Source organism: Pinus tabuliformis, chromosome X, assembly GCF_031772625.1.
Source record: "Pinus tabuliformis cultivar Carrire ecotype Pingquan chromosome X, CPIR1, whole genome shotgun sequence".
Taxonomy (NCBI): domain Eukaryota; kingdom Viridiplantae; phylum Streptophyta; class Pinopsida; order Pinales; family Pinaceae; genus Pinus; species Pinus tabuliformis.
Window position 1 is genome coordinate 1,732,814,793 of NC_142308.1, and position 72,089 is coordinate 1,732,886,881.

At 38.3% G+C, this 72,089-nt stretch overlaps 2 protein-coding genes across 2 annotated transcripts; both read left to right on the top strand.

Annotated features, from left to right (window-relative positions):
- Positions 1-40,751: 40,751 nt before the first annotated feature.
- LOC149146714 (uncharacterized) lies at positions 40,752-47,773 on the top strand. Its single transcript, XM_089452842.1, has 3 exons — positions 40,752-40,900; positions 43,759-43,880; positions 47,076-47,773. Exons 1-3 carry the CDS (start codon positions 40,752-40,754, stop codon positions 47,657-47,659), a joined length of 855 nt encoding a protein of 284 aa, XP_089308968.1. The 3' UTR covers positions 47,660-47,773.
- A 9,889-nt stretch (positions 47,774-57,662) lies between these two features.
- LOC149146715 (uncharacterized) lies at positions 57,663-58,342 on the top strand. The gene has a single exon (XM_089453242.1). The coding sequence runs from the start codon at positions 57,663-57,665 to the stop codon at positions 58,176-58,178; it is 516 nt and encodes a 171-aa protein (XP_089309368.1). The 3' UTR covers positions 58,179-58,342.
- Positions 58,343-72,089: the final 13,747 nt, after the last annotated feature.

Genomic DNA, 72,089 nt, shown 5'->3' on the forward strand with positions numbered 1-72,089 from the left:
ACACCAGAAATATATAAATTCAAACCATATGACGAAAGCAAAAGCTCAATCAGCTATGAACAACAAACAAACTAACTCTTAAGATCAGAACGACACTTATCACAGGTCTAGATCTAAGAGGTCACAGCAAGACTAGTTCACTTTCGTTATGGGAAACTGCAAATGATGTAAGAAATACACAAAGAACAAACACAGTTTCTTTATACAACCGAGGCAGAATAGTGGCAAGGAAAGGTGGTTTCAGATAGGTACATTGACTGATAACAGGCTGCAAAAACAAGGATGAAAACAGGGCAATAAACAGCAGGGAACCCCAGTTGCACAAGGCAAAACTGGTTCAGCGCAGGTAGTACACTATCAGTTTGACATTCAGCGCAGGTAGCCCCTTCGGGACCTGCGATGAAATGCAGACTGCCTTCACAGTGCCCGCAATGAACAGAGAAACTCTCGTTTCTCTTAGTTTCCGGGTTACAGATTGCTCAAAAATCCACAGTTTTTGGCCAAATCAAAAGCTATCAATCAAGTACACACTAAAGGGTAATTAGGAGGATGAAAAGCTATCACTAAGAGCTGTTCAGAGTCCTTGGGGATCAGCTCTTCAAATCATAAACATGCCCAGAAACTGAGCTAGAGTAGCTGCCCTCTACTTTGCATTTGAAAGATCCAAATGCAGTTCGATTCGGTACTCCCTGTGTTTATGAAATGAATAGCAAAAACACAAACAACCAACAATATACGATCCCCAGCAGAGTCGCCAATTTGTTGTTGGGAAAAGTATCCAATGCGGAATGACCCTATCCCACTCTAAGGGTGATAATACCTCAGCAACAATCAAAGCAAAGCTATTTGAGATTACTTCTTTATGAGATGTAAAAGAGGGGAGAAAGAGATCCACTAACCGATGTCTTTCGCTAATGATTGATCCAATCTTCTCTCTTTGCTGCTTGCTCCCAGCTCCTTGCTTTTTCACTGGCCTAGCTACAACAAGATCCTGCAAAATGGCAAGAGAGGGAAACTACAAGAAGCATACATTCATAATTGATTCAAGGATTAGAATAAATCAAATACACAAGTATAGCAACACATCATTGAGACACATGTATATAGAAGAACCTCAAATGCTTTATTAATGGAAGAAGTAAAGTTCAGGAAGTGATACAACCATAAGAGGCCCAATCCAGCATCACCTCCCAGCAGAAAGAAATCTCCTCTTCACCTCCTTCAAAGCAAATCACCCAATAGTTCTATACCCAAACCAACATCACTTCCTTACATTCACAAGATTCCAACCTCCCTAGACCTCATGAGAGAGCTCTATATATAGGAGTTTTGGAGAAAGGATGAGTCAGCTTGAAGCTGGCATGAAGCTGACTAGTGTCCTCTCTCACTTCAGTTATTCTTCAGTTCTTGAGTCCACTTGGAGGTTCTTGCTTCCACTTGGAGATATAGACCCTCTTACTCATCACCAGTCGAATTCCCTGATCCAAGTGTCATTTTGGAAGCTTCCTGGGCATTGACACCTTGAGGAATGACTGTGCCAAATGTCCCAACTCGCCCAGCGCAGGTAGCCTTCTTTGCAGTTGACATTCAGCGCAGGTAGACAGTGGAGCAGTTGACATTCATTGCAGATGCTCAGTGGAGCAGTTGACATGATCCAGAATTACCTTGTTTTTGAGTGTTTTCAGGTGGAGAACTGATATTCAGTGCTGTGGTTTGCTGACCTTGTTCCTCTAGGGGTAGGAACAACATGTTTAGGGACTTTGGATCCCTTAGATTATGGACATTTCATGCTTCATGCTGTAAGGCACAAAAATGTCTATAACATCCTATCATGCACAGGGAACTGTTCTCTGTGCATCTTTCCTAAGGCACAACCATCACAGTTTAACTGAATGTTACGAAAGATGGGGAGACCTTCGACCATACCTTTCTTTTGTAACAACATGAGGTCCTGCAGATTCAGATGACCAAACCTCTGATGCCAGAGTTGTTGAGCTGTCGACTCTCCTGCAACCATGGCTTGCTTTGATATGCTTTTTGCATCCAATCTGTATAGGCTTCCAACTCGCATGCCTGTTGCAACAATTTCATTCTTGCAATCCTTTATCACACAGTGAGTCTTGAAGAATTCGACATGCATATCTTGATCAGCCATCATGGATACAGATATCAGGTTTTTCTTTATTCCAGGTACATATAAAAAATTTGAAAGGTGACTAATTTTTCCATTTGGTAACTTAACTGAAATCACCCCATGACCTTTAATCTGATATCCATTATCATCCCCTAGATATATTTTTGATCCATTTATAATTTCTTCAAGACTATCAAAAAATTATTTATTACCTGTCATGTGAGAGGATGCTCCGGAATCGACATACGAGATGTCATCTTCATTTGATGCAGAAAGGGCACAGTCGACTATGAACAGTCGAAATTCATGACTGAAGTCTTCTTCTTCAACAAAATATCCTCTGTGTTTTGGATTTACCTGTCTCCTCCTTGCCTCATCAGCCTACTTCTTATAATAACAATCTCTCTGTATATGACCCTTCTTTCCACAATAAAAGCATTTCTTTTCAGAATGATTTGCATGCATACCTTTATGACAGTGATTTTTATGTGTTGTTCCTCCTTTCTGGACTGATTGCTGCTGTGACTGATTCCCTTTGGATAGTCGTCGTTTTGCCACCAGTGCAAGATCGTCACTTTGGGGGTTCAGATTCAGGTTCTGCCGTCGCTCTTCCTCTTGCTGCAAGATCGCAGTGAGATCATCAAACGTGGGTGTTTTCTCCCTTGCCGAGACTCCAGTGATGAAGGTTTGGAAATCATCACGCATGCCATTCATTGTGATTGCAACAAGATCTTCATCAGCCACTGCCACTCCAATAGCCACCAATCCGTCTTTAACATCCTTAATTCGCGCGACAAATGCAGTAGTAGACTCCCTTTCGTCCACCCTCATTGAAAATAGCTTGCTTTTTAGAGCCAAAACTCTGTTTGTATTCTAGGTTTCATACAGATTCTTGATTTTCGTCCAAATATCTGCAGATGTTTTACAGTCTCTGATGTGTGCAATGACATTGTCTTTCACAGACATCTTCAATAGGACTTTGGCCTTGTTTTCTTGTTTTTCCTAGTCTTCCTTCTGTGTGGTTGCAGTCGGCTTCTGCTCATCGCCTGTCACTATAGTCCAAGCATTCGCACCTTCGAGCAGGGTCTGGATCTTAAACTTCCAATTCATGAAGTTAGACCCGTTGAGTTTACCAGACTCGTTAAGGTAAGATTCCATCGTATTACTCATTGTGAATCTACTTAACAACAAAAACAATACCTGTCAGATCGATCTGTCACCTCTGCCACCGATCTGCAGTGTCTGGCACTCCCGCTCCAATGAGCAAATTCGGCGTTTCCAATACAGCCGAAACAATGATCTGATCATTGTTGATCCGATCCACCTCTCCCGGATTGATCTGCCACTTCGCCGATCCTGCTCTCCCTGCAGATCGCCAAACGAAGTTGAGGTTTCCTGCAGATCTCCTCTGGCGCTTTCCCGATCTGTCTCTCCCAGACGGGTCTGCAACTCTGTCGATCTGCACCGTTTTCAAACCGCCAAACGAAGTTCACGCTATTCGCAGATCCCTTGGCGCTACCCTGAGCGAAAAATCCGCGCTAATTGGCGCGACTTTCCAGGTAAAATCCCGCGCTAATCGGGTTTTTTGGCGCTTTGGCGCAGTTTATTCCTCAAAATCCACGCTAATTCCTCTTCTGGCGCGACTGTTAGCGCAAAATCCACGCCAATCCGTGCAAAATCCACGCCAAAATTTTCGAGTCCGAGCCAGGTGTTCTGCAGTCCACCTGCTCAATCGAGCACAGAGCTCTCATGTACACACAGCCACAAAGGCACTTCAAGCCACACAGGCTACTCCAGCCACACAGGCAAGCTAGCTACTACAGGCACTTCAGCCTCACAGGTGACAAAAGATCAGGCTCACTCACTCTGAGCTCTGATACCAAGATAAAATGTGAACAGAATTGAAAAGAAAGAGATGTAGCTCTCAGGTGTGGCCTGCACCTGGAGACTACACTCATCAAACTTGAGAGATCACTCTCGTCCACTCTATTACCAATCAATCAAAGATTACATCATTAAATACAATACTAGGAAATAGGAAGTTGCACCCAAACCCCATAATTATAGGAACTAATCCTAAACTAGGGAGAAAGTTACAACAACGTAACTATTTTCTCCATTAATAACAAAATAATATTAATTATTCTCAACTGTTGCCACAGGTCTTATCCCCATTTCGAAAGCAAGTTCTGAGTTATGATGATCCATTCCAGCGTCACTAAGTCTCCATGGGTCACATGATAGTCACGTGATAGTCACATTATGGTGGTTACTTGTCAATATGATTGAAAAGGTGGATGGCGGTGATGGTTTCCTTCGATATGATGATACGGGTCAAGTTGACAAACTCTAGACTACTGTGAGGGTCCTCACCTTGCCTCATGTTATTCTTGCGGTTCAGTGTTGTGAGAGAGTTTCACACTTAAGAAGGTGCCAAATTAGAGCTAGATGTGTTTTATTCTAAGCACTCATGGAAGGTATAAGGCTCCTATGTTGGTAACGCTCACCCTCATCATCATGTTTCTAAGGTAAATTCCAAGGAGTTTTCTTTAATTTCTTTCTGGACTTTTATTTTTCTTGTTTTTACCGTAACATCATCTTTTCCATTATGAGGTCTCCCACAACTCTTACCAGTTGTATTGAACTTCTGTAGGATTTCCATCTTACTGTGGAACTAGCATGCTATGGTTATGGTTCCAGGGCTTTCACTGTTTTTGTCGAGGGATTGTTGATAGTGATAGTTCTAACTTTCCTATGGTTTTTCTTACACATTATTTACTTATTTCTCTCTCTTCCCCCACCTAACATTGATTTGTTGTGAACAAAGTAGTTATTCCATATCAGTTTACTCGTGGTGCATCCTTCTTGGGTAGATTCTTTACTTGCTCCAAGGTTAGAAGGTGATTTTTTTAGGTTATCTTCATTATGCATATCATTTTTCTCTAGATTTGTGAGATATTTTTTGTTTGTTTTTATTTTTTCTCCATGGAAAACTGTGTGAAATTTAACTTTCCTTTTTCTAGGTTATAGAGCATCAAATATTTCATAGTTTCATGTGACTGGAATTTTTGCCTCATTTTCTCTTTTGTGCCCTGCTCATTTCATTTTTCAGCTAAAGTATTAATAATCACTATATTTTTCAAATGGTTGGTAGCAGGTATCTCACTAATAAACTCACCGAGCTCGTTGTACCTAACCACCTTTTCTTGCTACTGATTATAGGTCGGTTCCCAATATAACCTCATGGTTCTGTGGCTGATAATATTTTTGTTGTAGGGTTAATGGAAACCCCTTTTGATTTCTTTTTTTTTTTATTCCTTAAAACGCTAGACTGTTGTTGTTATCTGGAATTTCCTTATGTTCTTTTAGGTTTACTTTTGTACTTGGAAATAGGGAAATCTCACTACAGTTGTATTTCTACTATATATCTCATATTTTCACCATCTAGCATGGTTCGTATGCCTCTAATAACCACTTATACCATATATTTTAACTTGACTTTTACTATTTATTCAAATTGGTTCTTCCTAAATTTGTATGTGGGTTATTTTTTTCCTAGAAGTAAATTTGAATTATAGAGATGGTTAATGATACAAAATGTTATTCTTTGCCTTCAAATTCCTGGTTAGAAATAAGTGGACTAATATATAACTCCAATTTATTTCATTGCGCATTCCTCATTTCTCTGTACTTAGGTTGTGTAATATAACTTTCAATCATTTTCTTGCTCATTGTATTGTGGGTTTCATATAATAGATTATCCTAAATTGGTAGCTCTTATTATATGAGTCAAGTATAGACAAAGGATTTTTTTCCTAGTTTAAAATTTCACCATGCATGAGAAGACTACTATTTTTTTTTTTGCTATGAGTTTCAGGTAATCACACCAAACTATTCTATGAGCACCTTGACACTCCATATTCATTGCATATACATTCGCTATAGAGCGAGTCTCTTGTTCTTTATAATTTTCTATAAATGTGCTAACTTATAATTTTTGGGACTCTTGTGATTACACTCAAGTCGTTAGCGCTACTCATGGAATTTGTACTGATATAGGAATTTATCCTATGAATATGTATGTCCATAATACTCACAATTCAATACCAGGCTTAGGCTTTTACTAATTTGGTTTTTTTTCACCTTCACTATATCATGCATATTTGTTCCAAGTGCATCTGACTGACTACTAGTCGTAGCACGTACCTCTACCTACCTCATTATTGTGCCAAAGTATGTATTAGGGTAATCATTTTATTTCTCTTTCTGACATAATTCAGTTGGTGCAAAACAAGGCTTATCGTGTATAATTTTTTTTCTTAATTACGATGGTATTCCACACGCAAAATCTTGGACTACTTTCGATTTCGGTCTCAATTTATTGACAGACTTGGTGAATCACCTAAACGTCTACAATGGTCCCAGATTTTACCACCAAGTTTCTATTTTTTTTTATCTCTTGTTCTCGAAGTCAATACTTACATTTCATATACAAGTTTATGCAAAGTGTAATGTTCGAAAACAAGTAAAAGAAGAAGGCTGATTTGACATCTCATAAATTAAAGTTTTGTTCCTTTCATCAATTCTATGCATTTTTTCCTAAATTATTTCACTAAGAATACATCACATTATTCCGAATGATTTCCTTACCAGAGAATACTCTCATACTGTTTTCTTTCCATCACATCCTCGTTACTATATTGATCATCAAAGTTTATTGGATAACTCTAGTATTAATCAATCGACACACATAATCACATAGCCCATTAAAGAAAAAAATATAATATGTTTACAAAAGTTTTTAAATAAGGCTACCAACAAAGCATAAATCGTAAACATTTTGTGAAAACCATATGAATAAATTTTATGTGTTTCTTTGTTCCTTTTCTGTCACTATCACAAAAATATGCTCTGGTACTCCTTTTCACTCACCGAAATGGAATCAATACACATAAATTCAATTCATATTCTAGGCTAAGAAATTCACATAATTAAACTCAACGCACATAAATTTTAACCTCAAGAGATGCTAGAAATAGACTTGAAAAACACGCTTTCCTCCTAACTATGAATTGAATCCACCAGTTCCCCCGAGGAGAGACAAGCTTGCCAAATAGAAATCAATCCTCTTGAGTCCAAGATAAGTTATATTTATACATTATCTTCCCTAGAATATTTTTCTAAGCAATGTCCTTTCCTTGGGTCTGCCAAACCATTTTCCTAGGCTTTCTTCCCTTTTCTTTTCTGAAAATCGTGGTTTTTTCTTTAAAACCCACATTCGTCTTCCACGGTGATTTTTTCTAACCATACTCAACGTCTTTCTCTCGCTAAGTGATTTAATATATTTTTCTCTCCCATCTCATTAAATCTTATCTAATTCCTCCTAGGGATTTTTTGGAGTCTGTTTTAGGGAAGATATATTTTGATCTCATCCATTAATGATGACATCCAATTTTGGTATGAATCACTTTACTGTAGTGTTTCCTCCCCAAATAATTTCCAAATTTTCTTTTATTAATAAAATTTTATTTATTACATCATCATAACTCTACTCCTCAAATTCATATAAGTAAAAACATGACTTTCTTGTCATCAAGTCTAGAAATATTTCAATCTCATTATAGCAAGACATTAACATAAAAGAAGAGGGGTATTACATATCCCTTCATGCATTATGGATTTCAACAACTCATTGTAATACAAATATGATGCAGGAGCATCTGGACTTAACTAACAATATGATGGTTTGTTCACATGTTGTGGCTAAATGAGTTGAATTTCACTGACTTGAGTGGTCAAAAGTCAGTTTTGGTAGAGAGGGTTGGATCTCTTGAAAATAATTTGTACTTCATTATTGTAGATAGGAAATTATCTTATTTTAGACTAAGGGATAAGTTGTTAGAATAGGTGTGTAATAGAGCTTAAAAATAGAGAATTGAATGTTATATTGATTAAAATAGAGATCGAGTTGTTAGTATAGTTAAGATAGGATTTGACTCATAAAAGAGGAAAAAATGTAATGGAAAGGGATTAGCTGAGATGATTGAGATTTGAGTGAGAGACGAGAGTTGAGTGATAGATAGGGTTTATGAGATTGAGACACAGGTCTGATAAATTATTTTAACTGAGCCGAGAAGGCCAAGACTTTGTAACTACTAATATATTGAAGAAATTGATTCAGTGTGCAACTGTGTGTTAATCTGGTGAAGACTCTCGTTTACCACTATGTATCTGCATTCTAAAACTTAATCGGGTATTTTCCCTATTTTCACATTTTAAATTGTAAATCGTAGTGTTTATGTGTTAATCGCGGTCATTAGTATTAGTGACAGAGATATAAGAGTATGGAGTTACTGGATTGTGGCTGAAGTCCCGCACTCACTCCTAGCTGTCGATCTCAAATTCAAAACCTTTGGGTCCCAGTCAACGACGGGGGTTAGGCCTGTATTTAACCCCTATGCTAATTGAAGACCCATAAGCCGTAGGATTTGGTGGGCTCTGATATCCAACGAGTATCAGGCCATAAAGTGATCGGACTTTAATGTGAAAGTTGGACTCGAACTTTTATAAACCAAGGATTATAATCCCTATCAGCTCCATAAGGGCGATTAAGTGTCGCACAAGTTCCCCGACTGATATCGTTGTGAACCATTAGATCCATCACGCTTTGATCAATGGTGGAGGATCAACAAATTGTTTTATTGATCGGGTTGAGTGATGACCATTAGATATGGAGAGAGGAGATCAACGGTGTAGAGTGAAGCAATTTATATAAAGGGAAAGTCAACATGGGACTGACATATTTAAGGGAAAAGTAGGATCCTTGGTGTAAGGTAAGCCACGTACAGAATCCTCTATAACGCTTCTGATTTGTTATAAAGTAACCAATATTCTATTTTTAAGACTACCAACTATTTCATCAGCCTCTTGCATCATTTTTGGTATCAGATCATAGAGATTGAGTTGACTGCAGTAAACATGCCACCGAGGAGAGAAGTTGGCATAGGTCAAGGAAGACCTGAAGAAAATGGAGTTCTGCTAGAGGAGATCCAGAGTCTGCGTACAAGAATGGACACAATAGAGAGTGCTCAGAGGAGAACACCTGATGAAGGAGTTGCGAGTGTTGCAGAAGAATCTTCTGAGGAAGAAGAAGAGGAGGAAAATTAAACTACGAAAGTTATCAAGATTTTAGCTAAAGTAGGTGGAAACCCAAAGGTGGAAATTCCTGCGTATGAAGGGAGTCTCAATGCAGAAGAGCTAATGGATTGGATTGGTTCATTGGACAAATATTTTGACTATGAAGCGGTTGATGACAAAAAGAAGGTGAAATTTGCAGTTACCATATTGAAGGGTCATGCAGCTATTTAGTGGGATGAACTACAAACATCGAGAACAAGAAAAGGAAGGTCCAAGATCAAGCAATGTGACAAAATGGTGATTAAAATGAAAGCTAAATTTATGCCAAAAGATTGTCAGTTAAAGATTTTCAAATAGTTACAAAACTTAAGGAAAAAAGGAACGTTTCTTAAAGAATATACAGAAGAGTTTTATAGATTGAGTATTAGAGCAAGACATGTAGAGGATTACATGGAGAAGGTATCCAAATATATCAATGGCTTAAGATATGACATAAAGGATGAGATCAGCTTACTGAGTCTGAAGACCATTGAAGATGCCTATCAAGCATGTTTGAAGGCAGAAGAGAAGATGTTGAGAAAACAAAATCAGAAGAATAGAGGGAAATGTTTAGTAAAAGGTAGAGGAACTACCAGACCAAGGTTTCATCAACATCAGAATGAAGCCAGAAGTTCAAGTAGCAGACCACCACAGGAGGAAGAGGTCGAGGAAGAGATATTCGGTGTTACATATGTGGAGAATGGGGACATGGATCATGGGACTGTCCTCATAATAGAACAAAAAGTCAGAGGAATGTGAATGTGGCTGAGGCAAAGCAAGAAACACCTAAAATTATAGAAAAGAAACAATCCCTTGAATTAGGAGAATCCCTTTTGTTAAAAAGAGCATTGCTCAAGGTGGAGAAGGAGACTAGATAACTAGCTCATAGGAAGATTTTATTTAGAACTACATGCAAATCCAAAGATAAATGTTGTAAAGTGATAATTGACAGTGGAAGCATTGATAACCTTGTTTCTACAGAGATGGCGGACAAGCTAGGATTAGTGAAGACATTACACCCTACACCTTACAAAGTGTCATGGTTATAGAAAGGACATCAGATTATTGTGATATAACATCAAGGTAGAGATACAGATTGGTACTTATAAAGATGTGATATTGTGTGATGTAGTGCCAATGGATGTATGCCATGTATTGCTGGGAATACCTTGGCAGTTTGATTGGAAAGCTATTCATGATGGGAGGAAAAATACTTATACTATGGAGAAGGATGGGAATAAACATACATTGTTGCCATTGAAGGATGAAGTTGATAAAGGAGCACCTGGAAACATTGTTATGCTGATGAGTGGAAAGGAGTTGTTGCAAGAGGTTGGAAAATGTGAAGAAATGCATTTTGCTGTCATAGGGAGACCTAAGGTAATTTTAACTTCCACAAAATTATATGTTTTACGTGAAGAAATCAAAACTTTATTGAATGATTTTTCTCACATTATTGTCGATGAGTTGCCAAATGCATTGCCACGAATCAGGAGTATCATTCATCATATTGATCTAATACTAGGAGAAAGTTTTCCCAACAAAGCATCTTACAAATTAACTCCTCAAGGGAATGCAAAAGTTGGAAGACAAGTGCAAGAAATAATGGATAAGGGACTAATCAGAGAGAGTCTTAGTCCATGTGTTGTACCAACAGTACTCAGTCTAAAGAAAGGAGGTGAATGGCGTATGTGTACAGATTCCAGAGCCATAAACAATATCATTATCAGGTATAGGTTTCCTTTACCATGCATGTATAGTTTGATGGATTGTTTGAGTGGATCAAATTATTTTACTAAAATAGATCTGAAGAGTGGATATCATCAAATACGAATTAGAGAAGGAGATGAATGGAAGACTGCATTTAAAACAAACAGTCGGTTGTATGAGTGGTTAATGATGCCTTTTGGACTCACTAATGCACCTAGCACATTCATGAGATTGATGAATGAAGTCTTGAAGGAATATGTAGAGAAAGTCAAAGCAATTTGGAACTAGCCTATTCCAAGGAATATATTTTAGGTAAGAAGTTTCCATGGTCTTGCAAGTTTTTATAGGAAATTTATTAGAGGTTTTAGTCAGATTTGTGCACCAATTCTCAAAATAATCAAGGAGACTAATCAACCATTCAAGTCGACACAAGTAGCAAATAGGAATTTTAAGTTACTGAAGAAGAAAATCACAGAGAAACCAGTTTTATCTTTACGTGATTTTGAAAAAGTATTTCAAGTTGAAACAAATTCTAGTGGAGTTGCAATTGGAGTAGTTTTGAGTCAGGAACAGAGACCAATAGGATACTTTAGCAAGAAATTAAATGAAGCTAAGAAGAAGTATTCTTCTTATGATAAATAATTTTATGCTGATCATGGATGTGATCAACCGTCGAACAGATCCTGACACGGCCAGGTTGGTTGAGATCTGTCTCACTTCCACTTTCTTTAGTTTTGAGGGAGAGTTCTTCGAGCAAACTTGTGGGATCGCGATGGGCTCACCCCTGTCCCCTGTTGTTGCGAACTTGTTTATGGAAGATTTTGAGTCCAAGGCTCTGAACTCTTCCCGGCTCTTGCCCAAGCTGTGGAGAAGATATGTGGATGACACCAATGTCATCTGGTCTCATGGCTAGGATGAGCTTGATCTCTTCTTTGATCATCTCAACAAGCAATGCTCAGCCATTAAGTTCACTAAGGAGCAGGAAGTTGATGGATGCCTTCCTTTCCTTGATATTCTTATTTCTAAGAATAGTGATGGTTCCCTCGCCCATCAAGTTTTTCGAAAGAAAACTCATACGGAGCAGTATCTTCATGCCAGTTCCCACCATTTCCCGGCTCAAAAGATGGGTGTTCTCAATACCCTTGCTACTCGAGCCCTAAGGATCTCAGACAAGAATAGCTTTGAGAAAGAAAAATCCCATTTACTTGATGTCTTTGTTGAGAATGGTTATAGTAGATACATGGGTCAGAGGGCTTTCCTTAAAGCTTCCAAGAATTCTCGGTCTAAAAGAGAACCGAAAGAGCGAATTCCAGGTGTCCATCTTCCGTATGTTCAGGGGACCACCAATAGAATTGGAAGGATTCTCAGGAAGCATAGTATCCTTGTGACCTTTAGGCCCCTAAACACCATTCGTATGTCCCTCAGATAAGTGAATGATCCGATCGACCCTAAGGATATGAGGGGCGTTTATCTGATCCCTTGTTCCTGTGGGACCCCCTATATTGGGGAGACTGGTCGCTCCATTAATCAAAGGATTAGCGAGCACGCAACGGATCTTAGGCATAGGAGAGCTAAGTCTTCTGCCTTAGCTGAACATGCTGAGAAAACCAATCATCATGTTTGTATTGAGGAGGCTAGTGTTATTGCTAAGGTCTCGCATTTCCATCATCGAAAATTTAGAGAAGCGCTTGAAATTGAAAAGAGACCAAGCAATCTCAATAGAGAGGATCGCTTGAAAGTCAGTAGGTGTTGGGTCCCTGCACTCTCGTCCTAGTCGTTCTTCCGCCTTCCTCTTTAAGTTTTTTCTTTTATCTTTATTTTTAATTATTATTATTTTATTTTTATTTATTTATTATTTATATTTCTTTATTTATTTATTATTTTATGTTATTTTATTTTTATTATTATTTTTATTATTTTATTTTTTATTTTTATTTATTTATTTATTTATTTATTTATTATATATTATTATTATTATTATTTTATTTTATTTTTTATTTTTATTTATTTATTTATTTATTATTATTATTATTATTATTTTTAACATTTTTTTTAACTGATTTGTAATTTTTTAATATTATTTATTTTATTTTACTTAATTAATTTTTCCCTTTTATTGTGTTTATTTATTAGTTTTATTATTTTTTACCAATTAGCTTTTAACTTTGATAATTCTTAGAAATTAGCTCTCATTTCAATTAATTTTATATATATCTTTTATGACCTTAAGGTCCTTTATATAACTAATCTTCCATTTAAATTCTAATCTAATTATTTGTAACTAATTTTTCTAACTAGCGTAACATCTTTTGATATTCTTTATTTTATTCTGTTATTATAAGGTCCTTAATGCACCTAATTTTCCTTTTAATTATTAATTAATTTTTAATTGTTTAATAATACTTTTAAATATAATTGCTTTATATATTTTTATTTAGAAATAATTTTTCTTTTTTTTTCATATATTATAAGGTCATGTATTTATCTAAATTCTAACTAACTCATATTTTTATTAATATTTCTTGAATACCCTCGATAATATTTTATTTATTTTTATAGATACTGGTCCTTAATCTTACTAATTAAACTAATATAATAATTTTGACCCCGGTCCTATTGTCAAACTAGCCGTTGGTCTAGTTAGCTGTTGGAGGCTCCGCCCAGACTATTTAGCATGCTACACTGGATCTGTTTCTTCAACTTGTCCTGACGATGAACCACACTAGTTGGTTCGAAACGCGTCGACAAATGGTACTCCATGTGATTTTCGCTGAAAAATCTCTGACAATAATTTTATGCTATTGTAAAAGCCTTAAAAAAGGGAGACATTATTTGCTACCAAAGGAGTTTATATTGTATTCTGACAATCATGCATTACAGTCCATAAACAACCAACTATAATTGAACTAGAAACATGGCAAGTGGGTAGATGTTTTACAGAGCTTTACTTTTATGATACAACACACAAGTGGTAAGTTGAACAAAGTTGTTGATGCTTTAAGAAGAGTAAATTTCATTGTGCAAGAATTAAAAGTTGGTGTCCTAGGATTTGAAGAAATGGTTGAAATGTATAAAGATGATGCAGATTTCAAAGATATTTATACCACAGTACAAAATCCAATAGTTCATAACAGAAGTCAGTGGTTAGATTATCTTATCCAATGAGGTTTATTGTTTAAAGGCAACAAGTTGTGCATTCCCAAATGTTCTATGAGGGAAAACGTAGTGGAGGATTATCTGGTCACTTTGGATAAGACAAAACTTTTGCTCAGGTAAATACTTTTTACTGTTTGCCAAATATGCAGAATGATGTTAAGGGATTTGTTGAGAGGTGCAGGATATGTTAGCATGCTAAAGGGAGAAGCCAGAATATAGGATTGTACCAGCCATTAATAATACAAGACCGACCATAGGATGCAATTAGCATGGATTTTGTTTTGGGGTTACCTAAAACTCAAAGGGGGAATGATTCCATTTATGTAGTGGTAGATAGATTTTCCAAGATGGCACATTTCATTGCATGTAAAAAGACTAGTGATGCAACACATATTGCTAATCTATTTTTTTCAGAAATTGTAAGATTACATGGATTGCCTGTAAGTATTGTGTCTGATAGAGATACGAAGTTTGTAGGGCATTTCTGGATAACTCTTTGGAAGAAACTAGGTGCAAACCTTCGTTTTAGTTTAGCACACCATCCTCAAACAGATGGACAGACCGAAGTGGTAAACAGAATCTTGGGAAAAATATTGAGAAGTTTAGTGTATCAAAATCCTAAGCAATGGGATTTAGCACTAGATCAAGTAGAGTTTTCTTATAATGACACTCCAAACCGAAGTATTGGAATGAGTCCACTTCAGATTGTTTTTTGGATGAATGCAAGGGGTTTGTATGAGCTCAGAAATTTGGTAAAACAGGAAACAAGAAGTGAAAAAGCTGAAGAGTTCACAGAGCAGTTGTAGAGACTACAAGAATATGTCAAAGGCAGATTGCAGGAAAGTAGTGGCAAATACAAACAGAGAGTAGATATGAAAAGAAGAGAGAAAGAATTACAAGTGGGAGATTTAGTGATGGTGTAATTGAGAAAAGAAATATTTCCTGCTAAGATCTACAATAAACTAAAAATCAAGAAGATAGGACAATGTAGAATTGTAAGAAAGTTTTCAACTAATGCTTATGAAATTGAATTTCCAGAAGGGACTGGAATATCACCTATCTTCAATGTTGCAGATTTGTATCTATACAAAGAGACAGAGACAAAGCTACAGGAGGAAACTACAGAAGATGAAGTTCAAACTTTGAACTGGGAAGAACAAATGCCACAGATAGTTAAGAAAGAGGTGGAAGCTGTTTTGGAGAAAATAGTATCCAAAAGAACCAGAGTATAGGTTTATTTTCAATATCTAGTCAAATGGAAAGGACAAGTAGTGGAGGATGATAGATGGTTGACAACAGTAGAGTTGTAGAAGTATGGAGTAAACCCTGAGAGTCTGAGGGATGATTCTTTTTTTCCACGGGAGTCTAATGCAGGAGCATCTAGACTTAGAGAACATTGTGATGGTTTATTCACATGTTGTGGCTAAATGATTTGAATTTCTCTAACCTGAGTGGTCAAAAGTCAGTTTTGGTAGAGAGGGTTGGATCTCTCGAAAGTGATCTATACTTCATTATTGTAATAGTTAGGAAATCGTCTTATTTTAGAATAAGGGATAAGTTGTTATAATAGGTGTGTAATAGAGCTTAAAAACAGAGAATTGATTGTTAGATTGATTAAAATAGAGATTGAGTTGTTAGTAGAGTTAGAATAGGATTTGACTCATAAAAGAGGAAAAAATGTAATGGAAATGGATTAGCTGAGATTATCGAGATTTGAGTGAGAGGCGAGAGTTGAGTGATAGATAGGGTTTATGAGATTGAGACAAAGGTCTGATAAATTGTTGTAATTGAGCTGAGAGGGCCAAGAATCCGTAACTACTATTATATTGAAGAAATTGATTCAGTGTGCAATTGTGTGTTAATCTGGTGAAGACCCTCGTTTACCTCTGTGTATCTGCGTTCTGAAACTTAATCGGGTATTTTCCATGTTTTCACATTTTAAATTGAAAATCTCAGTTTTTATGTTTTAATCGTGGTCATTAGTATTAATGGCGGGGATAGAAGAGTATGGAGTTACTGGATCGTGGCTGAAGTGCCGCGCTCACTCCTAGCCATTGATATGAATTTCAAACCTTTGGGTTCCAGTCAACAGCGTGGGTTAGGCCTGTATTTAACCCGCGTGCTAGTTGAAGACTTGTGAGTCGTAGGATTTGGTGGGCTCTGATATCCAATGGATATTGGGCCATAAAGTGATCGGGCTTTAAGTTCAAAGTCAGACCCAAACTTTTATAGACCAAGGATTATAATCCTTATCGACTCCGTAAGGGTGGTTAAGTGTCGCACAAGTTCCTCGACTAATATCATTGTGAACCATTGGATCCAGTGTGCTTTGATCAACAGTGAAGTATCACAGATTGTTTTGTTGATCGGGTTAAGTGATTACCATTAGATCTAGAGAGAGGAGATCAATAGTGTAGAGTGAAGCTCTATTTATAAAGGGAAAGTCAACATGGGACCGACGTATTTATGGGAAAAATAGGATCCTTGGTGTAGGGTAAGCCACATATAGAATCCGCTATAATGCATTTGATTGGTTATAAAGTAACCAATAGTCTATTTTTAAGACTACCAAGTTGATTTCATCAGCCTCTTGTGTCAAAATATATCTTATGAAAATATTGGATTATTTGGAATGAAATTTGAAAATGTCAAATCTGATGACGATCTCCATTCTGTAATACTTGAATACTTATTGCCCCATATATGTGTTTTCCCATCAATTTTTAGACACAAAATTAATGTTGGAAGCTAATGTCAGTAAGTTGTTCAATGCATTTCTCCTCACCATGTGATCCTAGAGTAAACCTTTGCATGTCAATAATTTCTTCCAAGACATGAAAAATAGGCTTTGGAATTTATGATTTCCTAATACATTCAATTAATGATGGCAGACTCCCAACATCCTTCCTCCTTAATGCTACTAAAAAACAATTGAACATCTGATTAATATGGTCATGAGTGTGCCCAATAAGAAGGAAAACAACCTTTAACTTTTGAAAAATTCCCAATACAACACGCATGTTTAGATATCTAAGAACAATTTGATTTTTGTTTTCAAGACTAGTGTTGTCTAATTGTAGATACAAAACTTAAAGAAGATTACTAGACCAATGAGAAAGCACATCATGAATTATGGTTATAATTATATTCACATCATTATGAATATTTGGAGCTTTGAAGTAAAACCTTGGCGACATTTTCCCATTAAAGATACAACCGACCATACCATCGATTATCAAACCAAAATATTTATTTGGATTATCATAAAACTTATTTCGTTGCTTATATAACTTTTTCTTTTCACATTTTTGCTAATTGTGATGTTCTTGAAGTGCTTTGACAATGGAGTTTGCACATAACATAAATAAAACTATTAATAAATACATTTTCATAGTTGATAACTATACCAATTTTTAAAACTATGTTATGAATACATACCTCTTTCTACCCATTTACATTTATCCTTTTTTATTTAACAGAAAAAGTGTATTGCAAACCCCCATCCTAGACTTCTTAGGAATACAACCATTGTTGAATTCTTTCCTCCATATCTTCACAAAATACTGATATGTAATAAAATTACCATCTCCTTCAACACTTTCTGCATATTCTTTGTATAATTTGTACATTTCTCATCTTGAGAAATTATTTAGAATATGTATTGTGTCCTTATTTGGCATACACTCTCCATGCTTTGAAAATAATTCTTGCATCCATGATTTTTTATTATTTTCTAAGGTCCCAAACTCGTCTATGACATACTTTTGAATGAAATGTGGGATGTTTTTCCAAATTCTCTTCGATTCTTGACAAATGAAAATTAGCAATTGAATGAAACATTTTGAAATCCTTCTACAGAGCAATAAGTTCCTAATATGATAATCATATTCTGCCAATCTAGATTGCATGCACCCCACTAAATATGAATTTTGTATTCTTTTGTTCATTGACAAATATCTCTTCCTTTTCTACAACACAAACTTGAAATCCACATGTTTCAAGCAATCCTTTTGAAAAATTTCACTTGAAATTGGATCATTGATAGAACTTCTTCTCGTGAGATATTCTGCCCTACACCTTGTATAACTGTAATATCTTAGATTGATACAAAAATTTCTACTCCTACTCCTAAATACAATATTTGTTGGCAATGTCTTCATCATTTTGTCATCCTCTCTTTAATAATTTTCATTATCATTAGGTGGGATATTATCCTCACTGTGATCATTCTGAACATAGTTAAGAAATTCATCACCATAATTTCTTGGAAAATATTCATTGCTATCCTCTCCTGCAGGAAATTCTTCACTACCATCATTTGTGCTTTTGAAATGTTGACTTAGAGGATATTCTTCACCATATTCATTTGTGCTTTTAAAATCCTCGCTTGGAGGAATTTCTTAATCATTATTTCTTCCATTCAAATCGCTTGGAGAAAATTCTTCACCATCCTCATCTCTTCTTTTGAAATCATCAATTGGAGGAAATTAATCATCACCATGAGCGCCTTTGAAATATTGACTTAGAGAAAATTCATTATTCACATATGTGCCTCTAAAATTACCATTTGGAAGAAGTTCTTCATCCTTCCCTTCGTCAATGGTTCTATCATAATCCTTAGGATTAGGACTTAGTAAGTGGAAGGTTTGACTCTTTATTCACAATACAATTATCATTTACGAAAAATTATTCATCCCCCCCTTCATCAATGGTGCTTTCATAATCGGTGTAGAACAACTAAGAAGGCGGCGTTTTTTGAGCTAGGGTTATAGACTTGCAGAGTTTGTTCTCCATGGAATGACATAAAGGAGGGAGCTCCACTCCCTCCTACAAGCAGGCAGTGGCTAGCAGAGGTAAAAAACCAATAGAAGAAAACAGAGGGCCTTCAGATGGAAGGCAAGGAAACAGGGAAGAGGAGCAGGAGGGCTCTAAATCTAGGGAGAATAACAACACTACAGAAAACGAGGTAGAGGACAAGAAACAGGGAGCAAAAGACAAAGCTCAAAAGGGACCATGCAAGCCCAAAACCACAATCACGCCCAGAGTAGTTTTGAATGATCCTGCTCTGTAGGCGCATAGGGACCACATGCAGACATATGCTATCATTTGTAAATTCATGGGCTTATGGCCCACCGAAAAAGCTTTACAAACATGGATTAAATACCACTGGAAACCAAAAGGAAGCATAGAACTACATCTTGGGTCAAAGGGATTCTTTACTGTAGTCTTTGCAAACATTGAAGATAAGGACAAAGTATTTGAAGGAGGGCCTTATTTTTACGCAGCTGCAGGCCTGTACATGCGACCATGGGTTATGAATTTTGTCCTAGAACGAGAAACTTTTACCTCGATCCCGGTTTGGTTTAGACTCTACTCTCTACCTTTGGATTATTGGCAACTGGAATCGTTATCTGCCCTAGGAAATAAGTTAAGGCATTTTGTCAAAGCTTCTGAGGCCACCAGAAAGGGAAAATACACATCCTTTGCAAGAATATGTGTGGAGACGGATCTTTTAGGAGCTCTACCAAATGAGGTAATCTTGGAAGTGTTTGATGAAGAATGGGTGAAAACAGTGGATTATGAACACATTCCATTCAGATGTCGCAAATTCCATGAGCATGGGCACCTATTTAGAGATTGCCCACTCAGTAAAAAATAAAACAAGAGTAAAACCAACACCATGAAAGATACTGAAAGCTTTCATAAAGTAGTCCAAAAAGGAAAAGTGAACAAAAGGGGAATGAAGCCACTTCAAACAGAAAAGCAACTAGCCAACCAAAATAGGTTTCAAGCACTAGAAGAGGAAGAGGTGATAACGAAAGTAGATCAGGCCAAGGGAGGCAGTTTGGTGGAGGAGGAGAACAGAGATAATGATCAGAAAACACAAAACTTCAATAAATAGAAAGAAGAAATGATGAGTGACACAGAACTGGAGATGGACCAGGAAATGACCCAGAGTGAGATGGAAATGGAAGACCATGAATTTCAAGAGATTCTTGAGAATGAGAATCTCGATCTAGAAGGATTCTTGAAACAAGAAACCAGGGAGGGAGTGGATTCGTTACCTATAGAGGAGTTCAATAGTGTGCATCAGTTGTTCATATGGAAAACTCATACCATAAGACTGGAAAAGAAAAGGGAAAATGAAAGACAAGGTGGCGAAGGTGTGAAAGCTATGAAAACCACACTAGGATTAGCACCTAGAAACCCGGGAAAGAAAAGAGGCGAAAAAAAGGAGAACGAGCTTTTGATGGAATGTGGAAAGCTAATGATAGACTCAGGTAAGATGAAAGACCTATCCAGTTACTCCTTTACAAATCTTTAATAATGAAGTTCATTTCTTGGAATATTAGGGGTCTAGGCAGTAAAAGGAAACAAAGGTTACTTAGTAATAGGATGAAATAAGCAGCTCTGGATGTGATCTTCATCCTGGAAACTAAGTGTTCCATTCAAAAAATAAAAGAGATTCACAGCAAATGGCTCAATAGATTTTAGTTTTTGGAAGTCAAAGCAGAGAATACAACAGGAGGTATTCTCACACTTTGGAACCCCCAAAAAATTGACATTATAGATGTTGAGGCATCTAGGGATTATCTTTCAGTGGTCATGCAACTAGTGGGAGATAAGGATATTTACTTGGTCATGAATGTATATGGCCCCCAAAGGATGGATGGCAAACTCAAGCTTCTAGATTCCATGAAGGATCTCAGGGAAAGATATGCAAGAATCCCTTGGATCATGGGGGGTGATTTCAATATGATCAAATTGTTGTCGGAGAAAAAAGGGGGTACAAGAATTCTAAATAAAGACTCTTGCGCTTTTTAAACCTTCATAGACAATATGAAGCTAGTGGATATAGTAATGAATAATGGCACTTTTACTTGGAACAATAAAAGAGGAGGAGAATCTTAGGTGGCCTCCAAATTAGATAGATTCATAATCTCATAGGATCTCATGCTCAAGGACAAGGACATAGCTGCTAAAGTTCTACCATTTGGAGGATTTGATCACTAGCTGGTACAATTGGAAATTTAGAGCATTGGTGCCTCCAGGAATAGATCTTTCATATTTGAAAACGTCTGGCTCTCCCACCCAGATTTCAGCAACAACATAGCTATTTTGTGGGCAGAAAATTTGAATATTTAGGACAAAAGGATGTTCCTTCTTCAAAAAAGGCTAAAACATATCAAACTCAGGCTCAAGAAATGGAACAAGAAGGAATATGGAAATATTTTTGTAGCAAAAAAATATGTTGAAGGAAAAATGCAGGAGCTCAACCAAACCCTTATCATGGAGGGTTTTGATAAAGATAGAAGTGATCAGGCAACCAAATATCATCAAGAATGGGAGAACTTATGTAAACAAGAGGAGACTTTTTGGAGGAAAAAATCCAGGGTGCAATGGCTAAAAGAAGGAGAACGTAACACTAGATTTTTCCATAGATCCACTATGGCGAACAGAGCTCACAACAGGATTTCTTCAATCAAGGATGAGGGAGGTAACCTTCTCAATTCTCATGAAGAAATAGAAGCAGTGCTGGTTCAGCACTTTCATGGTATTGCACAGGAAACCTGTTCAGACAGAGAGCAATCCATCAGGTGTATATCAAGACATATACCCAAGCTAGTTTCTAGAGAGAACAACTTCAACCTTGACAGACTAGTGACGGAAGAGGAGGTGAGTGAGGTCCTAAAAGAAATGCAAAATGGTAAGGCCCCAGGCTCGAATGGATTCAATGTAGATTTCTTTAAAGCTTGCTAGAATATAATAAAATAGGACATCCTGAATGTTGTGGAAGACTCCAGGAGGGACAAAACTATATTGAAGGTGCTTAATACTATCTTTATCTCCTTGATCCCTAAACAGGAATTGGCCCAAACTCCTAATAGGTTTAGACCCATTGCCTTGTGCAATGTTGTCTACAAGATAATATCCAAAGTTGTGGCAAATAGACTCAAACATCTTCTTCCTACCATGGTGTCAGTTGAACAATCTGAATATGTGGAAGGTAGGAAAATCCTCGACAACATCATTTAAGCTCATGAGGTGGTGCACTCGCTGACAATCAATAGGAAAGCTGGAGTGATCATGCAATTAGATATAGCCAAATCTTATGATAAGTTGAACTGGACCTATATCAAAAAAGGTCTCATTGCTTTTGGGTTTGATCGTAACTGGATCTGATGGGCAATGGCCCTAGTAACTTCTCCCAGTTTTTCAATTCTTGTTAATGGATCTCCCTCGGAAACGTTTATTCCTTCAAGAGGCCTTAGGCAAGGAGATCCACTCTCTCCCTTTCTCTCCATACTCATGATGGAAGGGCTCGGTCAATCTATCAAGCATGCTAAAATAGTTGGGAAAGTCAAAGGTATCCAACTTTCTAAAGGTGGTCAGACCTTAACTCATCAACAATTTGTTGATGATACCATGCTGCAAGGTATCCCCACGATCAAAGAAGCTCTAGCTTATAAGCAAATCCTGAGAGATTTTGCCATGGCTTCAGGTATGGAAGTTAATCTCTCCAAATCTAAGATTTTTTTCTTTAATACTCACATTGCTATTCAGAGAAATATTTCCAGAATTTTGGTATTTCAAAGGGAGATCCTCCCCTCCAAATATTTGGGAGTTCCTCTTACAGCCAAACCTTTACACAAGAGCATCTGGGAACCAATGATTAACAAATTGCAAGACAAAATCAGGAAATGGACTATTAGGTCATTAAATCTGGCTGGTAGGTTGGTGCTAACCAAGGTTGTACTACAATCAATCCCAGTCTTTATGCTATCAGCTCTCTCGGCACCATTAGGAGTCCTACATCAATTCAGAACCATACAAAGAGACTTTCTTTGGGGCAAGGGGGAAGAAAAAAAGAAATGGGCCTTGGTAGCATGGGAAAAAATCAGCAAACCTAAAAACTATGGAGGGCTTGGTTTAGATGATACTGAGATTCTAAGCAAGGTTTTAGAAGCTAAATTATGGTGAAAATGGGTAAAAGACCTAGAGTCCTAGTGGCCTAGAATTTGGAAAGAAAAATATGCCAGAAATTGGCAAAACAATGATCTAATAAGAATGTCAGACATAGAAAGGGATCACACATTTGGAATAAGGCATGGGATAACCAAGGCTTAATACAAGGAAATAGTTTTTGGGAAATCAGAGATGGAAACCTAGCCCTATTCTGGGAGGACAGATGGCAACAAGAACCTATAATGTTAAAAGGAGATTTGAGGGATCTCAAGGAAGAGACAGATACCAAAGGGTTAGCTAAAGTAAAATACTTTTGGGATCAAACCAGCAGTATGGGAAAATGGAGAACCTGGTGGAACTTTGATTTTAGGGATGAGACCAACTAAGATGGGGCAACAATAATGAGGGAGCCTTTAATCTCAAGGAAGCTAAACTCATTCTCCTTGACCTTAACTCTCAAGCTCCGGATAAGATTTACAAGGCCTATAGAGACATCAAGGCTAGATGAGAATTAAACTCTTCATGTGGCTGGTTCAACATAGGAAAATTCTGACTTGGGAAAATATTAGGAAGAGGGGTATCATGGGGCCTTCCAAATGTCAGCTCTATGAAGCCCAAGAGGAAACTATGGAGCACCTTCTCAACAACTGCATTTTCACCTCCAGTTTGTGGGATTCTTTTGCCACCATTTTCCAACAGACTGATAGGGACAAAGGGAGTATCATCAATACCCTAAACAAATGGAGAAGAAACATTTCAGATAATGAAATTCTTAGCTCAACATGGGCCATCATTCCAAGCTTCATTATTTGGAATGTCTAGAAAGAACGAAACAATAGAATCTTCAAGAATGAAAAGAAGCCTTTCCAATGCCTTTTAGAGCAGATCTTAAATCAACTCAAGGAAACGGTCGACACTATTGTGCGAACTCTCCCTAAGAACCCACCTTCAGTGGCTGATTTGAGAATTCTCAGTGAGTTGGGGTTGCAGGGACTTATTCCTCAGGGACTGGATAGGGCTGTATTCTCCCTAGATTCTGAGCAAGATTTCTGGCATCCTCCCCCTAAGGGATTTTTGAAATTCAACATTGATGGGGCTTCTAAAGGCAACCCAGGTACTGTAGGTTATGGAGGAGCGTTAAGGGATGAGAATGGAAGAGTCCTTTTTATCTTCTACTCTCATTTAGGGAAAGCCGCCAATAAAATGGTGGAATTGATGGCTTTGGAGCAATGTTTAGATCTCCTGGAACAGGAGAACTGAAAAAATGTGATAGTTGAAGCCAATTCTGAGTTAATCATCAAATCGGTGAAGAGAATCAGCTGGGGATCAAAGCCGGAAAAAGTCTCAAGGAACTGGAGGTTGATTCAGGGCTTTCAATGGATTCAACAACATCTCTAGAGCCTTCGTACAGTTAGCTTCAAACATGTTCGTAGATCGGCCAATAAATTGGCGGATCTTCTGGCTAATCAAGGTGTGATCAGCACAGAGAACAGGATGGCAATGAGCTGGCAAGAGTTGCCTCAGAGTAGGTTAAAAATTATTTGTAATGACCAGGCAGATGAAGACAGGTTTGTGTTTCGGAGTAGAGCCATGGAGTCGGAGTCCGATTAATTCAGCGACTCCCGGTGGGAGCTAGTTGGGTGGCTCTGGTTCTTCGAAGATGGGCAGGTCAGCGGGCATTTCTTCTTGCCTCAGTTCTGGAGGAGGAGACATTTCAGAAGGATGGAACCCGGACACTATCAGCGGCCGCATTACCATGGGTTTTCCGCCCATGCACGATATACCATGTAGGGGGCAGTTTTCTAGCGATCGTGGCCTCGCAAGCAGGAAATGGTATTTCTGTTTTGGAAGCAATTCCATACAGTAGGCGACACATGGCGGTGGGGTCAGCTAAAGTACCGCCCTCATCACACGCTAAAGTTCAGTGATATTGGTCGGCGTGATATGAACCTCTGTCGTCAGATCCAGCGAGGCAGATCGACCGCTATGATTGATCGTGCAAGTTGGTTGTCTAGGCGGGTAAGTACAGTGCTCCTTGACTAGGCAAATTAGTCCTCTGTCATTAGATTGGGTCAGTAAGATCGACGGTGATGATTAAAGCGGCTTGTCTAGAAGTTAGCAGGAAGATTTTATGCTCCTTTTCTTGGCGGGAGGAATTTTGTCACAGGTGAGAGGCTAATTGTTTTGGTTACGTTGCAGGCTTCATCCTTGTTTTGACTTTAAGAGTCTAGAAGTTGAGTTTTTTGGGGTAGGGTCTTTTGCCTCAGGCTTGTTCTCTGTTTGATTTGTGGTCTCCTCCTTGGTCCACAACTCTTTGTGGATAGAAGTAGATTTTGTACTTTATTTATGAATTAGAAGGTCGGACCCTTGCATTAGCAAAAAAAATGGTGCTTTCATAATCCTTAGGATTAGGATTGTGTGGAAAATGTGACTCTCTATTTACTAGAAATTCTCCATCCTCCCCTTGATCAGTGGTGTTGTCATAATCCTTAGGATTAGGACTCAGTGGAAAATTTGATTCTCTATTTACTGGAAATTACTCATCTTGGCGTTCATTGATGCTACTCTCATAGTCCTTATTATTAGGACTAAATGGAAATTTTGACTTTCTATTTATTGGAAATTCTTCATCTTTCCATTTATTAGTGTTCCTCTCATAACCCTTAGGATTAGGACTAAGTGGAAAATTTTACTCTCTCTTTACTCGAAATTATTCATCCCGCCTTTTGTTAGTGTTGCTCTCATATTCCTTAGGATTTGGTCTAAGTGGAAAATTTGACTCTCAATTTACAAGAAAGTCTTCATCCTTCCCTTCGTTAGTTTTTCTCTCATAGTCTTTAGGATTACGACTAAGTGGAAATTTTGACTCTCTATTTACAAGAAATTGTTCGTCCTTCCATTCATTAGAGCTGCTCTCACAATCCTTAGGATTAGGACTAAGTGGAAAATTTGACTTTCTATTCATAGTGAAAGAATTCTTGTTATATTCATCAATGTGAATAAAGTTGTTATGTGGGGAAGATGTCGATGCTCCAGAAAGAAAAGCTTCACTAGAAGAAAAATCCATGACTTTCAAACAAGATATTTTGAATAATACAAATGAACTCTCTCCCAATGACAATTTATAACTTAGAGAATGAAATTTCCCCTCGAAAGTGTCGCCCCAAAATTTTTTGCTGAAATTTTTCCCTCCAAAACTTTTATTTTAAATATTTCCCTCCAAAAATTCCCTATAAAATTTATTTGAAAACATTCTACTAAAATTTTGTCTAGAAAATTTTACCCTACTTTCTATTCAAAATTTCCACAAAAATTTTCCTTGAATGCATTCCTTAGAAATTAAAATAAATCTTTTATTTAAATTATTTAACATTAACTAGGTAATTAAATTAATTTTTATAATTTATATTTGAATTTTTATCCCACATTTAACAAAAGTTAGTTTAACCGTATAATATTAAATATGTATTAAATTTTCTTAATTCTAATTTTAATCCCACATTCAAGAATCGATAAAGTAATCCCATAATCTTTGCTATATAATAACTTTCATTGTTTCTATTCCTTACATCACATCAAGTCTTTTGGAGGTTTCGTTAAAAAAATTAGAGTGATTTTGAAAAGAAGCTACATTATCATTGATAAGACATTCAACAGGAGATTTTCACATTTCAGAGGTTAGTCTTCATTCTATTTTGACCATTTAAAGAGGAATTTGGCAAAAAATAGGTTGTTTATTGATTTTATGCTGAAAAACTAATTTTCTTTACTGTTTTTTTTCCAAGAATGTTTTTTCAATCATATCTTGGGGGAAAACCCACGTAAAAAAATCAAATTGTTTAGATTTTGATAGAAAAGTACAAAAAAAAAAAAAAAAAAAACTTATATTATGTAGGATTTTTAGGAGAACAAATATGAAAAATCATATTTTTAGGGTTTCGAAATGGAAAAATAAGTGGTCAATTTTTTTTTTTTTAAAAATCATATTTTTTTTTTTTTATTTGTCTTCAGGGGCAACTACATTCATAACTTGAAATTTAGGAAATCACTGAAACAAGGTAGACCTAGGTTCAAATCCCCCTAAGGTGAGAAATTTATGACAAAGAGGATAGGTCGTAAACCCCTGGAGGTTTACAAGTAGTTACATGTTAGAAAGGCTATTGGGTTCCTCTGGGATACACACACGTTTATTAAAAAAAGTATATATATTTTTTTCAAAATATATTTTTTGTGTGTGGGCACGCCTGAATCAGGCCGACATATGACCTATCTAGTCATGTGCAAGGCTTGTCGGCTCCCCGCTGGGCAAGGTGGGTGATTATGGGAATTGCCTCCCTCACCTAGTTTGGCGGGGAGATTCCCTAGCTAAGCCACCCAAGGACAGTCGATCCCCTGGTAGGAGGGGGCCGATTTCTGAAATCGATCCCTCAGCGAGGCAAGGATTGCCAAGCTACGAGCTCGCCTGCCTGACATAATTTTTTTTTTAATTTTTATTATTTTAAAAAAGCATTCAACATTTTCAAATTAAGTTTTAATTGTTATATGTGTTATTGTTATTTACTTTATTTTTTTACATTTGAAGTTTATTTATTTTATTTTTACTTAAATTATAATAAATATATTTAATTATATTTTTTTTTGTTTAATTAAGATGTGTTTTTTTATAATTAACTTTGATATATATATATATATATATATATATATATATATATATATATATATATATATATATATATATATATATACATATATATATAAGAAAATAACATCAAAGAAGGCCTTTATGAATGTTTCTAGAAGAAGGTCAACAATTACATCATTTAAATTTGTAGTTGGACCCTCTATGAATAATATTGATTCGAACCGAATAGAGACACATGGGAAAAGTCAAGCAAGTGGCCCCTCAAATGAATTGAAGATTATTTCAAAATGGAATACAACATGAGAAATAAATAAAACAAAATTTACATGACATGTTAAAGATAGGGAAACTAATGAAGGTATGCAAATATATCTATATGGTGGTATGTTTTATAATGGTGGAAGTTATGAGGTGATGGGAAAAGTATGAGACATATGTTTGGTGTCGAATACAAATATTGTTTATGTTCTTACAAAACTGCCCAAGTCACGTGAGAAGGTTAGATATCATTTCTTAATGATCAAGTATGACATGGATGAATATTCTACAAAGATGTGTGAAGAAATCGTAAAATACATTACAAATAACACTATAACTTTACTTATTTATATTAATGTGTTTTTAATTATTGTAACTATTATTATAGTTTTTTATTTACTTATTTATTATTGACATATTATATTTTGTTTGATAGGATCTTGCTGAGAATATTTCAATTATGTTGTGGGGAATTTACTATGTAGAGAGAGATATTAAGAATGTGATTAGTTGTATCCGCATAGAGACATAAGAATATAGGAGAAGGAAGCAAAGAACAATAGTTCATGAAACCACTAGAGTACATACATGGGATCAAAAAAGAATGCATCTACCTGATTAATCTAGTAAAGCTAGGCAAGTTACTTTTGAAGATGTAGAAATTGAAGCTAAATAATATGTTCCTATTACAAAGAATGAGATTTGAACTGTTGTTGAAAAGAAGAAAAACCATAAAAGACCAAAACCAAAAATACCCACGAATATCTCTCTTCCAATTGAGGATGAGGAGATTGCTTATCTAGAAGAAAATATGATGATCGAACAAAGGAAGAAATAAAAAGTTTTTCATTCAGAAAAAATCATGGGCAATAGTGAAGATAATAATGAAATCTCAAAAGGAAGCGGTGAAATCATAATGCTAGTTGATGATTTAGAGGATGGAACTATTAAAATAAAACAAAATTCCATTTGAAATCAATTGATGAAGAAAAACTTAATTGATGGTGGATGTGCATTTCAACTTAATGTTATCCAATTCTATAATCCAAATGAAAGATAATCTAAAAATCAAATTAGAAAGAAACACCACCTGCATATTCATAACTTGAAAATAATGGTTAGGTATAATCCATATTCAGATGTGGTTGATTATGTGATTCTTGTTGATCCAATTCCAATTCCCAACAATGAGGAATTTGATAGGTCAAGATTTTTTGAACACAAATTTTATGTAATTGGAGGGAACCATTTCGCCAAGGATAAAATAAAATTAATGGAGGAATATCTTAGTAACTAGATTTTTGAAACGAAAAAATTTTCACAAAGATGTGAAGGAACGAAGAGCCATTAGCTAGAGTTACAAAGAGTAGCAGAGGTCGATCCTAATGGAGGGCCGCAGAGGAGGGAGCGCTACTCCCTCCTACAAGGACACCGTAGCCAGCAGGGGAAAGACACCACTCGTGAACATCAAAGATTTTGCGGAGGAAGAGAAAAGGAATAATGAAAAGGAGACAGAGGGGACAAATACCAAGGAAAACAGTAGCACAAAGGACAAGGAGGAAGAAGACAAAAGTCAAGGAACAAGAGACAAAAAACAAAAGGGACCTTGCAGACCAAAAGCAGAGATCACTCCTAGAGTAATATTAAATGATCCTGCTCTGCAGGCGCACAGGGAACACATGGGGACTTACGCTATCATCTGTAAATTCATGGGATTATGGCCCACTGAAAAAGCTTTACAGATGTGGATCAAGTATCACTGGAAACCCAAAGGAAGCATTGACCTACATCTTGGGTCAAAGGGATTCTTCACAGTGGTGTTCTCAAACATCGAAGATAAAGATAGAGTATTTGAAGGAGGACCCTACTTTTATGCAACAGCCGGTCTCTATATGCGGCCTTGGATGATGAACTTTGTTCCAGAGCGGGAGACTTTCACATCGGTACCAGTCTGGGTAAGGCTCTATTCTCTACCTCTTGATTATTGGAAAACTAAATCGCTAGCTGCCATTGGCAATAAACTAGGTCATTTTGTCAGAGCTTCTAAAGCCACAAGAAGAGGGAAATATACCTCCTTTGCAAGGATATCTGTGGAAATGGATCTGTCAGGAGCTCTTCTGAATGAAGTCATATTGGAAGTTTTTGATGAGGAGTGGGTGCAGATAGTGGACTATGAGCATATCTCGTTCAGATGCCATAGATGCCATGAAAATGGAAATTTGTTCAGAGACTGCCCTCTTAGTAAAGCAGACAACAAAAGTAAACCTAATACAATGAAGGGCACAAAAAGATTTCATAAAGTGGCAAGTAGAGGAAAAGGGGGAAAAGGGTCTAAAGCAACAACATAACGAGGGGAAGAAGGTCAGTCAGAACAAGTTTCCAGTGCTATAAGAGAATGAAGAAATTACGAAAGAAAACCAATCTTAGGAGGAAGGTCCTAATGAAAAAGAGAAAGAAGAAGACAACAACCAAACACAAGATATTGGTTATCAGAAAGAGACTATGACGAGTGAAACAAAATTGGAGATGGATCAGGAAATAACCTAGAGTGAAATAGATCTGGAAGATCGTGAACTATAGGAAATTCTCGATAAGGAACATCTAGATCTAGAAGGATTCTTGATGCAAGGAACCACATGAGGAATAGATTCATTACCTCAAGAAGAATGCAACAGAATACAGCAGTTGTTTTTATGGAAAACTCAGGAAAGTGGTTAGATAAAGGAAAAAAAACATTAACAAGCAGGAGCATAGAGGTGTGAAAACTATGAAATCAACTCTATGATTAGCTACTAGAAATCTAGGAAAGAAGAGGGGTAGGAAGAAGCAGAATGAGCTCTTGATGGAGTGTGGAAAGCTAATGATAGATTTAGGTAAGATGAAAGACCTAACTAGTTACTCCATTACAAATCTTTAATTATGAAGTTCATATCTTGGAATATCAGAGGTCTAGGTAGTAAAAGAAAAAAAAGAATGCTTAGTAACATAATGAAATTAGCAATGTCAGATATAATCTTCATCCAGGAAACAAAATGATCCATTCAGAAATTAAAAAAAATCCATAGCAAATGGCTTAATAGATTTGAGTTTCTAGAAGTTAAAGCAGAGAACACAGCGGAGGGCATTCTCACTCTTTGGAACCCCCAAAAAGTAAGCATAATAGATGTGGAGGCATCAAGAAATTATTTATCAGTAATTATTCAACCAGTAGGGGTTTTAAATACCTTCCTTGTCACAAATGTTTATGGTCCTCAAAGAATATATGATAAACTTAGATTTCTAGACTCCCTTGTGGATCTTTGGAGCATACATGAAGGAATACCTTTGGCCATGGGAGGGGATTTTAACATGATTAAATCTCTTTTGGAAAAAAAAGGAGGTACCAGAATGCTAAGTAAAGATTCCTTAGTGTTCCAAACCTTCACAGACAATATGAAATTGGTTGACTCAGAAACGCACAATGGCCTTTTTACTTGTAACAACAAAAGAGGAGGTGAGGCACAAGTCGCCTCCAAGTTAGGTAGATTTATGATCTCAGAAGAGCTTATGCTTATAGATAGAGAAATAATAGCTAGATTTCTCCCCTTTGGACGCTCTGATCACTGGACGATTCAATTAGAAATCAAGGGGATCGATTCCCCCAGGAATAGACCCTTCAGATTTGAGAATATATGGCTCTCCCACCCACATTTCATCAGCAACATTGAAAAATGGTGGTCCGAAGATTTGCAGATACAGGGCACAAATATGTTCCTACTACATAAAAGACTAAAGCACATTAAACTCAAACTCAAAGAATGGAACAAGAATGATTTTGGTAACATTTTTGTGGACAAAAAATAAGTGGAAACCAAACTACAGGAACTCAACCAATCATTGATCATAGATGGTTTTGATAAAGTCAAAAGTGATCAAGCTAACAAACACCATCAAGAATGGGAGAAATTATGCAAACAAGAGGAAATATTTTGGAGACAAAAGTCCGAAGTTCAATGGCTCAAAGAAGGTGAATGTAATACTAGACTGTTCCATAGATCCACCATGGCTAATAGAGCTCACAATATAATCTCTTTGATATTGAATGAGGATGGGGAGCTTTAGATCTCTCATAAGAATATCAAAGCTATGTCGGTCCAGCATTTCAGAGGCATCTCTAAGGAAAAAAATTCATACAGAGAGCAATGCATCAAGGAAATTACAAGACATATCCCTAAGCTAGTGTCTAGAGAGGACAATTTTAACCTTAATAGACTAGTAACTGAAGAGGAAGTTAGTGAGGTTCTCAAAGATATGCAGAATGGCAAAGCTCTAGGACCTGATGGTTTCAATGTAGATTTTTTTAAGGATTGCTGGAATATTGTCAAATAGGATATTCTGAATATTGTGGAGGATTCCAAAAGAAACAAGACTATTCTAAAAGCCCTCAACACCTCCTTCATTTCCCTGATCCCCAAACAGGATTTAGCCCTGACTGTTGATAAGTACAGACCCATTGCTTTATGTAATGTGGTATACAAAATAATATCCAAAGTATTAGCTAGCAGACTCAAACCTCTACTTCCTTCTTTAATTTCAGGGGAACAATATGGTTATGTGGAAGGCAGACAAATTCTAAATAACATTATTGAAGCCCACGAAGTGGTTCACACGCTAACCAGCAAGAGGCAGGCTGGAATGATCATGCAATTGGATATTGCCAAAGCATATGACAAGGTGAATTGGATTTATATCAAGAAGGTCCTTACTACTTTTGGGTTCGACCACAACTAGGTCAGATGGGTTATGGTTCTGGTAAATTCTTCCAGATTTTCGATTTTGGTGAATGGATCGCCCTCAAATATCTTTACTCCTTATAGAGGCCTCAAGTAGGAAGACCCACTCTCCCCCTTTCTCTTTATCCTTATGATGGAAGGACTGGGTAGGTCCATAAAATAGGCCAAGGTCATGGGCAAGATTAAGGCGCTTCAATTAACGGAGAACAGTTAGGCATTGAATCACCAACAATTTGTAGATGATACCATGCTATAAGGAATTCCCACAATCAAAGAAGCTTCAGCTTACAAAAAAATCCTGAATGAATTTGCCATGGCTACAGGTATGGCAGTTAATCTCTCTAAATCAAAGATATTCTTCTTAAATACCAACATTGCAATTCAGAGAAATATCTCGAGAATTCTTGGTTTTCAAAGAGATTCCCTCCCTTTAAAGTATTTGGGAATTCCCCTCATGGCCAGACCAATGCACAAGAGTATCTGGGAACCGTTGATCAATAATATGCAGGACAAAGTCAAAAAATGGACCATCGGATCGTTGAACCTAGCTGGTAGGTTGGTTTTGACAAAGGCTATTCTTCAATTAATTCCTGTTTTCATATTATTAGCCCTCCCAGCTCCCAAAGGTGTCTTACAGCAATTTAGGAATATCCAAAGAGACTTCCTTTGGGGCAAGGAGGAAACAAGGAAGAAATGGGCCCTTGTTTCTTGGGATAAAATCTGTAAACCCAAGAGCCATGGGGGTCTAGGCTTAGATGATCATGAGATTCTTAGTAAAGCTTTAAGAGCCAAGCTTTGGTGGCAATGGGTTAAAGAGCCAGGAGCTCAATGGGCTAAGACCTGAAAAGAAAAATATGCAAGCTCCTGGAAAACAAGTGATCTTATAAGAATGTCTGGAATCATAAAGGGCTCTTACATCTAGAATAAAGCCTCGAAAAATAGAAGCCTAGTACAAAAAAACAGTTTATGGGAAATCAGAGCAGGAGATCTAGCTCTCTTCTAGGAAGACAAATGGGAAAAGGAACTAAAGATGTTAAGAGAGGACTTTATGAGCCTCAAGCAGGAAACAGACTCCCAAGGATTAAAGAAAGTAAAGGATTTTTGGGATCTTCCTCATTACTCGGGAAAGTGGAGAAGCTAGAGAAGCATATATTCCAAAGATGACAACCCCATAAAAATAAAAGCAGAGGCACTCATGAGCATGTTAAATAAAAGGAATATCTTGGTATTAGAAGGGCAGGATCAGTTAAGATGGGGCCTCAATAAAGAAGGCACCTTTAATCTTAAGGAAGCAAAAAGAATTATCCTGGAGATAGATTCCTGTGTTCCAGACAAGTCCTAGCAACAACTTTGGCATCATCAAGGATGGATGAAGATCAAGCTTTTCATGTGGTTGGTACATCACAAGAAAATCTTGACTTGGGAAAATATTAGGAAAAGGGGTGTTATGGGGCCTTCTAGATGTCAGCTATGTGAAGCTCAAGAGGAGACAATGGAGCATATTCTCAACAGCTACACTTACACCACTTGGTTGTGGGATTCTCTTGCAACCATTTTTCAACAAACAGACAGGGATAAAGGAAGCATCATTAATACCCTAAACAAGTGGAGAAGAAACTTTACGGAGAATGAGCTCATTAATTTGGCCTAGGCCTTTACACCAAGCTTCATTATCTGGAATGTTTGGAAAGAAATGAACAAAATAATTTTCAAGGATGAAAAAACTATCCCTCTTCGCCTGTTGGATCTAATCTTGAAACAGATTAAGGAGGTAGTTAGCACCATTGTTCGCAATCACCCCAAGAATCACCCCACAGAGATTGAGTTGAGAACTCTCTGGCAACTGGAAATGCAAGAGATCATTCCCCAAGGACTAAACAGGAAGGAAATAGCAATGGAAACAGAAAAGGAGTTATGGCATCCTCCACCAAAGGTTGTCTAAAATGCAATATTGATGGTGCTTCAAAATGAAACCCTAGAATAGCTGGTTATGGAGGGGTGTTAAGAGATGATGAAGGAAACATCATCTTTATCTTCCAATGCCATTTAGGAAAAGCCACCAACAATATGGCTAAATTAATGGCATTGGAACAATGTCTAGAGCTCCTGAAACTGGAAAATTTCTCAAATGTCATTATAGAAGCATACTCAGAGATCACCATAAACTCTGTAAAGAGAATCAGTTATGGAACAACGCCGGAGAAAGTATCGAAACACTAGAGACTAATCCAAGTTTACCAAAGAATTCAAAAATATCTCCAAAGTCTTCGAACTGCTAGTTTCAACCATGTACAACGAAAAGCCAATAAACTAGCGAATGTACTGGCCAGCCAAGGAGTGACTAATTCAGAATGCAGGATTGAGATGAAGTGGCAGGAGATGCCTCAGAGCAGATTAAAAGCTCTCTGCAATGAGAAAGTGGTAGAGGACAGAGAAACTTTTAGATACCGGGCCAGGGTGATAGGCACAGAATGAAGTTATCTCAATGAGATCGATCACAGTATTCTTGTATGTACCTTGGCGAAGGTTAAGCAAAGATTGGCCACAAAACACCCCAGTGTAAGTTGACCAGTCTCCACATTTTTTTGGATTGTAATACAGGGGTCAATTTTCAGTCGGCCATAGTCTCCAGTGCAAGTTTCGAAGTCATATTGCGTGGGAAGGGAGGTTGGATTTTTCTAGCAGTTGAAATTTACCTCCAATCCACTTTCAGAACAGAAAACCGTGCACAAAGCAGTTTCCAGGTGATCGCATGGCTCCTGAGCAGTAAATGGTATTGGAGATTTGGAAGTGATTCCATTAGGCTTCCAACACATGGCAAGGGGTAAGGAATATCACCCTCCATCGCGCACTAATGATCGGTCATCTTGGCAATGCGATATTGCTCCTGGCCGTTGGATTTCGCCGACCGAATCGACGGTTAGAAATGACTGTGCTATTTTGTGGGGCCATGTCTTTTTCTCCACGAGTCTTATTAGGGTGTTTTTTCCCTCATCCGTTGGTTGGTAAGAGAAGGAAGGACGGTGGTGACTGTTGTAGCTTTTCAGGGCAGTGACGTTTGGGAGTTAGCAGAGTTTTCCATTTGGTTGGAGAATCATATAGTCCAACTTATCGTGTTATTTGAGAGTTTGGTAATGAATATTGTAGGGGTGAGGGTTATGTCGATCGCAGAATGCCCCTGGTTTTTCCTAAGTCCATGAAGAGGAAAGTTTTCTTGTAAATTTTATAACATTATTTTTGGCTTAATGAAATAGAAGGATCGTCTCTTGCTTCAGAAAAAAAAAACTAGATTTTTGAAACAATAAAATGTATCATTTATACTGGTTTAATAGATACAAAAGAAAATTTATTAGCATGTGATCATAATACAAATAACGAGTATAGGATATCTATGACCTTCATTCAAAGGGTCATATTTATTCATAGTGACTTTGAAGAAAAATCTGGTGGGGTTAAGAGAAAGGTTAGTCTAAACTTTAAGAAGGAAATTTTTATGCAAATAGATTATCAAATTGAGGAAAAAATCAATTCAAAAGGTGGAAAGTAAATTTAGATATATTCATAGGTATGGATAACATTTTCTAGTCAGAATTTATAATTGGATAGATATGGGAATTGATTAATGTGATTTTCGATATGTGGGAGAACATAATGATAAAAAACCAAAAGGTTAAAATGTCTAAACCATTAATATTTATTAGGAGTAAGACAAGTCTTGAAATCAATCACCTTCTAGATGATAAGACTATCACACCTTGGAGAACAATGCAAGGAGTGAAGGATGACAAGCTTGTCAAATCAATATTATCACGTGTGAAGCTAGGTGAATTATCATTGGACGAAATGTGCAAAGAATTTCAAAAGTTAGTTTGTTGAATTATTTTTACTTATTTTTTTATTATAATTTTCTTTTGGATATAACATATCATTGTTGGTAGTATTTGTTATACATATCACTATATTAATTTTTTTTACTTTATTTATTCAATCATAAGGTTTATATGAAAATATAAAAACATCTGGTTAAGTTGTTGAGTGAATAGAGTTGGGATGATGTTGTACACAACTACCTAGATTCAAGTTATACATCAACACTAAAATATTTTTATATTGCATTCAAAAATGTATGATTATTTATAAATTCATTTTTATTCATATGTATAGTATTTTTATTTTACTACTTATACATATATTTTTTATTTCATTAAAGATGTCAAAGAAGGATGCAAAAAACTTTATTAAAAAAATTAAGTTCGAGAGGTTGAGAAAGCATCATCTTAAGAATGTTGAACTTGATCCTAGTCTTAACATTTCATTTGGAATGGGATCCAGACTATCCAATACCAAATAATGCAAGTTACTTGTGAAGACATTGCAAAACTCATATCTAAAATGGAGTAATCCCTAATGGAGTATTCATTGTGGTTTCAATTTACCAAGCATTGGATATGATAGTGAACATTATAATTATCAAGCTATTAGTAAACTGGTTACGAGATTTCAAGAATTCACAACATCACCATTTTGGAGATTTGTGATATTTCATTTGGACACACAATTTGCAATGTTATTATCAAGCTTCAAGACAAAATGAAACTCAAGGATGAAACTTACATGGTAATACATTGAAATTGTACGTTTGATTAATGTTAATTTTATTTATTTATTTATGTACAAGTTAATTGAACTTTTACTCTTTCATGTTTTTTTTTTCTAAGTAATATTGTTCTATTAATATGATACAAAAAGTTATAGAAAAGCTTGACCTCAAAATTGTTGAGCATCAATCATCACAAAAATGAATCTGTCTGTTTTTTATTGCCCCAACATAGGGGAAACCAGTCTAGTAAACCACAAAGAACCCACATGGGTAATCATTGTTTATCCAAACTAACAGAGAGAGATATTGCATGTCTAGAATAAAAAACAGTTAACCGAAAAAGACTGTTCAAACTTAAACACATCCACCTGGCAAAAAGAATGATTGGATGCCACGCGTTAAGACTGGAGATTCTCCGGTGCTGGTTCCTCTTCGATTCGACATGCGAATTGGTACCAGTCATCATCTGCATCTAGCACGCCACTACCCTGAGCTGGAGGAGCCTCCTCAGTGCCACCTGTGCCTATCTGCCTTTCAGATGTGTCAGGCTGTCTGCTTCCCGATGCCGTTGTGTCACCATGTCTGCCGTCCTCAGCTGGTGGAATGCTAGCTACAGCTTCGCCATGCAGAGCCGCTTTGCCTTCACCAGGATGCCGATTGCCAGGAATGCTAATACCACAACTGCTTGGAGTTGCTCTGCTTTGCTTGTCATTGTGCCCAGACGGAGGAGCTTGCGGCTCAGTCTCTTCCGAGAAGGAGAAGGTCACAGTAGCAGTGATAACAGGCCAGTTTAAGGAGCTGCGGAAGCGGAACTGAGTGCTATGGTGAGCAGGAGACGGTGGAAGGGGGAAATTCACTGAGTGAACAACACGACCCCTTCCGCTTCTGGTGTTTGGGTAGCGGCGAGAGGGAGAGTTGAGAGGATTAAGCATATCAGAGGAGGAGTCAGGGGAAACGGTGGCAGAGCTAGTCGAAGCTGGTGTGCAGATGATGCCTCCACGAGTTCCACCATGCCTGCTGCGCATACGATGCCTAATGCGAGCCATAGCAGGATTAAGAGTTGGGGTGACAGCAAAGGGATTGATTGAGTTTCGATGCAGAGAGTGAGCAGGGGAGGTCTGGGCCTGGTCTGAGATGCAAAGGCTGGAGTGAGAGAAATGAAAACCGTTGCCGAGATCAAGGCAAGGAAGCAACCAGCATCTGCTGCCGGTCACAGTGCGAATGCAAGGTTCTGCAGCCTGCGGAGGGTAGACGCAATGGAGCAGGGGAGGAATTGCATACTGTTCTTCAGAGGCCATGTCTATGAGAATGATGGAGGTGGCTCGGCTTTCAGAGGCATTTAATGTCCTCTGCAAGGTGGTGTGAATTCGCTTGAGGTTGGCGTTGGGGACGACGTTGGCAGCCATATGGCCATCCTGTCCGCCGGCCGACCATCTAATCACATTGATTAGCAGTGCAGTCACCTGCATCTAGGTGCGTTTCTTCTTCATTTTCCCTTTCATTTTGCATCAAATCATTGTAATCCTGCAATTGAGGGGTGGTGGCAATAGTGTTAAGTGTTCCTACATGAAGAGTCTTTCCACTATCCACTTTTATGTTAGCTAAGAAATCGGCTACTCTGTTACCATCCCGACGAATGTGCTTAATGGTGACTGCTTTGTGAGTTAATAGCCATTTATCAATCTACTCCAACTGCTTAGCCAATCTCCAGCTGCTACCAACTCCATCTAATGGAGTTCCCTGTAATATATGATTAACCATGTTAATAAGAATCTGAGAATCCCCTTCAATTATAATTTGGAAGAAAACATGGAGTTGAGCAAGGAGGAGCCCTTGCCATAAGCCTTCTAATTCAGCCAAGTTATTTGTATCCCAACCAATTGAACCCATAAAAGTTAGGAGAGCAATGCCTTTTTTATTCCTGAAGATTCCTCCAAATCCTGCTTAGCCTGGATTTCCTTTAGATGATCCATAAAAATTAAGTTGTATCATATGTGGGGGTGGGGGAGTCCATCTGTCAGGTGTCGCTGTTGGAGGAGAGTTTTTACTTTGGTTTTCCTGCTTCTGGTTCCACTGTAGATTCCAATTTACCCATATATTTTTTGTTCCTATGGGGTGGAGGGAAAATCATCATCAAGCCATGTTTGGAGCAGTAAGGTTTCTCAAAGGTTGTGACATATATTATTCCATAGGACTTCTAAAGGAGAGGAGTGGTCCTTGAAAATGCTACTATTTCTTTCTTTCCAGACAGTCCACATGAGGAAACCTGGTATAATTTTCCATAGAGAATTTAGCAGTTTTCTTTTGTATGGACGAGTTGCCCAAGAGCAGATAGTGTTGGTGCTATCCTCCTGACTTCATCCATCTCTTTGGCATCTGAAGCTGACTTTTTCCAAAAGTCGATATGGCAATGGACATGAGTTTAAGAGATGTTCAGTAGTTTCTTCTACCTGTTTACAATTTGGGCACATAGAAGGTCCATGAAAGCTCCTTTTCCGTAGGTTGTCCCAAGTAAGGATTTTGTTTTGACAATGCAACCAGAGGAAGGTGAATATTTTTGGCCAAATTGGGGGATCCCATACTTTGTTCTAGAGATTATCCTTTACTATGTGGTTTATATGAATTATATGATAAGCTTCTTGTGACGTGAAGGTTCCTCTCGTTTCATAACCCCATCTAATTATATCCTTCTTGTCAGAGTAGCGTATTTTCTTGTTTGAGAGCTCTGTTCCTAGATTATCTTTGATGGACTGTGTGCCTTGCCTGAGAATGTGGTTCGAGCTTATCCATTGCCTGTATCCTTGGGTGTGAGTGGGCTTCCAATGTTGATTTACCTTGATCCTCGGTTGCTCTACCCAATCCTGTAGTTGGTGGGGTGTGATTAGATCCTTCAATTTGGGTCGTTGCTGCCAAGAATCTTCCCAGAACCTTGCACTGTCACCATTCTTGATTTCCCAAAAGCTGTGCTATTGAATTAGATCTTTATGTTGTTTAGCTGCATTCCATATTAGGGAACCTAGGCCAACGTCTTTGAGCAAAATTAAGTCATCTACTGGTCTATTATTGGCATATTTTGTTGTCTAGAGGATAGCCCAAGGAGTATGCGGGTCTGAGATCCATTTCCACCAGATACGTGCTCCCATGACCATGTTGCTGTGTTGAGGATCATGTAACCCAGTACCTCCGAAATTTTTCGGGAGGCATACTGTGTCCCATTTTACCAATGCCCATTTTCTCTTTTGTTTCGTATTTCCTCACAAAAAGCCTCGTTGAAGATTTTTGATTGCCTTGAGAACCCATTTGGGTGCTACCAGAACTGAAAAGAGGTAAAGCGGCATGGATTGTAACACTGCTTTGATTAAAACTAGACAACTTGCCATGTTGAGTGCTCTGAAGGTCCAAGAAGAGATACAGGCTTCTAGTTTTTCTAAGAGCACAAGCCAAGATGAGTGCTTTAAAGCAGAGGCAGTCATAGGAGCACCCAGGTATTTGGAGGGGAGAACCACCTTCAAGAAGCCTAGGATCCTAGAAATTGAGGATTGGGTTATAGTAGGGGTATGAAAGAAAAAAAATTGGGATTTAGCTTTGTTAATGCAAGCTCCAGAGGCGTCCGAAAAATCAGATAAAATGGATTTTAATTTGAGGGCTTCTTGGACCGAGGGATGACCAAATAACATGTTGTCATCCACGAATTGCTGGTGGGTAAAGGCAGGGGTGTTGGGAAAGGATAGGCCTCTTAATTGATGGGAATGAAGGGCTTCTTTGATGTATCGTCCAAGACCCTCCGCCATAATGACAAACAGAAAGGGGGAGAGGGGGTCCCCTTGTCGAATGCCTCTGGATGGGTGAAAGGGGGTGGACGAGATCCCATTGACTAGAATTGAGAAGAAGGTAGATGTAATAAGACTCATTATCCACCTAACCCAAGGGGGGGTGAAGCCAAAGGCGAGCAACATTTTTTGAATATACTTCCAGCTTAAACTATCAAAAGCTTTAGAGAGATCAATTTTTAGGAGCATACCTGCTTTTTTGAACTACTTTAAAGAGTGAATGATCTCGTGAGTGAGAATAATGCCATCCGTGATTTGCCTTCCTTCCACATATCCTGATTGCTCTGGTGAGATAAGTAATGGAAGCAGGGGTTTCAGTCATGAGGCAATAACTTTGGAGATGATTTTATATATGACATTACATAGTGCAATAGGTTGGAATTTGTCCGGGGTTTGGCAATGATCTTCCTTAGGAATGAGGGCAATGAAGGTTGCGTTCAAAGATGGAAGCATCCATCTAGTAGTCCTGGATTCCTCAACTACTTGCCATACTTCCTCCTTGATTAGTTCCTAGAAGTTGTGGAAGAAATTGGATGTGAAGCCATCTAGGCCAGGTGCTTTTCCTACTTTAAGTTGTCGCATAGCTGTCTCCACTTCCTGTAAAGATATAGGCCTGAGAAGGATTTGATTGTGTTCCTCTGTAATGATCTTAGGAATATTCTTGGTGATTTTCTCTATAGCTAGCATCTAATTGATCTGAGGTTCCTGGTGCACCTTCTGAAAGTGGGTGAGGAGTTCCTATTCTATATCCTCGTGTTTTTCCAGTTGTTCCCCTTGCCGATTCTGGATGTGAGAAATGTTGTTATGCATTCTCCTTTGGATAGTAGTGCGATGGAAGAACTTTGTGTTGCGTTCACCCTCTTTAAGCCATCTGATTCGTGACTTTTGCTTCCAGAGTATTTCTGCCTGCTTTGCTCTTTCTGAGATTTGCGATTGTAGGTGGCTTTCTTGTTCTGCTAGGGCTTCAGATCTTCCTTCTACAATGATTCTCTGTTGTAATCTTTTCATTTCTTGATCAAGAGTGCCTTGTGCTTGGAAAATATTGCCAAAGGTAAAGTGATTCCATTGTTTGATGTTATTCTTGAGATTTTTGAGTTTTTGCTGGAGCTGATACATTTTTGTGCCTTCTAGCGGTTTGAAATTTTTCCAAACCACATTAATCAGGTTGTGAAAGTCTGGATGAGTCAACTAGAAGGCTTTGAAGCGAAAGGGCCTGCGTGTATTATTTCACGGTCTTTGCCATTGAAGCACGATAGGCCAGTGATCTGAGCTTGAGAGCAGTAAGATTGAGGCCGAGAAGTCCCCTCCAAGATGGATTGCATTGTCAGAAAGCAGGAATCGATCCAATCGAGAGGCAATTTGATGAGAACCCACTCGTTTGTTGTTCCATGTGAATATTCCATTGTTGAATGAAATATCTATGAGCCAGTTGTCTTGGATCAAGTTTTTGAAGTGAGTGCTTTCATTGTCCAGCTTGGCCCTTCCCCCTCTTTTTTCCTCCAATTTTGTTATCATATTGAAATCTCCTCTTGTAATCCAAAGTGGATGAGTTCTTTCTGAGTTGATCTGAGCTAAAGTATTCAGAATGTCTACCTTGCTTATTGCATCCTGGGGGAAGTAGACATTGGTTATGTGTCCATGAACATTTGTCCCTATAATATGGAAGGTGGCTTGAATAAAGTGCTTACTAGCATGAATGTTAGTAAGTGTTATGGCTCTTTCATCCCACACTATTGCCAGTCCTCTTGATGCTCCTGTGGCATCCACTGCAACCGCTTTGCTACCTGGCCATGCTTTGGCAAGGATCTGATCCAGTGTTGTAGAGTTACATTTGGTCTCCTGCAAGAAGAATACTTGAGGTTTCTCCTGTTGAAACATGTTTTTTATCAGTCTATATTTCCCAGGGTTGTTGAGCCCTCTAATGTTCCATGAAATGAGCTTCATGATGCATGGTTGGGTAGGGGATTGTAATACTTTGTAAGCTTGGAATATCTTTCGGATTCCACCAACATCTCTCCTATGCGGATGGTTCTTTGAAGATCTATTTTCCTTCCTTGTTTTTTATTATCTTTGAAGATGTTTCTTCCATCCCATTGACTTCCAGTTTGGATACCTAGCGATCTTTGCTGCTGTGCTCTGGAGAGAATGACTTCTAAGTTTTCCAGCTGCCTTTCTGGGATCTTATCATATTCTTTTTTCTTACATGCTTGTTCTAGTCCCAGTATATCCAGATCTCCAATGTCGAAGCTCTCTGGCTCCTCTTCCATGTGCTGGGCTTCTTCTCGCTCTACCTCTGTGTCCTCTACAGTCGTGGGTTCCTGTTGCATGCTATCTACCTCCATTCCTTGAACATTCCATTTTGGGGATTTACTGGAAGGGGCAGATTTGTGATCTGAGGATTGCGTAGATTTTTGGGCTTTCTTTGAGCTTGAGGGAGTGGGTTGGGGATTCATCTTAGGAATTGCTTCGGGGTGGTCCAGGTTTTCTAAGATGTGAACCTCCGGTTGAATCAGGGCTTCAAAGCTATTACTGGTTGATGGCATGGAGGTATTGGCAACAGGTTTTTTTATGGATGAAGAGGGCTTTTTGTGGGTCTTTTTGCGATTGGATACTTTGGTAAACCCATCCGAGTCAGGTTTGTCCATTGTGGGAGAGGTCGAGGATTTCAGATTAGAGGGACAATCTCGGAATAAATGGCCAAGGGCGTGGCATTTTCTGCAACGGAATGGGACATGCTCATAATCTATTGACTGTATCCATTCGAAATCATCATGATATAGGCTTACCGCATCTGGGAGAGCTTTGCTGAGGTGCATATATACACATATTCGCGCATATGAGGTATATCGCTTGAGTTTCGTCTCCTCTGCAACTTTGATGAATTCGCCCAAACCATTCCCAATATCTTGCAGCGAGTCTTCATCCCAGTATTCCAAAGGGAGGGAGTAAAGGTGAATCCAAACCGGTGCCCAACTCAGATCTTCTTTGTCTGATTGAAACGCTCAATCCAGTCTCGCAGGTATAGTCTTGTTGCATTGAAAAAATATGGTCCACCATCAAGTACCCTGTTTCGGTCCTCTAAACAGTTGAAGATTGCAGTAAAGAAACCCTTAGGCCCTAACTTCAGAGTAATGTGCCCCTTTGGTTTCCATTTGGCTGCTATCCAGCCATGCAGTGCTTTCTCTGTGGGCCAGAAGCCTATGAACTTTCCAATCAATGCATGATCCTTCATATACTAGATTTGATGACTTGGGAGCTCAATCTTAGGTCTATCTACTGCTACAGGCTTGCAGGTTGCCGACGTCACTCTGGGTTCTTCATTTCTATTGGTATTCTGTGGCGCGTTTTCGTGCTCTGTTCCTGTATCTTCCTAATGGTCCTCACTGAAATCTTTTGTGTGTCACAAAACATTTTCTGTAGCTGGGGGGGAGGCTCCATATCCTCCCCTTGAGGGGGTTCCATCACTGGTTAACTATTCCTTGTCGTGTAGTAGTTGTCTTATGGCTGGAGGGTAATGGCAAAATGGCGATGTCTGTAAAGGTCTGCCATTTGCAAAACTGTAACAAACCCTAGTCGCTCATGAACCTCTTGCCTACATGGAACAAGCTTAAAAATGAATGAACTATACTTTTACTCTTTCATGTTACAAGAAAAAGTAAAATCTTATTATTTGTAGAGATTAGCCAATTATAAATCATTGTGAGTTTATTCATGTTGAATATTGGACAAAAGAAGATAGCTATAAGCCTATTCCTCTGAATCTAGTAGATGGAAAGAGTCATAGCCAAGTATCGGTTCATGATGTTGTTGTAAAAAGACTAACATATGAAGATAAAGGTACAGAGGGAGATATAGTTAACATTTATAAAAAACCATAGCCATTTATTAACTATTTTATAGCTTTATGTTCAATGAAAGAGATTGGATTTTGGATTTATTCTTAGGTTCATGTAAATTTTATTATATAAAATTAAATTTCAATATTCTTTTTTAAAATTTTATGTGTATATATTAATTTACTTAATTATTTATTTTTTACTTGATGAATAGGTACAACACTAGAATGTTGCCTACAAAAAGACCAAATTGCACTTCCATTGAAAATGCTCATTACAATGCACTTTTATTCAAGAGAGAATTAGTGTCATTCAATTTCTTCCAAATGAAATGCAAAAAATTGGTTTGAGGGAAGGAGATTCTAATGAATAACATGTGGCAAAAAAAGAAAGGGAACCTTAACCACCATTAGATGGACTGAATCGAAAGAGATACTTTGAAAGATTTGCAGACATCAAAGATCTATCAGAATAGGAAAATGACCTAACAGAAGCACAAAATACTATAGAAGAAGACAATAATAAAACTCTAGAAAATGATGAGCATGAATTATATGATATTATTGATTAAATTTAAGTTTTTCTTCCAAATCAAGCTTGATTTTGAGAACAATCCATTAACTTATAATGTTTTGAGTTTAAGAATTTATAAGAAGTATTCCATTATTGTTATTATATATTTAATAGTTATATTATTTGATTTTCACCTTTTTATGTAAATCATTATTTTTTGAAACTTTTCTTTTATATTAATTTTTTTGTTTCATAATTTATTATATATCTTTATTAAAAAGAAAAGCAATTAATATCACAATTTTTATATTATGATAATTTTATTAGAATTCAAAATCAATAATACACTCAATATCCTAACTCTTTTATATTAATTTGAAAGCTTTTCATTTTTATTTTTTTTATATAAAAGAAATTGTAAATTTAAGTATGGGGGTTTACGCAGTGCATTATATTAGATATCATTTTGGGAAGTCCTGGTTACCGGGTGCAAGCCCCGGAAGTGATGATTGATGCTATGTGATTCATTTCATTAGTTTCAATCCCACTTCTTCACCCCTGTGAGCATCACCCGATGTAATGAGTGCTAAGTGAACTATTCAAAAATCATGAGAAATTAGTCAGTTACGACTACCTCTCATGGAAATGGTCATACATGAATGACTTACTTAACGCAGTTGAATCCCAAAATGATATCTAATAAATTGTAAATTGTTTCTTTCAAATCTACGATATCTCCATTGTGGTGAAAATCCTTTACCTATACACTCCAAAGCCTAAGAAATTTTGAAGGTTAACCACATGGATTCTATTTAACATCTCACACCTCATAACATTGCTGTCAAATAACAAACTTGTGCTTTGTAGTCGTAAATATAAATCGCCTCTTCGTTCGTCTATGCGTTTATTTAGCAGTAATCCCAATTGAGCGCTAACTTATAAGGATAACCTGCCCTTTTAAACTTCAGGAGTATATGTCCTTTCAAATCTCTAAAGTCCCTAATTTATATAATTTTGTGCCTCCTATTCATTGTTTTTTCGATAATTATCCTCCCAACAACAACTATGATTATCTAATTTATTGTGGCTTAGTTGTAACTTCAACTTGCATTGCAACTTGAAGGTACCTGTCCATTATATTCCGCCTCCAAAAGACAAATTCCACCGTAATACAGCGCCAGAGGAATGGTTGCAGCCGTTATGAGAGGCTTGGAAATCATCCTTTCGCGTCAGCGGAAGAGAAGAGGCGACGTCTTCTTTTCATTGTCGCCGTCCCATGCCACCTCATCGTAAATGATAAGTCAAGAAAATGGCCAATCATTACTTTAACACAAACACACAAAAATTCCACGTCAGCCCGTGACAACGAAATCCTTGCACTCTTCTATATCCCGCCGTCTTAACTCTGCTCGCTGGCATTGTCAACCGCTTCTTCGACATCTAACTCCGCGTACATTATTAATTTGTTATTGAAGCATCAGTACTGACAATATCCATCGCACATTTTGTACAAAATCCCACCATCCAACCTTCCAATATCTCATATCAATTGTGGCCAGTGCTGTTTCACACATCAAATTCCATGTCGCAGATGGATGAATCCCACCGCCACACTCGCTCTCGCAACCCTACATCCGCCGGCCTGCTTTTCTCCTGCGGCTTCTGCTGTGGGTCGGACAACGAACGCTCAGTCCTTTGGCCTTCGTGGTTTCGGAAGGCCAGGCGATCGAACCGCAGGGCCGTCTCCGTTGACGTGGGTTCTGAGAATGGGTGTTGCAAGGGCTGGAACAGCGTCGGACGGGCCAGAGGGTGGTCACAATCCGCCATTGATGCCGCCGGACTCTGCTGCAGTGGGCCCATATGGAAACGTGTCGTTCGCAGGTTCAAGAAGGATGGCAAACCAATTTGCAGCTCCAAGCCCTCGAGATTCCGGTACGATCCTCTGAGTTACAAGCTCAACTTCGATGACGGGTCTCGACAGGGCCATGATTATTGGCTCCAGGGTTTGTCTTCGTCTGTCGTCCAGCCCGGGAAGTCTACGCGCACCCCATCAATGAAACCCTAAAAACCCTCCCAAATCCCTCAAATACATACAAAACCTGCATGTCACGGTGCATTGGAATACGTTTCGTGGTTTTCAGTCTTTCACTTGGCGCTTAGTGGGTTCGAAACCCTGTCCTTTCCCATAACATCAGTCACATCTAATGTTTGTATTTTGTGGAACTATATCTTCGGCTTTTTCGTATTTAAAAATATAAGCAGAAACTGTACAAGGCCCAGTCTGGGATCTTTCTAAATTTGGTTGGTGTGTTCCGTTAGAATATTATCCAAGATTACCATGGTTAATCACCATCTTAGCAAATGCCGGAGAACCCAAATTAGGTTTAAGTCGCTTAATTACATCGAAGATGCGTATTCTTGCATTTTTCGTGTGATTTATTGAAATCCCTTTTAGCATAGAGAGCAAGTTTCGATTCCTCATTTTAAGCTTATCAGGCACAACATAAATTCGGAGAAAATTGTAAAATAAATGATGGAGAAGGTGAAAGATAAATTAGTAATGGTATCTATAGGACTAAAGCAACGCAGATAGGAGTGACGAATGTAGGAGTGAGGAAAGTAGAAGGTAATAATGAAGAGAAATATATGGATAATCAAATACTATGAAATTTTCTTTTTTATATATTTTCCAAGGAATGTAGCAATATCTTAAATTTAATAAGAAAGTTACATGTATAGATACAAAGTAATGAGATTACAAAATTCAAATTACAAATGTAATTTTGGTCTAAGATACACTATTTATAAGAATTTATATTATAAGAATATTAGAACATCAACATGAGTTAATTATGCTAAAGGATTTGAATACGAGACTACACTATGTATGTGTTTCTTTGAGCCTTCAAGAATTGTTCTTGCCATAGGGGGTATGTCAAGGTGTTATTCTATTATGTCAAATATTCGGTCCAAGTCTCTCAAATGGTAATGAAGGTGTTCTAAACAAATGATAACCTCTAAGAGTTGCTACCAATACATTAGCTTGGGTAGCCATGGACTACCTTGTGTCTCGGATTCAATCACCCATCTTACTAGTACCTTTGTATTTGAGAGTGGATTTCTATGCATGGAAGCTTCTCGCTTAGCTCGCGTAGTATCTTCTTGGACAAGAGCTAGCATCAGGTCTCAATATCACCCAACGAAACCCTCCAAACGATAATACATGCAGTTGTGCTCCTTTCGGGCTCGTTGTTGATAATAAGTTGCCCCCCTCCAAACCTACCCCAGTTGGCATGACATTAAGGCGAGATAAATATGTTTAACAATTTTAGTGTAAATAACCATTATTCATTAGGAATTGATTTTTTATTATTTATTAAAACTACATCATTGGGTGCCCTTTAATAATCCATTAATAGTAATGTTTTACTCCTACTATATATATATATATATTTCTAATTAAAAAAAATAAAAAAATCTTTTTTATTACTTATACTTAAGAATATCGTGTTGAAGGGAGCTCTGGAGACGGCTGCTAGGGTTCTGCACCACGCTCAGACGGCGCAGACTGATCTGCGCAGACAACCAACAAGGACCTGACTATACGAACAGGCATCTCTCAACTGCGTTGTAAGAGGTCGCAGGGCACATGGGCGACCCCCAGGGGGGGGCCTCGGCAACCTCCCCCAATGCACACAAAGGGCAGCACCAAAACGAGAGAACAATACGATTTGGATCGATCCATGAGAATGACATCAATCAAGAAATCCCGCGCCAGAATGAGCGCAAGGGAAAAGAAAACCTGGAAGCTAAGGTGAATGGAGAGAATGGGAAGCAAAACCAACCAGATGGAACCCAGAGGGTCTCTTCGACCACCTGCAAACCAATAGCTACAGATCGACCCAGAATCGAACTGCCGGGGGAAAAAATAGAAGCAAGAATCCAATATATGATGGATCATGCGCTCATTGGAAAATTCATAGGGTTTTGGCCGACGGAAAAAGCCCTCCACAGTTGGATCGCAGCGAAATGGAAGCCTAAGGGAGATGTGTCTCTGCAGTTAGGCCCAAAAGGATTCTTCACAACGATCTTCTTTTGTCTGGAAGACAAATACAAAATCCTGGTTGAGGGACCTTACTTCTTCAACTCAGCTGGCCTATACTTACGGGACTGGGCTCCCAGATTCAACCTGGATCAGGAGGATCTCACATGGGCTCCAGTCTGGATAAGACTATACTCACTGCCAGATGAATACTGGGATGAGGACATTCTGAAAAACATTGGAAATGGTTTGGGGGAATACATAAAGGCTGCTGAAGAAACGAAACTACGAAGATATACATCTTACGCCCGCATCTGCGTCTTCATGCGCCTAGACAAAGCCCTGCCAGAATCGGTAAGTCTCTCTCACCGTGACTATGAATGGATCCAGCCTTTAGACTATGAACATGTTCCGTTTCGCTGCCGTAAATGCCATGCCATAGGGCATCTTTTTAGAGATTTCCCCCTGAATGTTCAAGCTAAAGCCCCCTCCCCCACCGAATCTCAGACCCATGATGGCTTCACCAAAGCCCCTACCCGTAAGCGAGCGCATAAAAAACCATCAACAGGGAAGAAACCCAAACAGAACATCGCCTCTGATCATGCAGTCAGGAACAACTTTGGAATCCTGGCTCATGTCACGGACGAGCATACCACTTCCTCTCCCCCAAGCACTGATCTCCCCTCATCCTCTTCCCAGCCACCTCCCTCGGCCCCTCCATCCAATCCCCTGCCTACCAAAGATCCCCCAGACCACAATAAGGAAAGCAAAGAAAAGCAGCGGGAAAAAGACAATGAAATGGAGGTTGATGGATCCTCTGGCCCCTTTCAGGGTCCAGACATACCCACGGAAGAAGATAACCAGGTGCAACGAATGGAGGAAGAACCGGAAAGTATAGATCTAAATGGATTAGACATACTCGAACTAGAAGCAGCATGCAAGAAGAAAGCGTATGAAAGCATCCCAGAGCTACAGCTTGACAAATTGGAAATGGTCATCTCCAGAGCCTACCATCAAAGTCAGCTTGGCATCCAGCCAGGAAGTCAATGGGATTTAAGCCAAACCCCAAAAGATTCCAAAAAAAGGGGAAGAAGAACTGACCTTCAAAGAACAATAGCGGTCGGGAAGATCTTGGTAGACTCCGGTAGGTATGCTAAGCTTACGAAGTACTACAAGCCCTCCACCAATAGTGACTCATGAAGCTCATTTCATGGAACCTAAGAGGGCTCAACAGCCTCGGAAAACTCAGAATGCTAAAAAATATGGTAAAAATGGAAAAGCCGCAAATATGCTTTCTCCAAGAGACAAAATGTAATAGTACAACTCTAGAAATGATACTCTCTAAAGCCTGGCCAGGATGTCAATCAGTAGCTGTAGATGCATCCGGCGCATCTGGGGGATTAGCCATTGCGTGGAACTCTCAAGCACTCACTCTGTCGGACTTTCATGCTTCACACAATCTAATACAGGCTACCTTCCACATAGTGGGCACAAATATACATGGGAATCTCTCGAATGTATACTTCCCTCAGGAAGCAAGGGAAAAGATTGCTCTCCTCCATACCCTAGAAGCTCTTAACTCCAATAGAAGGCACCCACTCTGGATAGCTGGAGGGGATTATAACATGATAACAAAATTAGAGGAGAAGATTGGTGGCAGAAACAGGTTGGAACAGGAAAACACCCACTTCAAAAACTTTATTCAGAATGCTTCCCTGATAGACTTACAATTTTGCAATGGCACTTTTACGTGGAGCAATCGCAGAGCAGGCATACATCAAATAGCCTCCAAGCTGGACTGCTTTCTAATCTCAGACAACTCAGTCCACTTGGGGGGAGATTTCTCAGCGGCCATTCTTCCACACTCTGGATCTGATCATTGGCCGGTTGCCCTTCAATGGCAACGTCCAGGCAATAACATAAGAAGACCTTTTCGCTTTGAGGAGTTTTGGTTCACTCATCCCTCACTCAGAGACTTCGTCAACTCCACGTGGACATCCTTCAGCCCTCCAGAAGGATCCAAGATGTTCCAGTTTCAACAGAAACTCAAACATCTAAAGCTTAGCCTCAAGAGATGGAACAGAGAGACCTTCGGAAACATCTTCAAGGCGCAAAATGATCTTCAAAAAGACCTGGAGGATCTGCAGAGAGAAATAAGTACAGGAGGCCATACAGAGAGAACCCTCGAACAGGAGCAGCGCATCCACAATCAGCTTGAAGAAAGAAGAAAGCATGAGGAGATATACTGGAAGCAGAAATCCAAAATCAAATGGTTGAAAGAGGGAGAAAGAAACACCAAATTCTTCCATAGAACCACCGTGCAACGCAGAATGGGCAACAATATCCCTTACATTCAAAAATCAGGAGGAGAAAGGGTGGAACAACATGAGGAAATTGAGAAGGAACTCCTCGAACACTTTAAGCAGGTCCATCAAGAGCCTGACATCAACAGACATCCTGCAATTGAAAGAATCACTCACAATGTACCAAAATTAATCACAGCGGAGCACAATGAACTCCTCCTCAGCCCAATTCAAATTCAGGAAGTGGACACAGCAATGACTCAGCTTAAAGAAGGAAAAGCTCCCGGCCCGGATGGATTTACCACTACTTTCTTTCACAAGTTTTGGGATTTAATAAAGTTGGAAGTCTGGGATGTGGTGGAGGAGTCGCGAGTTTCTCACTGGCTGCTTCCCTCGCTCAACTCCACCTTCATAGCCCTAATCCCAAAAGAGGAGGACGCGCTCAAACCGGACAAATTCAGGCCAATCGCACTTTGCAATGTAATATACAAAGTCATCTCTAAAGTCATTGCAAACAGGCTAAAGCCCCTCTTGCCAATGCTCATCTCTCCGGAACAGTCAGGATATGTGGAGGGACGACAGATTTTGGACGGAATCATCCACACGCATGAGATCACCCACACTCTCAAGCATTCAAAGCAGGCAGGTATGCTCCTTAAACTTGATCTTTCCAAGGCTTTTGACAAACTCAGCTGGGATTATATACAGCAAATGCTATCTGCTTTTGGATTCAGCCCCACCTGGATTCGATGGATTATGAGCCTTATCTCCTCCACCAGCTTCTCCATCCTAGTGAATGGGATCCCCTCTCGCCCCTTCTCCCCCTCCCGTGGTATCAGGCAAGGTGACCCCCTTTCCCCCTTCCTTTTTGTTTTAATGGCTGAGGGCCTGGGACGCCACATTAAAAACGCCCTCCACTCACACCAGCTTAAGGGTATCTCCATCCACCATCTGCCAGCTACTTCCCATCAACAATTTGTTGATGACACGATGCTGTTTGGTTATCCATCTGTTCAAGAAGCCTCCATATTTAAAGCAGTGCTAAATGATTTTACCGAAGCCTCTGGAACTAGCATCAACTGTTCCAAATCGCAGATCTTCTTCTTCAATACCCCCCCGGTCGTCAAGTCAGCCATAGTCCGCATTCTGGGGTTCCCCATAGCCACCCTTCCTTCTAAGTATCTCGGAGCTCCCCTCACTGCCTCGGCCATCAATCATTCCTCTTGGCGCAATTTAATTGAAAAACTTGAATCACATCTCAACCAATGGACTCACAGATCTTTGAATTTATTCAGCCGCGCGGTACTTATAAAAGTTGTTCTACAAGCAATGCCGCTGTACCTTTTCTCCATCCTGGCAGCACCCAAGTGGGTCCTAAAAATACTAAGGAATATTCAGAGAGGTTTCCTTTGGGGAAGCAATGCAACCAACTGCAAATGGGCTCTGGTAAAATGGAGCACAGTATGCAAACCAAAGGAAAAAGGAGGAATTGGTCTAAGAGATCCGGAGCACAGCAATGCTATCATGGGAGCCAAGATCTGGTGGCGGTGGCTTACCAATCCAGGTAAGCCATGGGTCACATTATGGACAGCAAAGTATGCCAATCAGCGACCCCAGGAAGAGCTTATCAGATTAAAGCCCAGCGACAAAGGATCGCTAATTTGGAATGCAGCCAAAGCACATTATAAAATGATCCAGCAGCATAGTTTCTGGGAGGTAAGAAATGGCCATAACACTAGATTCTGGACGGACGCATGGAATCAAATGCCTGCTCTCAGCAATGTTCTGAACCTGCCTCTAAACAACACAGTGGAGGAGACACAGCAAGCTAAGACCAGGCAATACTGGACCCAGGAAACTGAGAAGGGCTTCAGAATTTGGAAACCGGGTAACCAAATCCTCACAAATGAAAACCACCAAATTTCCATAGCGTTGGAAATGGAACTCAGCAAAAGGAAAATCAGGTGTGATGAAAGGGGAGATATCCTAAGGTGGGGGTATCAACCAAAAGGAGCTTTCACCACGTCCGAGGCATACAAGATCATCTGCAACGACTCTGCTCCCCAGGATCCAATTTGGTGCCAAATATGGAACTCTGGCTCCTGGCCCAAAATCTGTCACTTTCTCTGGTTGGTAGGGCATCAGAGAATCCTAACTTGGGACAAGCTTAGAAGAAGAAACTTTCATGGTCCTTCCATCTGTTTCAACTGCAATGCCCATGAGGAAACGCTCCAACATCTGCTGGACTCCTGCCCCCTAGCCAATCAGCTATGGGAGAAAGCAAGCTTTCGATGTCAAAGAAGATGCAGACTTGAAAATGAAATTACGAATTCCATGCGTCAGTGGCAAAAGGACCCGTACAAGAGCAAAATCCTCAATCATCTATGGCGATTGATTCCTGGGCTAATTCTATGGAGCATATGGAAGGAGCGAAATAAGCGCATTTTTAAAAATCAGCGCTCTTCGCTGGACAATATTTGGAATATGCTATGCAAAAATATTCAAGAAACTTTGATGCTAAGACCCTGGAAGGAGGAGGATTGGCCTACACTAGCCAACGAGAAAACTATCATGGATAATTGGCAAATTAGATGCACTAAAAGCTTACACCAGCAGGACCACTCTGCAACCAGCACTGAAAATCAGGTCGCATGGAAGCCCCCGCCAAAGCACACATTCAAACTCAACTTTGATGGTGCCTCAAAAGGGAATCCCGGGCTAGCAGGCTTTGGCGGAATAATTAGGAATCATGAAGGTGCTCCCCTGACACTTTATTTCGGAAACATTGGCTGGGACACCAACAACTCAGCTGAATTAGAAGGGTTATGGCAGGGACTTCAACTTGCTGGGAAACTCAACTTCCACCCTCTGGAAGTAGAAGGAGATTCTCAAATCCTCATCAACATGGCCAAAAAAATCCTAAATGGATCTCAGGCTAAAAAAATAGCCACCAGTTGGAGGCTTGAAGCAAGACTGGAAGCCATAGAACATGAGCTTCACAGCAATAGGGCCATCACCTTCACACACACAAGGCGTGAGGGCAACAAGGTTGCAGACTTCATGGCCAATGTAGGGGTGGGGAATAATCACTCTCTGATCACAGGGCAGCTGAATACTATATTAGCTCATGTGGAAGCTCAAGAATGCTCTCGACTGGTCCAAAAAGATGCAACTCCCCCGGATGCGGGTGATATGTGAGACGGGACAGGCGTGGGTGGCTGGACACATGCCGACCTTCGGCCATCACGTGGCACCCACAGCAAACAGCAGGAAAGGACGCAGGCGGTTTAAGGCAAAGAGGCATGGGATAGTAAATGCCTGGAGAAGTTATTCGGCCCAGCGGATGGCAACAGTAATGGCGGATGTGATCCCGAGCAGGGTAGGTGAGGAGGATGGGAATAAAACAGGGTATGAGCAGGGAATGTTGGTGGTTATGCAGACGACTGGCCTCTCTGTCTTCGTAGTGATACCTTCTCAGACGGACGGGCTCACCACTCGTTCGACTCCGATAGCAGAAAGTCTGGTTCAACTCGCGGCTTGTTGGAATTCTCGTCCCTCAATGGTGAGACCTCGACAGCGTATGCTTAGCCGTCGAGGCACTTCCAGAGGGGGGGTCTCTCGCAGGCATGAAGGGGATAGTGTTGGCCATTGTTGCCACTGCAATCTTGCTAGCTCTATTGGAGCCAACCCCCTACACTCCAGTCAATTCATGGATGCAGGGGCCTCGGGCTCGGCTACCTTGCCAGCCTTTGGCTCCACCATCTTCAATTTCACCAGCTCCACAAATAATCCAAGGATCAGCGCACATGTTTCTATCCTGTTTGTTGAAAATGCTCAAGACGACGACGACTCCATGGATGAACAAAGGCAACGGATGAATGTCAACCCAGGGCAAGCAGTGCAGGCTCCGGAATCTGATAAGGAGCAAGAGGCAAAGGGACCGGCTTCAGACTCGGAAAATGCTAAGCAAACTCAGAACGTTCAAAAGACGGACACTGGGGAAGAGGCGGCGACATTTCCTACTGATGCTGAAAGAGAAACCTATGGGTGGTGCCGAATTGAGGAAGAGCAAATGGATGAATGAAGGCGCCCGCACTCAAGGTTCTTTTGGCTTTTTGCCTGGTCTACTGGTCTTATCGGCTATTTGTATCTGGTTCAGTTATGGTCTCTTTCGTTTTCTGTATTGTCATCTTTGTTTCAGAATTTTTGTTAATGGATTGGGCAAGAACAGTCTCCCCTGCGAGGGAGGAAATGGATGGTCAATCTCCTTTTTGTCTGATGCCCCTGCGTGGGCTTGCTCCTATGGTCAGCCTTGGTTTTTAGTTTGTTGCCCCTGCGCGGGCTTGCTACTGTGGTCAGTCTCAGTCTTAGTCTGGTGCCCCTGCGTGGGCGAGATCTTGTTTTTGTGTTTGGTGCATTATCGGCTCTCGGGTGTTATGCCCAGAGCCTGTCTCTCACTGGTTTCGCCATGATGTATTTTCGACCTCTGTACATATTTTAATAGATTAGTTTTTTTACCGAGAAAAAAAAAGAATATGGTGTTGAATTTGAAATGAATGATATATGTACATCTAAGCACTAATAAAGCACATTTTTTCCATTATTTTTCCTAACCTATTAGGTAGGATATTTGAATGAAATTGTCATTTATTTAATTTAATATAAATATCAGTGTATATATGAAAAATAAAGTTAGCTTATAATACCGTATAAAGTAGGTTACTTAAAATATTCTCAGCAATTGAAATTTGAAATAATAATTCTATTCGCTGTCATTAGACTTCATGGATTATTATATAAAAGAAATGAGTTGTATTCACAACAACATTACATATGATTGTGATTCTAATGAATTATTAAATTAAACCTAAGAGTTTATTAAAAAAACATTACATATGATTTTGATTATAGTAATAATTGTGTCTGAGTTATATTTTTTTAATTAATTAACTAATTATATATAGAATGACAAAGTTAATCCCACTCATGCCAATTGAGCCCTAACTTATAAGGATAATCTGCCCTTTTAAAATTCAGAGGCATATATCCTAATTATATATAGAATTATATTTAGCAGTAATCCCGATTGAGCCCTAACTTATAAGGATAATCTGCCCTTTTAAAATTCAGAAGTATATATCCTTTCAAATCTTTTAAAGTCTCTAATTTATATCATTTTGTGCATCCTATTCATTGTTTTTTCGATAATTATCCCTCCCAACAACAACTATGATTATCTAATTTATTGTTGCTTAGTTGTAACTTCACCTTGCATTGCAATTTGAAGGTACCTGTCCGTTATATTCCGGTCCCAAATGACCAATTCCACCGTAATACAGCGCCAGAGGAATTGTTGCAGCCGTTACGAGAGGCTTAGAAAGCATCCTTTGATGTGAGTGGAATAGAAGAGACGACGTCTCTCTCTTTTTCATTTCATTGTCGCAGTCTCATGCCACCACATCGCTAAATGATAAGTCAAGAAAACGGCCAATCATTACTTTAACACAAATACACAAAAATTCCACATCAGCCCGTGACAACGAAATCCTTGCACTCTTCTATATCCCGCCGTCTTAACTCTGCTCGCTGGCATTGTCAACCGCTTCTTCGACATCTAACTCCGCGTACATCATTAATTTGTTATTGAAGCATCATTACTGACAATATCCATCCCATATTTTCAACAAAATCCCACCACACGAAGTTCCAATATCTCATATCAAATGTGGCCACTGCTGTTTCACACATTAAATCCCATGTCGCGGATGGATGAATGCGACCCCCACACTCGCCCTCGCAACCCTACATCCGCAGGGCTGCTTTGCTCCTGCTGCTTCTCGTGTGGGTCAGACAACGAGCGCTCAGTCCTTTGGCCTTCGTGGTTTCGGAAGGCCAGGCGATCGAACCGCAGGGCCGTCTCCGTCGATGGGGCTTCTGACAATGGGTGGCGCAAGCGCTGGAACAGCGTCGGACGGGCCAGAGGAAGGTCACAATCCGTCATTGATGCCGCCGGACTCTGCTGCAGTGGGCCCATATGGAAACGTGTCGTTCGCAGGTTCAAGAAGGATGGCAAACCAATTTGCAGCTTCAAGCCCTCGAGATTGCGTTACGATCCTCTGAGTTACAAGCTCAACTTCGATGACGGGTTTCGGCAGGGCCATGATTATTGGCTCCAGGGTTTGTCTTCGTCTGTCGTCCAGCCCGGGAAGTCTATGTGGACCCCAACAATGAAACCCTAAAAACCCTCGCAAATCCCTGAAATACATACAAAACCTGGATGTCACGGTGCATTGGAATACGTTTCGTGGTTTTCAGTCTTTCGCTTGGCGCTTAGTGGGTTCGAAACCCTGTCCTTTCCCATAACATCATTCAGATCTGATGTTTGTATTTTGTGGAACTATATCTTCGAATTTTCGTATTTAAAAATGTGAACAGAAAGTGTACAAGGGGCAGTCCGGGATCTTTCTAAATTTGGTTGGTGTGTTCCGTTTGAATATTCTCCAAGATTACCATAGTTAATCACCAGCTTAGCAAATGCCAGAGAACCCAAATTGGTTTAACTCGCTTAATTACATCGAAGATGCGTATTCTTCATTTTCGTGTGATTTATTGAAATCCCTCTTAGCATAGAAAGCAAGTTTCGATTCCTCATTTTACGCTTATCTTTTCAAAGGAAAAAAGCTTTATGTATTATAGGAAAGATATAAGATCTGAATAATACATTCTTTCTTTGATTAAGAAGATCAGAGATATGATCCCATAAGAATATGAGGAGGGAAAAAAACCTATAATCTGAAGAGCTAATTGACGCTGGATTCGATTCTGATAATGTCTGATATCAAAAGCTCAAAAAAGAATACGACAGCCAAGTATATTTCTTCACAAGTCTGGAAGGGCAAAATCAGATATCTGATAATGGGAATCATCAGATACAATTTCGAGATGCCAATAATCTGAAGTAGAAATTAGGAGGAAATTGTAAAATAAATGATGGAGAAGGTGAAAGATAAACTAGCAATGGTATTTACAGGCCTAAAGGAACTCATAACGAGTGTGGAAAGTAATAATGAAGCAAAATATATACACAATCTAAATTTTCTTTTTTATATATTTTCAAGGAATGTAGTAATATCTTAAATTTAATAAGAAAGCTACACAATTTCTGGCACAAGGTACATAGCAATGAGATTACAAAATTCAAAATACAAATATAATTTTGGTCTAAGATACACTGTTTAGAAGAATTTATACTATAAGGCACTCAAAACATCAAAATGAGTTAGCAACTTTAAAGAATTTGAATGTGAGACTACAATTTGTATGTGTTCCTTTGAGCCTTCAAGAGTTGTTCTTGCCATACGGGGTATGCCAAGGTGTTGCTCTATTATGTCAAATATTCGGTCCAAGTCTTTAAAATGGTAATGAAGGCGCTCTAAAGAAAGGATAACCTCTGAGAGTTGCTACCAATACATTAGCATGGGTCCCAATACAAATTTCATTTGCCAATAAAGGTTGATAGTTTGCATGTATTGGTTGAAACAACCCCTAGACTTCCTTGTGTCTCGAATTCAATCACCCAATTTACTAGTACCTTTGTATTTAAGAGAGGATTTCTATGCATTGAAGCTTCTCTCTTAGCTTGCGTAGTACCTTCTTGGAAAAGGCCTAGCATTAGGGCTCAATATCATCCAATGAAAGCCTCCAAACGATAATGCATGCAGTTGTGCTCCTTTTGGGTTCGTTCTTGATAATAAGTTTCCACCCTCCAAACCTACGCCCGTTGGCGCGGCATTGAGGCGAGATAAATATGTTTGACAATTTATATTGTAAATGACCATTACTCATTACGAATTGATTTTTTATTATTTATTAAAACTACATCATTAAGTACCCTTTAATAATCCATTAATAGTAATGCTTTACTGCTACTAAATGTCTAAAAATATAAATTTGTATTTTCTAATAATTAAAAAAAATATTACTTATACTTAAGAATATAGCGTTCAATTTGAAATGAATGATATATGTACATCTAAGCACTAATAAAGCACTTTTTTCCATTATTTTTCCTAACATATTAGGTAGGATATTTGAATCAAATTGTCATTTAATTTAATTTAATATAATATGAGTGTATATATGAAAAATAAAAGTAGCTTATGATGTTGTATATAGTAGGTTACTTAAAATATTCTCAGCATTTGGAATTCGAAATAATAATGCCATTCACTTCCATGAGACTTTATGGATTATTATATCAAAGAAATGAGTTGTATTCACAACAACATTAGACATGATTGTGATTTTAATGGATTATTAAATCAAACCTTAGAGTTTATTCACGAAAACATAATTCAAATATTCACCCCCTGAAAAACGCAAAAAACAAATTCTAGATGAGAATGAACTTCATGTGTTAGTTTGGGGTTCGCTCTGTGTCGATTACACAACTATGGGGAGGATGTATCTATGTCGAGATTGCCATGATTCTTCATGTGACTAACGAGTTTGAGAATGAAAACCCTCATGCCGCATATCCCTTTCAGTAAAATGCATTCGAGAAAGCTCACAGACTGGACCCTACATCCAATTCTAGAGGTGTTCGCGAGTTCAAGACAATTGTCTTGCAAAGACTTGAAAGGGATGTTGAGCTAACTTGATCTAGGTGGATCTTTAGACAGTGTGGTATGGGAAAATCTCAAAATTCAAAGTGGTATAAAGGAAATTATCTTGAAACCAGATCGAAGTGATCGTTGCCCTGATTCCAATGGTGCAAACGACACTCCAATCCGAGTCCGAACGAAGGAGATAGAAGCATTCAAAATTTTGGGTTGACTTGTAGGAAATAGAGGAAAATGAAAGTCCAAGGATGCTCTTGGAAATAGTCCCATTGCGTAGATATTTTCATTCTGAATCTACTGCAACTTGAATGGGCTAAAATGGACTTTAGATGATGGAGTTATCACAAAAAGAAGTTGTCTTTGTTCCTTTGAAAAAGGAGGCATTTCTTCTAAAAATAGGCTTAAGGCCTTAATAAAGGAAAAATCACATCAGAAGGGTTGAGTAGAGGACTTAAAGTGGAGGCGGTAGGGATCCTCGACTACGACCTCGGACTTATCACATTGGAGATAGATCCGCATGTGATGTCGCGACCCCAGGCAGAGTGATGAATCGATTGCAATTATCGGCATTGGCGGTTGGTGTCAGCGTATGCCTTGGTACAAAGGAATAACCCCTTGGTTGTAGCGAATGCGATATGCCGATCCACGGTGTCCGATATCAACTGTCAGATTGGAAAAGAGATCAACGGCCAGGATTTAATTGGTGGTCAGGAGATCAGTGATCCCCGACACAAAGGGCCATGCGATAGCGACCTGCGATGCGATATTGACCATCAGATCGAGGAACAGATCAATAGTCTATATTTAATTGGCGATCGAAGATCCCCAATGCCACGGACAATTCGATTGCGATAACGATGTGCCGATAAGGGCCAGACCCGACGGGATTATAGACCCGATTCTATAAAATTTGAAGTCTGATTTTTTGGATTTTCTGTGTTATCCCGTGTATTTGGGGTTTTTGGCCAATCCGCCTATGCGATGCGATATGCCGACTAAACACGGACCCGACCAAAGATTAAGGCATATTTCATGAAATTTGAGATCTGGCTTTTAAGCTTTGTGGTCGGATTTTCTTGTTTTTCCCGTGTATTGTTTGTTTGAACGAAAAGAGCTATTTCGGGGTTTTTGTTCGAACAGTCTCTATTATAAACGAACAGACCCCTGATTTAAGCGTCCTTGTAACAGAAGAAATGATTATAAAACTCGATGAATATGGAAAAGTGCAGGAGAGAGGATTTTGCATGCAGTTCACGACAAAAGCTTGCAGGAAGGGCGAAAGTCCATTTTGTCCAGATTTGACAAATTTTATATGGTTTCAACCCTTCTCGACGCCACAAACACAATGGCGCTATCCATTTCTCCATATGATTTTTCCATTTCTCTGCCATCTTCCAGAATGGAGGTATAAGACTCCTTTTCTATAACTGATGATTGTATTCTTCTTTTTCATGTCAATTAATGAATGAAGGCCTTCCCATTGATCGAGCAGGGCATCGAGACGTAGTCCAAGTTGGACGAACTCCATTATCAAGTCTTGTTGTCTTCTTTTCATGCCCTTATGTGCTTTTTCTTCTTCTCTCATGTGCACATTAGATTTCTGTGGTTGAGCTACAATTTCTACATGTGATTCTTTAATACATCTATAAGCAAAATATTCCTGGATCAAGTGGTATCATAGGAGGACTTCTTAGATGTGAATTGCATGTTTGTATGCTAATAAGAAGCAGGCTCCAAAGAGGCGAAAGGAAACTAGAGACTTTCGATCCCGAAGTGGGGCGTGCACGTCGAAGGAGAAACATGGCAGATGATGAGGCTCGTTATGAAGATGAAGCAAACTTTCACAAGAATTTAAATACAATGGAAGATCGTGTTGAGAAGCTATTCTCAAGAATTGAAAAACTCGAAAGTGCAGAGAAAAAGCCTCCAGAAGAGCGAGGTTTAGTGCACGGAGATGATGGAGGAGATCCACCTCCTTCTCCTTCCATGAGTGAAATTTCTTCTTTCTCCCATCACCATCATTATAGGAATTCAAGGGATGCACACAAGAAACCTTTCTTTAAATTAGATGTCAAATTTGATCTTCCCATGTTTAATGGTGAAAGTAATGCAGGAAATCTTAATAATTGTATTAGGCAGATTGAGATCTACTGCAGGATTCAGAAAATCATGGAGGATGGGGCAAAGATTTAGCTGGCCTCTCTACGTGTGAGCAACACCGCTCTCATCTGGTGGGAGAGAAAATTGCAAAGCAGTAAGCATTAATGAATTGGTAGTATTTAAAGCAAGGCAAAGGTTAGGATGTTCAAAGTTTTACAGAGGAGTTTCGAAAGCAAGCACTTAATTTGGGTATTGCACTTGATACACTTGAAGTAGTAACTAAGTATATTGGATCATTACATAGTTACATTAGGCATTCATTATTATTGTTTAAACCTACTACCATTTACTCGGCTAGTGTAAAGGCCATTCATCTGGAAAACAGGGGAACACATGGACAAGATGACCACTAAAAGAGAACTGTGGCAACAAAGAGAAGGGGAGAAAAACCCTCTTGCACACATTGTGAGAAAGAGGGGCATGATGCAGAGAATTGCTGGAAGTTGCACCCCGAGCTGAGACCTGAGAGGATTGACAGAAAGGGGAAGCAAAAGGTTGTCGCCATCCTGCAGCAAGGCCAAGATTCCAAGTCAGAGGAATATGAGAAGGTCACAACTACAGGATTCGCATGGGGTAGGTCCATTGACTTGGGGTCTGACTCCGGCGATGAGCCGAAGTTTGCAGCCTTTAGGATTGCGGCAGGAGGACCCATAGAATTGGGGTATGGTTTTGGCACTAAATCAAGGATTTCAACCGATATAATGAAGAGGGAACTCCCTGCAGCAGGACTCTAAGAACTTGAGGAGATCAACCACCACACCCAAGCAGAGAATGCTGAGTTAAGGAGGCTTCTACAGGAGGCAAGGGAAGAAAATCAAAGATTACTACACGAGTTGGAAGCCAAGGATGAGGCCTTGGAAAAGCTACGACATAGCCATCTAGAGGTAAAAAGCGATTCTTCGATTTCATGTGATTTTCATGATGATGAATTTGCTGCTTTCGAAAAACATACTATAGGGATTGGATCAAAACTGATGAAAGAAATTGGATATGAAGGAAAGGGCCTCGACATCAAAGGCCAAGGCATCATAAACCCCATCAAAGTCAAGGAATTGCCACGCCATGCAGGACTTAGATACACTAGAAAGGAGCTGGGGGAAAGCTCCAATATAGCTAGTAACCAACCAATGACAGACGACAAAATCCCTTCGTCACAATCCAGCGATAGTGAAGGCTCCATGAACACTTATCGAAGTAACACCAGGGGAAAGTGCCCCAAGGCAGCCCCGAATGTCTGGAGGAGAAAGAATCATTGTAGTCATTGCAACCAAGAGGTACACCAAAAAACCTCGTGTCCGATACTCCATGCTCTGGAAACATTACTAGGGGAGCTAAAAGGTGAACATGTTCAATAGATAGATCCACCCCATTCATGGTGGTATTCTTTATTAAGTTGGTTTTTTAGGGGTAGTAGCTTGTTATGGCCACCATTGTAAATCATACGTTGTAAGTAAATGTAAAAAAATGATTGTGTGTTTCCCATCACTTCAAAGATGCAATGATGATATTTTGGCCTTTGCTTATTAGTATTTGAAGCATTAATTACTTTTTATGTGATCGTTAGCTAATGACTGTGTGCTATGAACTCTTTGCAACGAAGAGTTGTTGAGTCATGTGTGGTGTGCATGATTGCAAGAATATACTGGTTCTGCGTGCACATGATTGAAAGTGTAGATTGAGACAACATGCTAATGCTTTTGGGGTCCAAAAGCTCTTTAGTGGGGAGGATTGATCCAGGTGGATCTTTAGACACTGTGGCATGGGAAAAGCTCAAAATTCAAAGTGGTAGAAAGGCAATTATCTTGACATCAGATCAAAGTGCTCGTCACCCTGATTCCAACGGTACGAACGACACTCCAATCTGAGTCCGAACAAAGGAGATAGAAGCAGTCAAAGTTCTGGTTTGACTTATAGGAAACAAAGGAAAATGGAAGTCTAAGGATGCTCCTGAAAATAGTCCCATTACATACATCTTTTCATTATGAATCTATTGCAACTTGAATGGGCTAAAATGGAATTCGAATGTTGGAGTTATCGCAAAAAGAAGTTACCTTTGTTCCTTTGAAAAAGGAGGCATTTCTTCTAAAAAAGGGCTTAAGGTCTTAATAAAGGAAAAATCACATCGGAAGTGTTGAGCAGAGGACTTAAAGCGGAGGCAGCTAGGATCCCCCACTACGACCTCTGACTTATCGCATCGGAGATAGATCCGCATACGATGTCGGGACCCCAGGCAAAGCGATGAAGCGATTGCTATTATCGGCGTTGGCGATTGGCATTGGCGTACGCCTTGGTACAAAGGAAAAACCCGTGGACTGTAGCAAATGCGATATGTCAATCCATGGCGTGTGATCTCAGCCGTCGGATCGGAAAAGAGATCAATGGCCACGATTTAATTGACGCTCGAGAGATCGGTGATCCCCAACACAAAGGGCCGATGTGATAGCGACCTGCGATGCGATATTGACCATCCGATCAAGGAACATATCAACAGTCTAGATTTAATCAGTGATCGACGATCCCTGATGCCAGGGACAATGCGATTGTGATAGCGATGTGCCAATAAGGGCCAAACCCGACGAGATTATAGACTCGATTCTATAAAATTTGAAGTCCAATTTTTCAGTTTTTCTGTGTTATCCCCCTGTATTTGGGGTTTTTGGCCAATCTGCCTATGCGATGTGATATTCAGACTAAACACGGACTAGAACAGAGATTAAGGCAGATTTTATGAAATTTGAGATCCGACTTTAACGCTTTGTGGTCGGATTTTCTTGTTTTTCTTGTGTAATGTTTGTTTGAATGAAAAGAGCTATTCGGGGTTTTTGTTCAAACAACCTCTATTATAAAAGAGAAGAACCCCGATTTAATTGTCCCTGTAATAGAAGAAATGATTATAAAACTCGATGAACATGGAAAAGTGCAGGAGAGATGATTTTGCACGTAGTTTGAGGCAGAAGCTTGCAGGAAGGTTGAAAGTCCATTTTGTCCAGATTTGACAAATTTTATATGGTTTTAGCCCTTCTCGAGGCCACGGATGCAATGGCGCTATCCATTTCTCCATATGACTTCTCCATTTCTTTGCCATTTTCCAGAATGGAGGTATAAGACTCCTTTTTTTGTAACTGATGATTGTATTCTTCTTTTTCATGCCAATTAATGAATGAAGGCCTCCCCATTGATCGAGCAGGGCCTGGAGACGTAGTCCAAGTTGGACGAACTCTGTTATCAAGTCTTGTTGTCTTCTTTTCATGCCCTTATGTGTTTCTTATTCTTCTCTCATGTGCACATTAGATTTCTATGGTTGAGCTGCAATTTCTACATGTGATTCTTTAATACATCTATAAGCAAAAGATTCCTGGATCATAACTTTTCAAGAAGGAAGCATAAAAGTGATGTGAGAGAAATGTAGAACATGTATCGACACTACCATGAGAACTATGTCAAGTCATTTGATAATGTAGCTAATCAGGCTGATCGAGCTCAACTAGCAAAAGCATACCAAACTGATGCAGTATTGTTTGAAGTACAGAAGGCAGTCACCTAGACAAAGTCTATTGAAGTTGCTCTGGAGATTATGGATGTTGGTAAAGATGTTGAGAAAAAAGCAGAGTTGTATGTGCCCTATAATATTCTTCCTCTTGATCTCACTCGTGCAAATCAATCCATCATGCAACTTCCTAAGATTAAAGTTGCAATGAAATCTATACATAACATTTGTGGTCTTCCATGGCGTGAACATCATCAGAAAATAGGTGCAAAGAAAGATCTCCTTGATTGGCTCCAAGCTATGTTTGGATTTCAGAAAGGAAATGTGGCCAATCAAAGGGAGCACTTAATTTGTTGTTTGAAAATGTGCACATAAGGAAAGTTCCCAAGCTAGAGCCAATATCAAAGTTGGATTACAAAAACATGAAACCTCATGCCCAAAGTTGCCATGGGGAGCAGCTAGCGACTTATTCATTATAGTTGTGCCAAGATCCACAAAGAAAAGTATTAAAACCCTAACACAAACAATATCCACTTTTTCATTCATAATTATTCAATTGTAAATTTCTATTATTTTAAATATCGTATATTAAAAAATATTTAATAGAAATCACATTTCCTATTTTAAAAAATATTTAGTAAAATTTAAATAAAATCCAATAACGAATATATTAATTTTTTTTAAAAAAAACATCAAATAATTAGTATATTTATTAGAAATATTATTCCTCATATTAATAGAAAAAGACAATAATTATCACACTTAATGCTAAAGAAAAATAAATACAATTTTTAAATGTGACAAAAACAATATACTAGATAGACCAAACAAATTACACTCTTTGAAATGTTGAAACCTCATCGCACCTCCTTAACAAACCAATTAATGAGTTTCAAAACATTATTGTCCACATGTATTGGCATAGTGTACCAAATTTGTATCCATACATTGGATGCACCAACTATTTGGCCACTTCATCTTACACAGTACCACATGTGTTTCTTGGTATATAGACAAAAGGTCTATGAGCTTTCCAGATTGTTGAAAACCATGGAAAGATAAATTTAATTTAACCAAACAAGATCTCACATGCCTATCAGGCTTCATTGAAAATTTTCAACGAGGGGAGCTATAAGGTGGAAACTCCCTACCTCAAGTAGATGATTTACTTAGGTTCAAGGGCCCCTGATTATGTGTATCAAGATGCGAATGTGGCCTGTCAAGATGGTAGCCGAGACCTGTACCTAACCTATGAAATGAACTGATATCGAACAACCATAGGAAAGAGAAAGGGAATCAAATATCTACGCTACAAGTATATAGACTTGTTAGAGTCCAAATAACTTGCTATTGAATCTGTTCACATAACTTATAAAATGAAGCGTCTTCTTGTCCACACATGACACCATTTCAAAGTCTCATCAACATGTTGAGAACATTGATTCTTTCTATGCTAAAGTGACTCGGACTTTCACCGACTTCCATGAGTAGATGAAGCAGTAAATTTCATCTATACGACCTATTTTGGAAGAGTGATCTCAATTGTCTCAGGGACAAGAAAACACTTTTTGTTGGGGGCTTGTTAGCACCCTATTTTACAATTTGGGACTTCTTTGCACATTTAGAGCTGGCACGCCTCTTTTTCTCTTGAACAATGAAAAATACATATCCCTTCATAAATAGAGTAAATGGACTAAAAGGACAATGAGGTGTACAGGGAAATATTACTAGGAAACACCATCTTTATTGAATTTGAATTAGCTAATGCAGATTGGTTTTGTTCACCTGACTTGACCTGATTGATCGAATTGATTGTTCTCGTTAGTTCAGCTAAAGCCCTATGAATGACCTTCAAGCCCTACTTGGATCGCCGAGGATTGGATTCAAATTACATGTTGGAGCTGACAGAGATCTAACCACAATGAGAGAAGCCCCATGCAACAATAAGTGAAAACAATAGAACCCACAACAGAGGCATCACAAAATCTTTGTCAAGTTCGTCAGAGAGAAGAGAGTGGATCACTGTTGTTGGTGCGCGAAGATGAGCCAACAACTATAGGACCTTGAATTAGATCCTAGGAACTGTGATACTATTAGAATCAAGTCTAGTTGACAAGCCACAAAACACATGCTGTAAGCGGATAGATTGGTCATTCTTATTCTACTTAGCCCTATGAATGACCTTGAAGACGTTGGGAGCCACACCTACCAGAGTGTGCTATATATTTAAGGCCAGTATTGGTTGGAGCTTACTTTAAGGCTCGAACTATCATTAGAGAAGTCCTTGGGGATGGCCGATCAAGAAGGTATTTACAATCATCACGCTGAGTTGCGCCAATACGCATGAGTCGAAAACCAACACAACCTACTCCTTTCTCCCTCCTCCTTCCTATACTTCTGTGAGCCAACGATGTGTTGAAAATTTATGATCGGTCAGTAAGTACACAAAGCAAAACATCCACTCGTCTTTGTCCACTCAATTTGTTCCACATGTCAAATTTTGATTTGATTGAATGATAAAAAATGAAAGCTTCATATTTGATGGGATAAATAGGTTTACTCACCCCAAACCTGCAAAAAAAAAAACACCTTTGGGCATAATTATGAAAATGGTTACAAAATATGATTATGTCACACGAGAAAAGATATCATAAAAATAACAAATAACAAATATATCATATCAAATGACATAGCAAATATAAAATATATCAGTGTTGTTATTTTATTATAAAAATAATTTTTATTTTTTTAAATACAGTTTATTGTAAGAGTACATATAAAATGTAGTTGATTATATGATTATAGGTTTTTAATCTTAAATTATTGATTATATGATTATAGGTTTTTAATCTTAAATTATTTCTTATTTTTTAATTCAACTTGATTTAAATTTAAATTTCTTTTAATAATAATATATATTTTTTTCTAATAAAAAATTATGAGAAAAATGATTTATTAAAAATGAAAATTTATATATTATATATAAAAGATTACTAATTCATAATAGGAAATTTATCGAAACAAATGTTTTATAAATAAAAGATCAGTTACTAATTTATAGGAAAAAAAATTAATATTCAAGGAATGGAATCAACATAGTAAAATCAAATTTACGCAAACAAAGATGATTTAATTTCTTGAAAATCATATAGGAGAGGGTAAATGATAATAACAACCAATTGAATAATTTATTTTCATTTTGTTCCGTCCAACAGTATAAATAATAATTAAACGAATAGAAAGGAAGCATAAAACCAAGGTAGGGGTAGATATAATTATAAAAAGAGGCCTTCAATCATGTCAATTGGGAAGCATACGAGCAAGGGAGAGGTAGAGATGGTTATTAAAACAAATGTTAAATCATGTCAATTGGAAAGGTTAGCAGTGAAGGTGTGGAAGGTTAGGAGTGAAGGCGGGGGAGGTTAATGACTATCAATTATAATTTTTTTTTTTTTTGGCTATGGATGGAAATGAATAAAAATGCTGATGTAAGAATAGATTTAATTATTATAACCTTGAAAGAGAACAATAATGGTTCATTCATGCATTTTGAACCCATTGAATGGGATATAAGCATATGGTTGATTCATTTAGAATGCTTTTTTCTTTATTATTATTATTAATGGCAATGAATAAAAGATGTCATGTAAGTATAGACTTAATTAATAAACAATTCAGAATGAGCAATGATGGTTCATTCATGAATTTTGAACTTATTTGATGAGATATAAGAATATTGTTGATTTATTTAAACTATTATAATTAACTAATGTGCGACTAGTTAATTATTTGTAAAGATCATTCCTTATTAGTTAGGATGGAGTTTTTCTTTTTCTCAAATATTAGATTATGCTAATGGAATTTGAGATCTCAATCTCCAAGGTGATTGTATTATTATAAAGGATTTTCACAAATATTTACATGCCTTTTTTGCAAATATTTCATAATAATTAGTTCACATCCTTTGAGTTTTTGCACTTCCCTATTGTAACTTCATTTCTTCCCTATACTGAAGTAATAGATGCAATTCCTATGGAAAGAATGTAGACATGTGCTTTCATGAATTGAGATGCTACAATACAAATAACTTATGTGATCGATTTAAAACAAACCTTTCAACATAACTTTAATTATAGAAGTCTTAGAATTGATATAGATTGACTTTCCCTTTCTGAACACTGAGCACCTCATCCATGATATCCAATATTTAGTACCTATGCATCACAAGCTGTGATGTATGTATTTCCCATAGTAAATATTGTTCAATGCAAAGTTTCCATTCCATTTTAGTTAATTGATCAATTGATTCTAGTTATTCAAATAAAAATTCTATAAGCACAACACAAAAATTATTTCTTAGACATGTCAAGTTATCCTAGGAATGAAATCTTCAATAAAAAAAAGTTAGTTGCAACATTGATAGCAACACAATTTAAAAGGAAACTAATGTTTTCATTGAAATTTCTTAGTTTCTCTTAACATTGTAGAGTATCTTTTGTTTCACTTAGTGTTTCAATGATAAGAGATTACACTTCTATAAATATTTGATTTCACTATTAAAAATAAAACCTATATTAATGTAAACTCTTTAATAAGACTTAAAACTACATCAATAAAATGTGAATAAATTTAATTTCCAATTTAAAATTAATCATGATTTTTACAAATAAAATTAATTATAACTTTCTTTATGAAACGTAAATAACTAATATAATAATTTTCATATATTTTTCCCAGGAAAAAATCATAACTTTCATTATTATAAAATATTGAAAATTACATGTTGTAGTTGCTGCATAAGTAGCCTATGCCAAAATTGTGGCCATGAGTGCCACTGTACTGTATGATGATTGATATGTAGTTGTTACATAATTGTAACCGATCAAAATAGATACCATAATAAATATACAAGTAGGAGTTCTGATATTCAAAATAAATAAGAAAAAAACAATCTATCATATATGTGTCATGTAGCCTCTTCCATCTGCTGCTGATGATCAATGAAGGGTCTGTGGTAGTACTGATAGAAGTCCCGACCATCCTGCTCCTGTATCAACCAATGACCACAAGGTTGTTGCGCGACCTCCTTGGAAATGCTGTCAGAAATCTGGTTCCTCTCCCTATATATATGACAACATGAGATAAAGTCAAATTGTATTTTATTGTGATAATTTCGTCCATCAAATTTTTGAGTGTGTGCACGTGACATTGAGACTGTAGATTGAACCAATTAATAACAAGTTTGGAATTGCCAAAAATCTGCAATTGCTAGAAACCTTTCTCAAGGGAGAAAATAAGAAGAAGCCTGAGACTATTAAGTTTTGAGTAGTTGTTTGTGCCCCTGCCTAAACCCATCTTCATTTTGTAATAATGATCTTCAGATAGATACAAAACTGCACCACCGCCACATCCAATATTTTGAGCTGAACCATCGAAGTAAGCCCAAGGGATTGTTTTGTCGATGGTTTCAGGAATAATGGTATGATTATGTTGAGGTTGTTCTTCATCCAGGATCAAATTGTATAAGGCTTCAATATGAGAACATATGGATGTCCAATTAGGTCTTGAAAATTCCTAAAAAATATTTTCTAGCATTATTCGTTGACCCAATAAAAAACCAAGAAATAAAAATAAATAAGAAACACATTTGTACGAATTGATGCGCCTACCAATCATTTTGATATCGTTCAATGGATAAGTGCTTCATGGTTTTGGATAAGCTTCCTTGTAATAATAAGGAGGTTCCTCTATATTTCTTGAGGAAATTATGGGTAGAGTTCAAGCTAGGACACCATGGCAACCAATTTGATAATGGAGGAATTTTGGGGGTGGGTCATGTGTCATACCAAGGTAGGAGAATGTTAGGTTTAACATAGCACTAA

Coding starts and splice junctions, on each gene's coding strand:
- LOC149146714 (XM_089452842.1), top strand. CDS start 40,752: ATGGATTGTAACACTGCTTTGATTAAAACTAGACAACTTGCCATGTTG. Junction 40,901..43,758: donor GCAGTCATAGGAGCACCCAG/GTATTTGGAGGG, acceptor CGGTTGAATCAG/GGCTTCAAAGCTATTACTGG. Junction 43,881..47,075: donor GGTAAACCCATCCGAGTCAG/GTTTGTCCATTG, acceptor TTGAAGCATCAG/TACTGACAATATCCATCGCA.
- LOC149146715 (XM_089453242.1), top strand. CDS start 57,663: ATGTGGCCACTGCTGTTTCACACATTAAATCCCATGTCGCGGATGGAT.